Source organism: Podarcis muralis, chromosome 1, assembly GCF_964188315.1.
Source record: "Podarcis muralis chromosome 1, rPodMur119.hap1.1, whole genome shotgun sequence".
In the NCBI taxonomy this organism is placed as follows: domain Eukaryota; kingdom Metazoa; phylum Chordata; class Lepidosauria; order Squamata; family Lacertidae; genus Podarcis; species Podarcis muralis.
Genome location: NC_135655.1, coordinates 117,678,228 through 117,748,180, shown reverse-complemented (window position 1 = coordinate 117,748,180; position 69,953 = coordinate 117,678,228). Strand labels below are relative to the sequence as shown.

General features: G+C 44.3%; 4 protein-coding genes across 11 annotated transcripts; 3 read left to right on the top strand and 1 right to left on the bottom strand.

Annotated features, from left to right (window-relative positions):
* Positions 1-6,748: 6,748 nt before the first annotated feature.
* On the bottom strand, positions 6,749-22,967 carry CFAP210 (cilia and flagella associated protein 210). 4 transcript variants are annotated; one of them, XM_077917157.1, is made up of 9 exons: positions 22,801-22,962; positions 20,690-20,904; positions 17,789-17,962; positions 16,192-16,385; positions 14,206-14,362; positions 11,828-11,967; positions 10,117-10,309; positions 9,442-9,606; positions 6,749-8,495 (listed from the first exon to the last, which is right to left on the bottom strand). In XM_077917157.1, the coding sequence occupies exons 1-9, from the start codon at positions 22,886-22,888 to the stop codon at positions 8,157-8,159; spliced, it is 1,665 nt and encodes a 554-aa protein (XP_077773283.1). In that variant the 5' UTR covers positions 22,889-22,962; the 3' UTR covers positions 6,749-8,156. The 4 variants fall into 4 exon arrangements, with proteins under 4 accessions (XP_077773283.1, XP_028562432.2, XP_077773295.1 ...); XM_028706599.2 differs by having other exon boundaries at positions 22,807-22,961; XM_077917169.1 differs by lacking the exon at positions 22,801-22,962 and adding an exon at positions 22,601-22,788.
* On the top strand, positions 22,919-30,752 carry PHOSPHO2 (phosphatase, orphan 2). Of its 4 annotated transcripts, none has more exons than XM_028750180.2 (4): positions 22,919-23,053; positions 25,916-26,045; positions 27,025-27,068; positions 28,221-30,752. In XM_028750180.2, the coding sequence occupies exon 4, from the start codon at positions 28,242-28,244 to the stop codon at positions 28,962-28,964; it is 723 nt and encodes a 240-aa protein (XP_028606013.1). In that variant the 5' UTR covers positions 22,919-23,053; positions 25,916-26,045; positions 27,025-27,068; positions 28,221-28,241; the 3' UTR covers positions 28,965-30,752. The 4 variants fall into 4 exon arrangements, with proteins under 4 accessions (XP_028606013.1, XP_077773307.1, XP_028606023.1 ...); XM_077917181.1 differs by lacking the exon at positions 22,919-23,053 and adding an exon at positions 23,302-23,512; XM_028750190.2 differs by lacking the exon at positions 22,919-23,053 and adding an exon at positions 23,491-23,620.
* Positions 30,753-33,840: 3,088 nt separating this feature from the next.
* On the top strand, positions 33,841-44,234 carry KLHL23 (kelch like family member 23). 2 transcript variants are annotated; one of them, XM_028750156.2, is made up of 4 exons: positions 33,841-33,950; positions 36,725-37,939; positions 39,463-39,615; positions 41,758-44,234. In XM_028750156.2, the coding sequence occupies exons 2-4, from the start codon at positions 36,727-36,729 to the stop codon at positions 42,102-42,104; spliced, it is 1,713 nt and encodes a 570-aa protein (XP_028605989.2). In that variant the 5' UTR covers positions 33,841-33,950; positions 36,725-36,726; the 3' UTR covers positions 42,105-44,234. The 2 variants fall into 2 exon arrangements, with proteins under 2 accessions (XP_028605989.2, XP_077773272.1); XM_077917146.1 differs by lacking the exon at positions 33,841-33,950 and adding an exon at positions 33,985-34,285.
* Positions 44,235-46,034: 1,800 nt separating this feature from the next.
* Positions 46,035-69,255, top strand: SSB (small RNA binding exonuclease protection factor La). The gene is made up of 12 exons (XM_028750134.2): positions 46,035-46,188; positions 51,574-51,648; positions 52,355-52,458; positions 53,545-53,719; positions 55,412-55,519; positions 55,619-55,719; positions 60,675-60,746; positions 60,850-60,892; positions 63,164-63,304; positions 66,474-66,660; positions 67,571-67,699; positions 68,401-69,255. The coding sequence occupies exons 2-12, from the start codon at positions 51,583-51,585 to the stop codon at positions 68,499-68,501; spliced, it is 1,227 nt and encodes a 408-aa protein (XP_028605967.2). The 5' UTR covers positions 46,035-46,188; positions 51,574-51,582; the 3' UTR covers positions 68,502-69,255.
* The last annotated feature ends 698 nt before the right edge of the window (positions 69,256-69,953 follow it).

Here is a 69,953-nt window from a genome sequence, read left to right as displayed (position 1 = left end):
TAGCATAGCTGTCAACCTTCCCTTTTTTTGCGGGATATTCCCTTATTCCAGTGCGGTTTCCCGCTGCTTCCTGCTGCTATCCCAGATACTTAGATATCCCGTAGACTGTCCCCGGGACAGGTGAGGCTGCTGATCCCTTATTTTCAAATCTGAAAGTTGACAGCAATGGTCTTTAGCATATGCGCCGCCAGGGTGCAACGATCCACCCAGTGCCCCCAAATTTAATTTTGCGTGCACAGCACCGTTGAGAATAACAAGTGCCATCGTTGAGTCTGACAAGCGCTGCCGCTGGCGTGGCGAGTCTTTGGTAAATGAGCTCACAAAGTCGAAAGTCCTTTATTGAAACTGTAGGTATACATTTCGGTAATACCTATGTATATATTTTGTTTTTCTAGCTTGATCAAAGTTATTTATTATTTCATAACAAATAGTTAAGAGCTTAGGCCGCTTCAGCGGCAGGCGCCTGACACCCCCCAGAATTTGGCGCTCGGGTGCCCCGCACCCCTTGCACCCCTGGGTAAAGGCGGCTCTGCTGTCCCCCTAAACGTGGGACACCACAATCACGTCTTCAAAGGCCTTGTCTTGTCCCTTAATGTTTCTTCCTTTCAGCTTTTCCAGGTCAGTAGCTTTAGCCTCATAGGAGCAAACTTGTTCCATCAGGATGAGGAGCTCATTGCACAGAGCACATAATCATGACTTCTGTCCAGCAGGCAGGCCATTGTGTATGTCACATTCTGTACAATGCAATGTAATAATAATAATAGTAATAATAATAATAATTTATACCCCTCCCATCTGGCCGGGCCTCTCCAGCCACTCTGGGCAGCTCCCAACAGAATATTAAAAACATGATAAAACATCAAACATTAAAAGCTTCCCTAAACAGGGCTGCCTTCAGATGTCTTCTGAAAGTCAGATAGTTGCTTCTTTCCTTGAGATCTGATGGGAGGGTGTTCCACGGGGCGGGTGCCACTACCGAGAAGGCCCTCTGCCTGGTTCCCTGTAGCTTCACTTCTTGCAGTGAGGGAACAGCCAGAAGGCCCTCGGCGCTGGACCTCAGTGTCCGGGCTGAACGATGGGGGTGGAGACACTCCTCCTCACAGTAAGGCAATGTCATGGACTAGTTAGATGCAGAAAAATGGTGGGAGGTACCAGCCAGGAACCCCCAAAGGGAACTCTTTCAATGTATACCCCAGTTGGCTTCCTATCTGAATATATTTGTTTGTTGAATTAATTGCTTTGGAGTTTGGTAACTTCTTAGGTCAAAAAGAGGGAGAATAGTTTGCCCTGGTCTCATTGCCCTGTTGCTGAACTCACACAGCGGCCCAACGCACTGTGTTATGCTATGTCTACGTGCGAAAGCTGGACGTGAGATGGGTCTAACAGCATGGTCCCCCTCCTCCCTCCACTTGTTAACTGTACACACAGAGAATATTCGAGTGGATCGATGCTTTCTTCACGTGCCTGCATCAACATGTTGGGTGGCACCTTAGCTGTCAAACCTTATCGGACTCATGATATGTTATTAGCTGAATACATCTCAGCAAACCTTCATTAGGTTTTAACCAACCCAACACTCTTCCTGCGTTTGTGCTTTGCTGAACACAAGCGGGAACAGAGTTTCCTGTGCGATGGCGATAACATCTGCTCGACTTTGTTGTCGGCTGCTCGAGAAAGTTGAAGACGGTGCCCTGCCATCTATGGAAAGCTGCACAGCCTTATCTGATCCTTACCAGATATTGCTGGAGGAAATTGACTATGAGGGCTGGCCCTACTTAGGAAATATATTTTTTTTACAAAAAAAAAACTGTCAGTCAAAATGTCATTAGATAAGCACTTTTGTACACTTTCGCCTAGTCCTTCTAGGCAATGCAGTCCAAAGTAGCACACAGACCAAAGAAAAACAGTGTGTTGCATACACTTATATACAGTATTTTCCTTTGGTAATCAGCCGTATGACATTTTCTGGCACAGCATGATGCCAAAATAAATTGATGTGAGCTATTATTTTTATCCTCTTCCAAAAACTTTTAAAAGCATTTTTAAATGTCAAACAATCAGTGGGACTTTCTTCCAGGTACATCAGAAGCTGCCTTTATAGTGAGTCAGACCATTGGTTCATGTAGGTCAGTATCATCTAGTTGTTGTGGCTGGTTGTAGCTCTCTAAGGTTCCAGATAAGGGATATTTCAATGCTTTTGGAAGAATTGAACCTGAACTACAGCTGTTTCTTCACCTATGCATAGGATCAGGCTGTTGATCTTATTTATTGATAGATAGATAGATAGATAGATAGATAGATAGATAGATAGATAGACAGATGATAGATAGATAGATAGATAGATAGATAGATAGCTGGCTGGCTGCTAGACAGACAGACAGACATCTGGTTTTTATTCAAGGTCAAGTCCGTACCGAACACCAAACACTAAATGGAACCAAACAGTAGTGCAATTAGGAATATATATAGGGGATGTTCGGGACGCGGGTGGCGCTGTGGGTAAAAGCCTCAGCGCCTAGGGCTTGCTGATCGAAAGGTCGGCAGTTCGAATCCCCGTGGTGGGGTGCGCTCCCGTTGCTCGGTCCCAGCACCTGCCAACCTAGCAGTTCGAAAGCACTCCCGGGTGCAAGTAGATAAATAGGGACCGCTTACTGGCGGGAAGGTAAATGGCGTTTCCGTGTGCTGCGCTGGCTCGCCAGATGCAGCTTTGTCACGCTGGCCACGTGACCCGGAAGTGTCTCCGGACAGCGCTGGCCCCCGGCCTCTTGAGTGAGATGGGCGCACAACCCCAGAGTCTGTCAAGACTGGCCCGTACGGGCAGGGGTACCTTTACCTTTACTATAGGGGATGTTCATATTCTAAACCAACAAGAATTCTATTACAGTATGTAAAATATTTCAAGTATCTGACTTTGATTTCAAGTACTGTACTTTGCCTGTCCTAAGTAAATGTAGCAGCAGTCGGACACAAACGTTTTACATATGCTTCTGTGAAATGATTTGTGAGGTTTTCCATAGTCTTGTCCCGGGGAGTATTTCTGATAAAAAATGTGACAATGGAATGATAATTCTATTTTTGCTTTGATGGCTCCATGTACTTTGTTGACTTACACAGCATCTAATGACTGTCACCGTTTCCTTTGAGTCGCCTCATAAAACTGAAATGACTGGAAGTGAGGGTAATAACTGCGATGGAAATTAGAAGAGAAAGGGAAACAGGATACATTTTGAGTAGCCTGAAATATACAGCCAAATCATTTCTTCATATATTTTTGCTTTGGCTGCCGTAAACGATGTGAAGCACCTATGTCCTCACCGTGATATCCGAGAGGACAGAGCATGAGACTAAATCTCGGGTCATGGGTTCAAGTCTCACATTGCATGAAAGATGCCTACATTGCAAGGGATAGACCAGATGATCTTTATGGCCCCTTCCAACTCTATAATTCTATGATTATCACTCAGTGAGGGTGTTTGGGTGGCTTAATCTGAAGACAGGTTGTTGGGATATTGCAAATGGGTCATTGACAATAGTTATAAAAACTTCTCCGAGCCTCCCCTTTCAGAAAGGGTCAATCCTAAATAAACGCTGTGCAGACACTGCCCTAAATTTGCTTGCATCGGAAGCAGGACACGGGTGGCGCTGTGGTCTAAACCACTGAGTCACTTGGGCTTGCCGATTGGAAGGCTGGCAGTTCGAATCCACAGTACGGGGTGAGCTCCCGTGGCTCTGTCCCAGCTCCTGCCAACCTAGCAGTTCGAAAGCACTCCAGTGCGAGTAGATAAATAGGTACCGCTGCGGCAGGAAGGTAAACGGCATTTCCGTGCACTCTGGTTTCCATCATGGTGTTCCGTTGCACCACAAGCGGTTTAGTTATGCTGGCCACATGACCCGGAAAGCTGTCTGTGGACAAATGCCGGCTCCCTTGGCCTGAAAAGCGAGATGAGTGCCGCCACCCCAGTCGCCTTTGACTGGACTTAACCATCCAGGGGTCCTTTACCTTTTTTGCATGGGAAGCATGAATCCCACAGTAAGCACCTGCCTGAAAGCACCTTGAGACTCAAAGAAGATTCCACTGTATCCAATAGCAGTGTTTTAAATCCCTCCCCTGAAAGAATTTCCACTGCACATTCAGTCATCATGCAGTAGCACACTGTTAAGACCCTATCAACTCATACTGCAAGTGGGTATTGTTTTTCCTCCTTCATTTCCTTATCTAAAACAAACACCTTCTCAGATGTGCAAAAGGGCTGCCTTAGCTTTCCCTGATTTGTTTGTTTTCTTCACGCAGGGAGGTGTATTCTAGCAGGCAACCCACAACTTGAAGTTGGAAGCGATACACTCCCTTAGAACCTAAGACTAAGGTACTTTCAAGAATGTATAATTTGCTGTTGAAATGGAACACACAAGATGAAACAGTCAAATCAGCTATGATAAAATGGGCACAGGATATTGGATATAATATCATGTTTGCTGACTGGGAAAGGTTATGGACCACCGGTGTGAAGTTTACGGCATGTAATGCTTTGAAAGAAAATATTATGAAAATGATATACAGGTGGTACATGACCCCAGTCAAGCTTGCAAAAATATATCACTTGCATGATAATAAATGTTGGAAATGTAAGGAGACTGAAGGAACGTTTTTTCACCTTTGGTGGACCTGCCCGAGAGTGAAGGCCTTCTGGGAAGTGATTTACAATGAGTTAAAAAAGGTATTTAAGTATACCTTCCCTAAGAAACCAGAGGCCTTCCTTTTGGGTATTGTCGACCAGAAGGTGTTAAAAAAAGACAGAACCTTTTTTATGTATGCAACAACAGCAGCAAGAATACTTATTGCAAAATATTGGAAGACACAAGATTTGCCCACACTGGAAGAATGGCAAACGCAACTGATAGACTACATGGAGCTGGCCGAGATGACTGGCAGAATTCGAGACCTGGGAAAAGAGGAGGTGGAAGAGGACTGGAAGAAGTTTAAAGACTATTTACAAAAATTATATAAATTGTATGAATGTTAAGAAGGTGCATGAAAGGAAAGATTATGGCATCAGCAGCCTAGATGAGATATGTATGAGAATAAGTTGAAATACAAAGATGAGATTTGAAGTAAAGTTATGCCTAAATTAGGCAGTTAAATATTTGACGGAAACATTTAAAACTAGAGGCATAACACATCAGAATTAGAACATAAGATCTGAAAGAAGGTAATAAATTGCTGAACATAACTTTTATACGGAGAACGCAGGAAAAGGAAATGTGAGGAAGTCCAGATGGTTATGGAAAATATGTATGAAAAACTGTGATCTTTTCTCTTTTCTTTTTATATATAGTTGTTAGTTATGTCTTTTGTGTTTGATATATGTTTGGCTATTTTCTTTTCTCAAAAAAAATCCAATAAAAATATTATTTTTAAAAAAAGGAAGCGATACACTCCCAGCAAAGCTATGCCACGTGATATTTCTGGCTATAGAGTAAACTGGCTGTCATGTGCAAGGGCTGGCTTGACATTGCTCATGGCAGAAAACATGACACCGATACTAGAAACTAGCAACAGTACAGTCTGCAGCGAAGCTTTCCAAGCTGTGTGTTGCGACACGTTAGTGTGTCGGCTTCAGTGTGCACAAACGCTCCCTGTGCTCTTCCCAGGGCTGGAAAGGGATTAGTTTAACCTCTGGTTTGCTAGTAAAACTGAATTACTGTGTCATGAAATGCCTAAAAAAGTGTGAAGAGTTTGGAAAGCCCTGGTCTACAGCAATGCAGCAAGCTAGGGAAGTCAAACGGCAGTACGAGTTATTCTCGTAAGCTGATATATATAATTGATCCTACTTGTCTCATTTTCTCTCTATTTAGGTCATGAATCTCCTGATCCAAAGAGCTGCCTCTAAATTAAGTCCTATTCAGACTAGCAGCCATATCTGTAATCTTTTCTTCTAACAGTTTGATTCTAAAATACCATTTGGGGTAATGAGGTCCTGTTTCAGCTATATGAAGTGGTTCCATGGCTCAACCACAATCGCTGCTGTCTCAAGCATCTATACAATAGGCTGCACTGTAGGCCTGGTCTCTGTTGTATGTCACTTTGCATGTCTCAGGTTCTGCAACCCCAAAGGACCCTGTTTTACTACAAAATAGGATTTTGAATGCCAGCCTTTGTGGAGAGGTGTTTTCTGGAATGTAACCTGTACCCCAGCTTCAGCATCAAGATTTTCCATGGGCTCTTCGCTGTTGAACTGGTTGGCCTTGTGGCAGCTGCTAATAAATTGAATTCTGAAGCTAAGCTACTATCTCCAGGTGACATCACTAAAACCACAAACTAATGTATCCCTTTATACCAGGGGAGTTCCCCAGTAGGTAGATCCCCCTACCTTGCCTGTAGGTGGCCTCGTATTGTGCCTTATTGAGAGGCATGGAACCAACAAGTTACCTACATGCAATGCAAATACTAGATGCCTGAATTCCCAACGCCAGTCGTATATCCGCACCCACCTTGTGCAAGCAATTTCCAAACCTGAAAGGAAAACTTATTTTGTCTGCATATCTCCTTTGCAACACCAGAGGTATGACACTAATTGGGTTGGAGGATCCAATTTAAATTGGCCTTAAGCAGCATCTGAAGATCATGATACAGGAACCATGCTAAGGTTAAGTAGCTCTGAGTCTGGTCAGTACCTGGATGGGAAAAACCATTTCGGGATCCCATTTTTATTGCATTTAGCTCCCTGGAGGAAAGGCAGGACAGAAATGGAATAAATAAATGCTGCAGTTTGTTTTTATTTTATTTAAAACACCACTGTTGTTCTTTTTTGGTAAAGATGTTTCCAATGCATTTCTATAAACAGTTTTGCTTTATAAAAGTCAACACTGAACAATATTCTTCCCTGGGCGCTATGACAATTCCCAAACTGCAAAATGATGTCATAACAAAGCTTTTATTACAAGTAAACAGTGCATAGCTGCAAATTATCCTTTACTACGTTGTGAGCCATCTCACACTTAAGATAAATTATTGTTTCTTTTCCCTGTTCATCAAAGAGGCACTTATACTGAGGTCTTAGTTATCTGTTGATTAAAATATTGTTTAAAGGCTAGATGACGATTGATCAAGAAGGGGTGACAGAAGATCTACAGGTACATAGTTCATGACTTATGCATACTAAGGGTCGAACTATTCCTGCTTTGTGTAGAAAACCAACCGCTGCTCATCTTCCTTTTAATCATCCAAGTTGATGGCACTTCCCAAACTGACACGCAAAGCAGCAAGGGGCAGTTGAAAGGGAACAAGAGATGCTGTCTTCCTGTTGCATTTATTCTGCAGACCTGACTACTTTATATTCCGTCTGGCCCAAGATGAGGTTTTCCAGTCCAGGGGGTGAGGGAAAGGATAAGCACCTCTGTTCCCAACTACAGCTACTTCCTTGTATATGGCTCCCTACTTTGAGTGCCACAGTCCCTCCAATGCATGACGTTTTTCTCTTTCACAAATAACCAGTGCAATGGAGGGTAGGTGGGCTTTAACTCTTTTTGCCCCTCTCCCACCGTGGTCCCAATCCAGATCACTGCCTGCTATGTCCATGGGGGCCCCAGGGGAGCATCCATTAGCTTCGAGTGCAAAAAGCAGGAGAGGGGGAGTCCAATCCAGACTGAGAGCATAGCGAGGGTTAAATTGCATATACCTCCCCACAATGCCACAATCTTGATCGGGATTAGAGAGTGGCATGCCGGCTATTGAAAGAAAAATAGCCATGGGTGGGATTTTGGCCATCAAGAGGCAAATACCTGATCAGGAATCTTATGTTTAGAACTAAGTGGCTAGTTAATGCTTTTAGCCTAAAAAGTTTAAACGGAAGAGGTAGAGCAAATGGTTTGTTCGCGAAGTGCGTGTTATTTTTGGTGTTCGTACAGGTGGCAGAAACTGAAGGATTAAAGGAGTAGATATTCCTGAAATAAAACTGAATAGAAAGGTGTGAATGGCTGTTTTGGAACTTCTAAACGCTACACATCATTAGAGCTACGGATTTTCAAAGTTATACGTAAATATATTTGGATGGTTGCAACCTTTATTAAGGCATCTTAAACTTGCTAATTTTCTACTACAATTTGGGGTGATTTAAAAATGCATTAGACGTTCACTGTAGCATTCGGAAGGGTTTTCCTTACCATGAAAAACCTAGCCGACCCTTCGTGTGCCCATATTCATATTCATTTAACCATTTCATTTCTTGAGCTGTGTCACCTATAAACGGCAGCTTAGTAGGCTGCTTTTCACACGGCTGTTCATTTTCTCTAAAAACTGGTCTGTTTATACCTTTGTCACCTTCACTGAGTGCTTTCAAAAGAGGGTAGAGATTCCGAGTTGTCTTGGATTGCTCATCAATGATTTTCTTTGCGTACTTCTGGAATTCCTGCTCCTTGAATAATAAAATGCGTTCTTTTTGTCTGACATAGTCCGTATCCGCTTGTTTCTCACGATCTTCTTTTAACTTTTTTTCGACCTGCATTGGAAGGGAGGAGGGAAGTCTTAAATATATCCAACAATAATTTTATAATATATTAAAACTGAAACTATAAAGTTATAGATGTCCTGGTTCCCTCAATAATAATAATAATTAGCACACGACTGAAGCACTAGCTAGGATAAATGATATCGTGCGGGTGCAATCCTTGTTCTATAAAGTTAATAAACATTGTGAGTGGGACACAAGTACAGCATTAACTACCGAATGTAAAATTCAGCATTCTGAGAATCCCAGTTTAATCCAGTGAAACTAAGCTTTCAGTATCTGTAATGGCATTTGTCTATTTTCTTCCCTCCCTGCGCTCACGCGGTCTCTTTCATTCATTGCCACTGTTGTTTGCCGCTTGAGAGCAGGGAACCTGTCAGTTTTTGCCTATTTAAATATTTAAAATACCACCTACACTTCCAAAACATGGAAGATCCCCCTCATCTGATTTTGGGAAATTCCCCCCCCTTCCTCTGGCAACGCCCCGGAAACCTACACTGTGCAGGACCCCCTATAACCCTCTGGAGAGGACTGGTGTGCAGAGGAGGGAGAGAGAGACAGAAAGAGACAGAGACGGAAAAAGAAAGAAAGAAAGAAAGAAAGAAAGAAAGAAAGAAAGAAAGAAAGAAAGAAAGAATACTTCTGTGAGTTTTCTGCTCATGATAGTCAGGATTCAAGCCTCTGACTATTACACTACAGTGATGATGTTCCCAGTTTTCTTTGATTTCTGACAGTATGCAAGGTTCCTTTCTCTAAGGCATTTGTCATCTGGAGACAAAGGAAGCCTGTCTTTGGGACTTCATCCATTTGCAGGTGCAGAGGGCAGTTTTCTCACTCAAGACTGCCCTCTCAAGCACTAGACAGAAAAGTACAAGTCATATTCCATTTTCGCCCTTTTTAAAGAAGTTTACTTTGTAAACTTAATGCCCATACTTACTATCTGCATGACATGGAAGTCTTGTAATTTTAAGTTTGCACAATGATTTCTGTGTTTCTTGTCTTTCTCCAGTTCTTGGAAAATCCGATCTGCTTCTATTTGTCCACGAAGTATTTCTTGAGCCTCTAGTCTGTCCTGTTTTTCTTTCTCTTCTTTCCTTTTAATCTATAACAACACAATCCAGTTCTTATCCTGTGGTAGTGAAGCCTAAGATCTGATGACTCTCTACCCTGCTACTAACATTAAGAGTTACATATATGCAATTTTGATATTCTGGGCATCCAATTTTTAAATACTTTTATGTGTAAGCCAGTCCCACTATTTTAACGGAACTTGCTTTCATGAAAGCTGCTCAGGAACACAGGGCCTGTGTAAAAGAAGTCTATTTTTTGAGACTAAAGGTTGCATCCAACACTGTCTACTCGCAAACTGAACTTCTGCTCTCTCAATGCAACTTCACCTTTCTCTCCCTCCCTTGTGGTCTCCCACATACCCTCAAAATCTGCTCTACATGGCTGGGGGATCCTCTGAAACCTATTATGGGGTGCATGGGGGAAGAGGTAAAAGTGAAATCCAGTGGTGCAAGCAGACTGCTGACCCAATGCTGGATTCCATCCCAACTGATAAATAAGAAATGGTGAAACAGAAAAGCATGCTTAATTTTATTTTTCTTACCACATTCATTCTGTGCTCTGTGATGGATTTCAGTTCAGCATTGTTCTTTTCTTCTTTTTCTTTGCGTTCTCTCTCCAGCTGCGCGTCCGTCTCTGCAATGTCCCTAGCGATACGCTCATCTTCATCATCAGCCTCCTTTTTCATATGAGCCAGGAGGCGGCTAGTAATGTTGTCTCTGTGCTCCTCCATTAACCTGCAATGGTTCAGCCGTAAGTGCCAAGATTCATCAACTGCGTGCTGTGAGGGGAGGCCTGAGGCATGCCTTGATTAAACTAGCAAATTGGATAAAACCACACTCCTCTATGCCAATCAGAGGAAGGACTGATGCTCTGTATCTCTACATACGTGACACCTGGTGCCAGACAGGTGGCGAGCTGGCTGCCAAGGAGCAATCAGGAGCCTTAAAACACTCCCAGTTGTTCCTCGGCGAGGGAGGCTTGCTGTCAGCGATCTTCGGCTGATTGGTGGTGACAGCAAAGTCACCAGGTTAACGCAAAGTCAGCAAAGTTAACACAAGCAACAGCTGATTTACACGCGTCCAATTGGCGCACGACTGTGCACACGCACATCGCAGCGTCCCGGATGTGGCTGGAAAAGGAGGAGGGCTTATGTGCACTCTGCCATTGTGTGTGATGACCCAGAATGCAAATCGGGAGTTGCCTGTAAATAAAGATATAAATAAATCTGCACTACAGTGTTCCCGACCTGCTGGTGCCTACCCAAAGTCAGTTTGCAGTCAGCATCATTCAGCTGACTAGTGCCCACTGGGGTCAGATGTACTATGGAGTTGCTGCTTGCCTGAAGTGGGCTTCACAAGCTAGCTGGAATCTGCACTTGCAGCAAGCCCCAAATATAGTTTGCGGTAAGTGCAAGTATCTCTTTGACGGGCCGGCTTGAATTCAAGCTGGTGACAGAAGAATATTTCTCTGCGGTTGCAGTTCAAGTGGCACCTGCAAAGGAATTCTAGTTTGCTTGGAGTCACTTGTGATGTCGGGTGATTGACACTTGTCAGAATGGCCCACAGTACATCACCGAGGTAACTATCTGGCCCACTGGCTGCATCCTGTTTCTCATCCGTGCCTCTGTATAATATTCATCTCTTATACTGGTTCCTAGGCAGGTCTGTGGGCACATTTGTTTGCTTGATTGATCTGTATCCTGCCCTTTCATCCAGGGCAGCAGACACGGCAGTCTAAAAAACAGTTTTAAAACATTATCTCAAATCAGTGATCTTACGGTTGGGAGATTACTTGGCAACTCCATGTATGCTGCCTTGGGTTTCGTGATGGAAGTAATGTAGGATGCAAATGTTATCAGTCAAATAAAATTTAAAAAAGAGTTCGCAGCAGAGTAAAACTGAATCGAGAGTCCTTGGTCCCACAGAGCAGGATTCAACAAACAAGTCCTGCTAGCAGAGGCCAACCAAGAATCTTCATTAGTGCAACAGGACTCCCCCGCCCCCCCCCCCTGAAATTGGCTCTGTTGGGACTAAGAAGAACCCCCAGAAGAATATGATGGGGAGGAGGGGGGATTGTTGTCAGGCAAGGGGAAATGCTGGCACGGATGCAAGAACAGCCGCAGTGATACTTTCCTTTCATAATACCTCTGTGTGCGAGATGGGGTCTCTACCGTAATAATTCATAACGCTAGAAAACTGTGCCTTGTTTTATTTGGGTAATGTGTTTCCATTTCCCGCTCACATTCTGCCTACCTGTGCATTTCATCTTCTTTTGCTTTTCTCAGCTTAGCCATAGCCTGCTTTGCTTTATAATGTGCTCGGACTTTATCATCCTCTTCCTCTTCTTTTTGCTTCTCGATAGCCTTGAGAGTCACCTGGTCAGCAACATGTGCCTTTAAAAAAAAAAACACGAAAAAACTCAGAATGCGTATTTTGTTTACCAAAATAAGTGCCGAGCAGAGCACACTACAGTGGTGCCTCACAAGACGAAATTAATTCGTTCTGCGAGTTTTGTCGTCTTGCGATTTTTTTCGTCTTGCGAAGCACGGTGTCGGGAAAGTTTTGGAAAAGCTTCAAAAATCACCAAAGTCTTTAAAAACCTCAAAAAAGGCTACCACACTGCGTGCTATGAGTTGCTCCTCGAAGTCAACTGTATTAACGGTGTTAAGAAAAAGGAAACAAACTTGCAAGACGTTTCCGTCTTGCGAAGCAAGCCCATAGGGAAAATCGTCTTGCGGAGCAGCTCAAAAAACAAAAAACCCTTTCGTCTAGCAAGTTTTTTGTCTTGCGAGGCATTCGTCTTGCGAGGTACCACTGTATAGAGTCGACTGGCTGGAGGATAATTGAAGGAAGCCCTGCTGCCTCCTGCTGGTCAGGGTAGAATGTGGGTTTTTGTTTTTTGCTGATCCTTGGCCGGCCCTGCTTCACACAAGACCCCAAACACCCTGTATCAAAGGCTTGGCCAGCTATCATCAGTGGGAGCACCACCAGCAGTAGCTCTCCAATGACCTGTGCCTTCACTGGGCAAACTGGGGCTGGAATGCCACTTCTGCCCAATCCTAACTCTTTCCAAGTGCGGGTTCACAGAGGGGTGGCGCAGAATCTTTACATAAGGCTTCACTGCGTTTGCACCAGCTAGGCCCGAGCTATGGAAGAGGACAGAAAAGATCATGAAGAATGTTATGTATTTATGCAAAGTACAGAGTTGGGAGAAGGAGATTTATAGGGATTTGTTCCTGTTTTCGACATCAAAGGAGCAAGAAGCAGTGGTGACAGTGCAAATATAAGACAGCATATTAATGTCATCTCGTGTAAACATGGGTACCAGTGTTGGAGCTGTGTAGCTGTTATGGAGCTCCTGACAGCCTGTCCTTGAAAAAGTGCACCTTGTGGCTTATATTGGTCCCGATACAGACAACTCGCTGCAAAAATATGACTGAACTCCCAATTTTTGCACTGCTTACAAATCCCCGCCCTTTGTGCACCTAACTAGAAGTCATTTCTGTCAAGGATGGAGACTATTGGCATTGTTTCATATGCAGGTTCTACAAAGATATCAACAGGTGATGAAACATGAATAGGAAATGCCCATAAGATTTTGCCCAGAAGGCAACTTTGTCAACTGCTGGTTTGACACTATAGCAGAGTTAGATTGTACCACCTTCACTAAAACAGTTGTGTCTTGGTTTTCGAACAGTTTAGTTCTTGAACGTTTCGGCTCCCGAATGCCGCAAACCCAGAAGTGAATGTTCCGGTTTGCGAACTATTTTTGGAAGCTGAACATCCAACAGGGCTTCTGCGGCTTTTGAATGGCTGCAGGAGCAGCCAATCGGAAGCCACGCTTTGGTTTCTGAACGTTGAATGGACTTCCAGAACGGATCCCATTCGACTTCCAAGGTATGACTGTATTGCCAATATCCAATCTGCCATTGGGAATAGTAGAGAGCACCATAATCTGTGTGAGCCTCACAGCTGCTGAATTAGCACATCCCTAACAATCACCTAGGGGACGCGGGTGGCGCTGTGGGTAAAAGCCTCAGCGCCTAGGGCTTGCCGATCGAAAGGTCGGCGGTTCGAATCCCCGCGGCGGGGTGTGCTCCCGCTGTTCGGTCCCAGCGCCTGCCAACCTAGCAGCTCGAAAGCACCCCTGGTGCAAGTAGATAAATAGGGACCGCTTACTAGCGGGAAGGTTAACGGCGTTCCGTGTGCTGCGCTGGCTCGCCAGATGCAGCTTGTCACGCTGGCCACGTGACCCGGAAGTGTCTTCGGACAGCGCTGGCCCCCGGCCTATAGAGTGAGATGGGCGCACAACCCTAGAGTCTGTCAAGACTGGCCCGTACGGGCAGGGGTACCTTTACCTTTTAACAATCACCTATCCAAACAAAATTGTGCATGGAAGCAGCCTCTCTCTCCTGACCTTTGAACTAAAGGCTCCCCTACAAAGTCATATCTGAAAATATGACACAAGCTCTTGGCCTAAGCACCAGAAACCAACTTCCCCTCCATTTGTCATAAGCAGGCCTGTGAGTAATTTGACTGGTAATTTGTCGAAGTAAGCACCTAGTCAAAGTCCAGTGGAAACTGAAATGCGTTTTTTCAGATCCATTTGGCTACTAACTCCCATCTCATACCTGATGCTCCTTTCTACGCCTGATTTTGTCTTCACGCTCCTCTTGCTCTTTCTGCAGCACTTCCTGTTGATTTAGCAGGACCTGCTCCTGAATCTCTGCCCTTTCCCTTTTGTCTTCCAGCCTGCTCAGTTCTGCTAGGCGTTCATGCTCTTTTATCCTAAAAGATAGAAAAGATTGGTCAATGAGCCATGTCTAAAGTTCCTCTACAATTGGCAGAAGTTCTGGATGCTCAAAAAGAACGGTACAGGTGGATTGCGGCTATTCGCAGGACGTCTTTTTTCTCTCTCTCAAAAGGTGTACCCCCACTTTTCAAACAAATTATCTCCAATACGATTTTTAAAACATTAAAACAGTTTGCAAAATTAAAAATCCTACCGGTGCCCTTGTTCCTCTGGCTGATAAGCAGAGGCTAGGGTAGCCTTCCCTCAATTATTATTTATTGAATTTATATCCCCGGGGGTCTCAGGGCAGTTCACAGAATAAAATCAAGATATAAAACCACAAGATACCTAATGAAAATAAAAACAACCACCCAATAGCCCCCCTCACCACCACCACCACAACAAAAACATTTTAAAAGGGCATAGGATGCAAATTTGATCAAAAAGGGACTTTTTTGCCTGGCACCTAAAGGTATATAACGAAGGTTCCAGGCGAACTTCCCTGGGAGAGCATTCCAGACAGGGAGCCACTGCAGAGAAGGCCTGTTCTCGTGTTGCCACCCTCCAGACCTCTCGAGGAGGCACATGAAGGAGGGCCTCAGAAGACAATCTCAAGGACCGGTTCATATGGAAAGAGGCGGTCCTTGAGATATTGCGGTCCTTAGCCGTTTAATTCTGAACTCTCAGATCAACTGGCAGTTGGAGCTGAGTGTTCTTTAATTTAAGGAGTGGGGGGAGGAAGGAACCAGACAGAGGGCCTTCTCGGTGGTGGCGCCCACCCTCCTATCAGATGTCAAGGAAATAAACAACTATCTGACTTTTAGAAGATATCCGAAGGTAGCGCTGTTTAGGGAGGTTTTTAATATTTGATGTTTTATTATGTTTTTAATCTGTTGGGAGCCACCCAGAGTGGCTGGGGAAACCCAGCCGGATGGGCGGGGTATGAATCATCACCATTATCACCATCACCACCATCACCACTGTCTGGCCAATGGTTGAGGCCAGGCTGGCCTTCAACTCGTCACTTGTATTCTTCCTAAAAGAGAAGAGATGCAGCATCCCTGTGAATGTCCTTATTCTGTTGACTAGCAACAGAGGCCTTCCCCTCATTTACGGAGTCCCAGGGCAAATGGTACTTGGAGTACAACTTCCTTCCAGCAGTGAGAGGGAGTAAGGAGTTACAGCTGCTAATTCAGAACGTGGGCCAATATGGTATGTTTTGGTTTCTTAAATCACCATCTCTCTTTCATATTTACTTGCCTAGGCACTAATGCAGTACTAATTGTCAAAATCAAGCACCGCTGAGACAAGAGCATTCTTTCTTTAGGAACATAGGAAGCTCTTTTATACCGAGTCAGACGATTGGTCCATCTAACTTAGGACTGTCTACACCAGGGTTTCCCAAACTTGGGTCTCCAGCTGTTTTTGGGGGACTACAACTCCCATCATCCCTAGCTAGCAAGACCAGTGGTCAGGGATGATGGGAATCGTAGTCCAAAAACTGCTGGGGACCCAAGTTTGGGGAACCCTGATCTACGTGGAGTGGTGGCAGCAGCTCTCTCCAGGATTTCAGGCAGGGTTGTCTGAGATGCCATGAATTGAATCTGGGAGCTTCTGCACGCAAAACATACGCTACGGCCCTTCCCCAAACACTATTGGAAGAATAACAGTGAACAAGTGGGGTTTCCTGCCCCATCACCCAGCAAATGTTAAAACAGATCAGTTTCTATGCTGTTGCTTTATGGAGCAAATGTGCTTACACCACAAATGACACATTTATTTTATTCTGTGGGCTTGAAAAAAGAGCTCTGCTAATTATATTTACTGTTCCAGTTGATCCTTGCTGAGTTGCACTCTCTTCCTACGGTTCTCTCTAATCTTTTCCTCCTCTTTTTGTACGGCTTTTAGCCGTTCACGTTCTACTTCTTCATCTCTGCAGCGGTACAGGTTTTCTTTTACCTTTTTAAATTCAATCTGAGCATCTCTTTCTTTTAAGCATTCGGTAAGTAAGAGGGCTCTCTGCAAAATAAAATTGCAATGTTTGATAGGGATTCTTTTTATTGTTTTATTTAAACAACAAACAATATTTTAAAGCAATAAATGATGCACCAGTGATGTAAGTATTATACAAATGATGTTTCCCCTTAACAACAGTAGCTGATAATTTCTAATGTGTTAAGAGAGAGAACTCTGAAAGTTAAGTTACATGACATTTAATAACATGTGTGGGTTTATATTGTCTTGTGCTTTGTTATTCCAATATATTATAAACAAATTCAATTACTCTATAAAATGATCATGAGGTTGTCTTCCTTTTCTAATTCTAATTCTGACCATGTTTGTCGATTTTATCATATTTACAACCTATTTACAACCTCCCATATTTTGATTAGAGTTTTTCTTCTTCTTTCCACTTAGGAGCTAATCATTATTCAAACAACAGTCAATAAATTTATAACCATTTCTCTGTTGTCTGTTAAAACGCGATCTTTCACATACCCAAACAATATTGGGTATGTGAGTTCATTAGAAATGTATACCCTGCTATAACATCAATTTCTTTTACATATTTCAATCCAAAGAATCTTTGTTTTGGGACAAGTCCAAAAAATATGACACATATCTGCATTTGTTGCTTTACATAGCCAGCATACTGTATATTGCTTGTTGTCCTAGATATATGGTTCAATCTTACTAGTGGAAAGTACCATTGAGATATAAGTTTAAATGTTATATAATTAGAGACGTTTGCCAACCCACAAGGTTAGGGGGGGGACCCATGAGCCTAAGTCACTTGGTTCATGCCACAAAGGTATAGGGATTGGAGCCGACATGGGAAAGCAGGTTGCTCTGATCTCTGGGTAGAGGCAGAGAGCTGGGTGCTGGCTCTGCTTCCTTCATCAAACAAGTTGACGGAGGAAAGCAAGTTTCTTTCAACTGGGGAAGGTCAAGTAAACAGGATGTTATCTCAGAGTCCCTGTACCAGTGTTTCTTCAATAGCCTCGGAATCTGCTCCTGTCTGGGGCCTATACACATTAAGATGCGGTGGGGGGTGGAAGCCATTCCTGGACAGTTTGGGATGTGACTGGCCTGCTTTGCAAAGAAAAGCATAAGCTGGTTCTCACAGCCTCACACAGAGCTATTACCCTCTTCCAATATTAATGATCTGTGTCAATGAAACCACTTTTTCAAATTTGTTAAGAGGGCTACCTGATAGCAGTTTTTTACTGATGGGAATGCTAGTCCCCCCCATTGCTTATTGTATAATTAGACCATGTTTTCCCAGCTACTCTCGGCTTCTTCTGATCCCAAGCAAAGCTTATTAACAGCCATTTTGATTGTGCCTATTTCCCTCATTTAATACAGCTTCTATGTTGAACATATCCCCCACATTAAAGTGAAATAATAATAATAAATGTTACATGGAAGTCTTTCACTCTCTCATTTTGGTAGTACTGATAGAGTTTGGATTGTGCCACCGCCTCTTTTCGCTTCTGTGCTTCATACTTTGCTTCTTCCAGGTCAACCTTTCTTTTTTCTTCCTCATCCCTCTCCTGACGCTCTTTCTTGGCTTTCAGTTTTGCTTGTGCCATACCCTGCAATGCAATATTTTATTTATTCTTTCATTCATTCAATATTGTTGCAATCTGTCTGTCTCGAGAAAAAAATGGAGTACACCTGTGGAGATAAAGTCAAACCAATGTGTTAGCAGCACCAAAGTGACCTCATCGGGGCACAAGCCTGGGCAGTGTGTATAGAGGTCCTGTGCTGCCCTGACAAGATCCACCCCATCCCCCTTTCAGCTTAGCTGATTTGGTCCAAAGAAAAGCAGAGTGATATGTTTGGCACCAGCTTGACTGCATGAGTTGCCAAAAAGAATCCTACAAGGCGCCAACCGTCTAAGGAACTCCACTCCATCTTTTTGCAGGATTTACTTCTTCTCCTTTTCTTCTCCTGAAGATATCCCACAAAGGCAGTAGAGGTTTAGGATCAGTTTTTTCCTTCTCCTAGATGGGCCACCTTCCCAGGTTAACAAGCCCCATCTGTCCTCACGTCCCTCTATAGCACATATAGAAACTGCCTTCTTGACCATTAGACCAGTGTTTCCCAACCTTGGGCCTCCAGCTGTTTTTGAACTACAATTCCCATCATCCCTGACCACTGGTCTTGCTAGCTAGGGATGATGGGAGTTGTAGTCCAAAAACAGCTGGAGGCCCAAGGTTGGGAAACACTGCATTAGACCCACTGTTAGTCTCATCCATTCAATCCGCCAGAGCCTGTCTTTGCAAACCCTAACTCACCTAGGGTTTGAGACCCATCGGCTACCCACACCTGGTTTATCCGGCCAGCTGAAGCCGCTCCCAGGGAGTGGCTGCTGTCACAGGTGAGAGCTGAGGGCAAGGTGGGGACCAAAGGTGGATAAACTACCCCAGAAGGAGTATGACACGTACCCCACCAGAGGTACTAAAGGTAAAGGTAAAGGTACCCCTGCCCATACGGGCCAGTCTTGACAGACTCTAGGGTTGTGCGCCCATCTCACTCAAGAGGCCAGGGGCCAGCGCTGTCTGGAGACACTTCCGGGTCACGTGGCCAGCGTGACATCGCTGCTCTGTACGGTATACCCCTCCCCATAACCCTATGCACCCAACTTCCTTGCATGAAGCATTGTAATAAAGTACTCAACTAAGACATTTGGTCTAGAGTAGTAAACAGGCATTTGTTCATTTATAAACTACTATCTATGAACTTTTTTTTTATATAACCCACTGCTCTGGCACACACATGCTGCACATTATGACACCATGCAAGGCACCCAATGTTGCAGATACAATGTCAATGTTGAGGATCAGAATGTTGTTGTTTAAACTAGCATCAATAACACTAATACTCAGCAGAATGAGCAGCAGAGAGCAAGGATCTGCCATCACCAGCCACTGCTGTTTTCGCCAGATGCGCTGACTCCTCCCCTCACCTTCACAGAGGCTTGTCCTGTGAGAAGGAGCAGGACCATCTGATCTGAGGATGACGGTATTGGGCGTCTATGAGCCATGAGCCTACCTGCTATGATGCCACAAAGTGTTGGCAGATTTCATTTAGGCCCCAGGAGATGAAGGCCCCACCCAGTAAGGTCAACAACTTCTGGCTGCATTGCAGTCACTTCCAGGTAGGTTGGGTTGCCAGGCTATTTCTCAGGAGCCACCAACCAACAAACAAACAAACAATGATCAGCCCATTTCCATCCAATCTGTTGCTTTATAAAACCTTGTACCTTTAAGATTGTGGTGCCTGAGTGTCTTTGCTTTGACCCCTGCCATATCCCATTTTCCTATTTTGTCTTTTTTTCTTTAGTCTGTAAACCTGAGGGCAGGGGCTGTGTTATTTTTCTCAATTTGTAAGATCCCCTGGGAGCTTTCCTGGTTGAGGAGTGGGGCCTATACATGTAAATAGTGCTCAACAGTCTGCATAGTAAATGTGTTATTTTTTTATCTATTGCAATATGAGTTGACCTGAAAAATTCATGGTTGAAGCAAGTTCTGAACCCAGGACTTCCCAGGTCACACTATAAAATTATCACTATCATCATTATTATTTATTAAATCATCTGAAGTTCACAGGGAGGTTTACAACATAAAAATACAAAATGAGAACACAATATACCTAAATAAAAAAACAAAATCAAACCAACAACACACCCCCCCCCCTGCAACTAACATATTTAAAAGGCCATAGAATATTTAATCAGTCAAAGGCCTGGTTATAAAGAAACATTTTTGGCTGGCACCTAAAGATAAATGATGAAGGTGCAAGGCAAACCACCCTGGGGAGAGATTTCCACCAACAGGGAACCACTGCAGAAAAGGAACATTCTTGTGTTGCCACCCTGCAGACCTCTCATGGAGAAGGCATATGAAGAAGGGCACCAGAAGATGATCTCATGGTCCAGGTAGGTTCATATGGAGAGAGGTGCCCCTTCAGGCATTGTGGTCCTAAACCATTTAAGGCTTTACAGCAATTTGAATAGGGCCAGGAAACTGATTGGCAGCCAGTACAGTCAGGCCAGGATTGTTGTTATATACTCAAGCCATCTTCCCCCGGTGAGCAACCTGGCTGCCAAATTCTGCACCAGCTGAAATTTCTGAACCATCTTCAGAGGCAGCCCCATGTATATCATGTTGCAGTAATCTATTGCTGATAAACACATATATTCTGATTTTACTGAAACGCTTTTGACTAACCAACCCAGTAGTAAGAAAAAGGATAGAAATACAACCAGGACTGTCATAAACATTCCACAGGCATTGAAATGTATGTGTGTCACTTACCGCAATAGTGTTATGCCAGTTTTTCACAAGTGCTTGAGACTTTAAGTGCAGATCTTTCCGCTCCTTCCTTTCAGCACGAATCCGAGCAGCTTCTCTTGCTGGGGCGGTGAGGCTATCGTGAATCCTCTCCCATTCTTTTTTGGGGAGTATAGTTATTTGGCGGAGATCTACTCCCACCGGAAGAAATATTCCCTCCACAACATCATCTTCGTTTGCTAGATATGAAAAAAAGTTTTCTGTCAAATGCCGTTTATGACTCTTTCACCTTCTGGGCAAAACAATCAGGCTTTCATACCAGGTTGAGATAGCAACCCTGGGCACGCTGTATGATGGAGACATCTTCACACTGCAACCCTAAAAACATGTTCATTCTATGGTTTCAGCGAGAATGCTCCCATGTAAATGTTCATAGGATTAAAGTCTTATAGGTCTGCTGAGATGCAAACACTTCAGAGTTCAGGGGGACTTATTCCCAGATAAATGACAATGGACAGGATTTGTCAAAATATTGAGGCCATTGGGTATATTTTGTATATTGGTAGGGCACCATGGGCACCACCCTCTCTGGTAGCTTTTATTTGCCCTTCTCCAGCTCAATCATTCCTGCTACTTTCCCACCAGGGGCTTCAAAGATAGCTACCCTCTCCTCCTCATGATGGGGTTTGTGGGTGCTCAGAGGCTTCACAGCCACCAAGGAAGTAAGTCCCCAATGGTGTCACTATGCCTTCAGGCATCACACCGGTGACCCCAGCAATATAAGATTTCAGCCTTAGTCAACTTATGGATTCCTCATAGTGGATTAATAACCACAACATTGAGGACATTTCCCAGAGGCCATTGGCTATGTGAAGGAAGTTAAGACCTGAAAACAGAAGTGGCAAAAGGTCCCTATCTAGGATTCTGTTATGAGACGCTAGAAGACTGTTTAGGAAATAAGCTATTTAAGATTTTCCCAGACATCCCACCTTAAACCTATCACAGTTAAGGCCACATAAATGAAAATGCTGATAGTGGGGAAGCGGGGCAAAAATGAAATGCTTAGAATATAAGCCACAGTTCCTCTGAGGATAAGGAAGGCCCCACCTGGGTTAGTGGCAGCACCCAAATGACACGTAAGTGTCATTTTCCTGCTAACTACAGCTTTTAAATTCAAACAGCAAAGCTGAAATCTCCGTCTTCAGGGCAGTTCACAGCATAAAAATCATAGCTGCCAACCTTCCCTTTTTTTTGCGGGAAATTCCCTTATTTCAGCGCCGTTTTCCGCTGCTTCCCCGGATTGTCAGATATCCCATAGACTGTCCCCAGGACAGGTGAGGCTGCTGATCCCTTATTTTCAAGGCTGCTGATCCCTTATTTACAAATCTGAAAGTTGACAGCTATGGTCTTTAGCATATGCGCCGCCAGGGTGCAACGATCCGCCCAGCGCCCCCAAATTTAATTTCGCATGTGCAGCACCGTTGAGAATGACAAGTGCCATCGTTGAGTCTGACAAGCGCCACCACTGTGAATGACAAGCGCCGCCGCTGGCATGGCGAGTCTTTGGTAAATGAGCTCACAAAGTCGAAAGTCCTTTAGTGAAACAGTAGGTATACATTTCGGTAATACCTAGGTATATATGTATTTTGTTTTTCTAGCTTGATCAAAGTTATTTATTATTTCATAAATATTTCATAATAATAGATAAATAACAGGTGAGGCTGCTGATCCCTTATTTTCAGATCCGAAAGTTGACAGCTATGATAAAAATACCAAGACAAAAACACAAAATTAATAATAATAATAATAATAATAATTCAATTAAATTTTGTTTTCAACACTGCACTGTACAAAGCTCCACGTATGCCGTGTCGCAGCCACCTCTTGCTGACAAAACCCATCTTTTCTGATTTCACCGAATCTCTTTTGACTGACCAACAACAACCCAGCAGGAAGAGAGAGGACAGAAATACGACGGAGAAAACTCGCCCCCCCAACCGCCCCGCATTTTGCCAGGGCGAAGGCGCCGAGCCTCATGAGGAGGCTCAAACTGGCAGCGGGTCCAGGCGCATCAACGGGGACCACCGCCGCCGCCCTCCTCCTCGGGCACCCAAGCAGCGCCTCCTTCCCCTCACACGCACGCGTGGCTGGGCGCTCCTGCCCTCGGCGCTTCTTGACGAGCACGGCCTGGCGGGCGGCGGCGGCGGCGGCGGCGGCCTTCATGGCGTGAGGCGACGCGACTCGGGGCCTTAGCGCGCGTGCGGCGGTTGCCAGGCAACGGCGGGACGTGCGGACGGGAGGGAAGTGACGCGACGTTCTGAGGCGGCGGCGGCGCGAGAGTTGTCCGCGCGCCGCTCACGTGACCCGGCTTCGAAGGAGACGTTGCAGGTCAGTGCGGCCGGGCGATTCCAGCTGCTGCTGAAGCAGTGGCGGCAGCGGTTCTTGTTGTCGTTGTTGTTCGCTGTTGCGGCTGTTTACCCCCCCGTCCTCCTGCGCGTGCGCGGCGCCCCCTCCCGCAGCTCAGCCGGTCCCTCTGCCTTGTCCTCCGCGCTTCCTCCGGGCTCCGGCCCGCAGGCGGCCCCAAGCCGGAGGGAGACGACCCGGGTTGGGTGGATGTGGGGTGGCGGGGTGGGGAAAAAGGGACGGGGACAGGGTCTCCCCCGCAGGCTTTCCCCCATATTTGCCGTCTGTGGGACTCGGATGATGTGGGACTCCTGTGTCCAGGGCAGCTGTTTATCAGCTCCATCTGGTACGCAGGCTGAGACCCTATCTGCCTGCAGAGTGGTGCATGCTCTTATCTCTCGCTTGGACTACTGCAATGCACTCTACGTGGAGCTACCTTTGAAGGTGACCCGGAAACTACAACTAATCCAGAATTCAGCAGCTAGACTGGAGACTGGGAGCGGCCACCGAGAACATATAACACCGGTCCTGAAAGACCTACACTGGCTCCCAGTACGTTTCCGAGCACAATTCAAAGTGTTGGTGCTGACCTTTAAAACCCTAAATGGCCTCGGTCCAGTCAGTGGCGTAGCGTGGGTTGTCAGCACCCGGGGCAAGGCAAGTAATTTGCACCCCCTAACCCGTGGATTTGCGCCCCCTAACCCTAACCCCCAGATGTTGCGCCCGGTGCGGCCGGCCCCCCCTGCACCCCCCACGCTACGCCACTGGGTCCAGTATATCTGAAGGAGCATCTCCACCCCCATCATCCAGCCTGGACACTGAGGTCCAGTGCCGAGTGCCTTCTGGCAGTTCCCTCATCACTGCGAAAAGCCAAGTTACAGGGAACCAGGCAGAGGGCCTTCTCGGTAGTGGCACTCGCCCTGTGGAATGCCCTCCCACCAGATGTCAAAGAGAAAAATAACTACCAAACTTTTCGAAGACATCTGAAGGCAGCCCTGTTTAGGGAAACTTTTCATGTTTAATAGGTTATTGTATTTTTAGTGGGGGTTTTTTGGAAGCCGCCCAGAGTGGCTGGGGAAACCCAGCCAGATGGGCAGAGTATAAATAATAAATTATTATTATTATTATGCGATGAAGGCGCTCGGCACTGGTCTGCCCAATTATTATAGAGAGGTGGAAGGGACCCCCGAGGGTCATCCAGCCCAACCCCACTGCTCCAGCCAAGCACCCAACGTGTGCTTTTTAAAAATCTCCAAGGAAGGAGAGTCTGTTCCACTGTCGGAACAGCTCTTGCTGTCAGAAAGTTCTTCTTGATGTCCTAATGTTTTTTATTTTTATTTACTTACTTACTTATTAAATTTGCATATCACCCTATACCGGCGAAGGGACATGGGTGGCGCTGTGGGTTAAACCACAGAGCCTAGGACTTGCCTTTCAGAAGGTTGGCGGTTCGAATCCCTGTGACGGGGTGAGCTCCCGTTGCTCAGTCCCTGCTCCTGCCAACCTAGCAGTTCGAAAGCACATCAAAGTGTAAGTAAATAAGTACCGCTCCGGCGGGAAGACAGACGGCGTTTCCGTGTGCTGCTCTGATTCACCAGAAGCGGCCTAGTCATGCTGACCACATGACCCGGAAGCTGTACGCCGGCTCCCTCAGCCAGTAAAGTGAGATGAGCAACGCAACCCCAGAGTTGGTCACGACTGGACCTAATGGTCAGGGGTTCCTTTACCTTTACTTTTACTTTTACCTTTACCCTTACCCTAGATCGGCAGTTCTCCTTTCTTTGTAATTTGAAGCCATTGGTACTGGAGTGGGAGAAAACCATCTCCTTCCCTCTTCCATGTGACAGCCCTTGAGATAGTTGGAGCTGGCTGTCCCATATCTCCTCTCTTCTTATCCAACTTGCACATTCCCAGCTCCCTCAACCGTTCCTCGCAAGGCTTGGTTTCCAGACCCTCGATTGCCTCAGTTGCCATCCTCTGCACACGTTCCAGCTTGTCAACATCCTTCTTAAATTGTGGTTGCCCAGAACTGGACACAGTATTCCAGGTGTGGTCTGACCAAGGCAGAATAGAGCAGGACTATGACTTTCCTTGATTGGAGCACTATACTTCGGCGGATGCAGCCTAGAATAGCATTAGCTTTTTTTGCTGCTGCATCACACTGTTGACTCGCGTTCACCTTGTGGTCTTCTAAGACCCCTAGATCCTTTTCACATGCACAACTGGCAAGCCAGGTGTCCTCCATCTTATATTTGTGCAGTGGATTATTCCTGCCTAAGCTCAGAACCTATTGAAATTCATTTTGTTAGTTTTGGCCCAGTTCTCCAATCTGTTAAGGGCCTTTTGAATCCCAATTCTGCCTTCAGCGGCATTGGCTACCACTCCCAGTTTGGTGTCTGCTGCAAAATTTTATGAGCATCCCCTCAATACCTTCATCAAAGTTGTTTATAAAGGTGTTGAATAACAACAGGCCCAGGAGAGAACCCTGCAGCACCCCACTTGTCACCTTTTCCCAGGATGATGAGGAACCATTAGTGAGCACTCTCTCGGATCCCATCAGGCAACCAGCTACAAATCCACCTAACAGTTTCCTCGCCTTGCTCATACTTTACCAGCTTCTTTGCAAGAATAACACGCGGGACTTTGTCCACAGCCTTACTGAATTGCGCCTTCCCTTAAAAAATAATAATCAAAAAGCGTGCAAGTCAATGTATGTTGCAAATATTATGAATACGACTCAGCTGGTGGGGAGCTGAGAAAGCAGTAACTGCCTTCATAGGCTTAAATATACACGTGTATGCTCTCACCTGAATTTCCTTGGCTCTTCTTTCCTCTCTTCCTAACTAGATCTGTGGCGGCAGCGATGGAAAGCTCCAGACGGCAGCTTGCTTGGGAACTGCTGGGAGGGAGCTGAATAGTGGAGCAGGTTACCAGACTGTTTCTGTCTCCTGTTGTTTCTTCCTTCCCTCAGGACAAGGTAAATAGTGTTCTAATGTTGAGCACTGACCCAAACTGTCCGCTGCTTAGGAAGAGCAGGGCTGCCAGCGGAATGAAGAACTGTACTGTACATGCCAGAGGCCAGTCAACTGCTTGCCCTCACAGCAAAATGTTTATCCCTAAATGCAAGTGTCATTTGCTGCAGAGATTGCAAGGAGTTTGGGGGGCTGAGGATGTTTACATGCAGTTTATGTTGATAAACAGGGAATGGGAAGTAAGGTTAAGTCGCTTCCCTGTTTGTTGCCTGTGTCCAGTACTTTTCTTTGGCTATATATATATATGAGGTGCCGCTACTCATCTCTTTATAAAAGTGCTGCGCATCTGAGCACACAATGATTGCAAAAAAGGAAGTGACTGGCTCCATATAGGTGAGCACTGTCACAAAAACCCCTCTACCTGTGTCTAAAGAACGCAAAAGCGGTTCAGAGTCTAGCGTGGATCATCTTTATGCAATTGTGTGAATGCATATTTATTTTCTTGATCTGTTCTTGTCTCGCACTGTCTCCAAATTATTCATGTTCAACCAAGCAGTGCTTCGTAATGGTTCTGCTGGGATGAAGAGCAAGATTCTAAGCAAGTTGGCTCAAAGATTCAAAGATAACTACTACTGACAATGTGCTTAGAATTGCAGCCCGATACTCTTTCAATGAAAACGGAAGCATTGCCAAAGTTCTGCTTTGTGTTTATGTATTAAGTCAATAGCTGGCACAATATTTATGTGCGTGTTTATATTCACACCCTGCTTTTAAGCCAAAATTGACCCCCAAAGTGGCTTCCAATTAAGTACAATATAATTAATGGCATGTTGATATGGAAGGTGCACTTCTTCCAGCTCCTGGCATTTGATGTCATAATCCCGTCTAAAAGCAGCCCCTCTAACCCACTACTAGGGTCTTCTGACACTTAGATATACAATTTGTGTAATTTTGTCATTACATTATGTTATTTTGTCTAAATAGAAAAAAGAAGTTGGGATCACGTTCTTTGTGTTGGACTTGTACTGGTGAGTCCTGGGTTCAAATCCTCAATCTCCCCTGAACCTCACTTGCTCACTATAGCCATTATCTCTAAGCCTGCTCTATCTCCCAAGGTTATTGTGAGGGTAAAATAGGAGGGAGAAGAGTATATATCACCTTGAGCTCCTTATAGATAGACTAGGATGATAATGTAAGTAGTCTTGTCTCTCTTTATGGGCAGATATTACAAAGGGATCTGCATTCATATTGGGGAAAACTGCTTTTTGTCTGACACCCTCCAATGAATTCAGATTTCAAACATCAGTGTCGGCTAGTGAGTACCATTGTGGTGTTCCACTATTAGATTACAGTGGTACCTCAGGTTACATACGCTTCAGGTTACAGACTCCGCTAACCCAGAAATAGTACCTCGAGTTAAGAACTTTGCTTCAGGATGAGAACAGAAATCGTGCTCTGGAGGTGCAGCGGCAGCAGGAGGTCCCATTAGCTAAAGTGGTGCTTCAGGTTAAGAACAGTTTCAGGTTAAGAACGGACCTCTGGAACGAATTAAGTACTTAACCCGAAGTACCACTGTATCTGCCTTTTGTGATGTACACCTGGCATTGCAACATACATGTGTGCATATTTGTTTGTGTCCACTTCAGGTCTAGACTGACCTGGTTGAAACATAACAAACTGTGCTTTATTGTTACGAGAACAATCTGCACACAAGAGGGGAGGAGCTTAAAACCTGAGAATCTGATTTGTAATAATCTGCAGTTTGCTGTTTCATTCAACTGCACCAAACTATAGCTTGCTATCAGACTTTTATCTGAAACCTATAAGGCAAGAATGAGGAACCTATGGCCTCAAGATTTGCCAGACAACAATTCCTGTCATCCCTGACCATTGGCCTTCCTGGCTGGGGCTGAAAGGAACTGGAATCCAACATCAGCTGAAGGGTCAAAAATTTCCCACACCTGCTATAGGGTATGGTAAATAATTGCATATTCCAAATGGGTTTCATATCATAGGATACTGTAGATTGTAATACAGTGCTTTCAAAAGCACACTTGAATACTTTTCTGAATGAGAGACAATATTTTTTTCTGGCATAATTCCATTTCTAAGATCATGGTCAGACTGTAATATAATACAGGAATAGCATACTTAAGCAAATAATTCTTTCTCATTTCCAGGTTTACATTTATCCAACAACAATGAAGGTTCTTCTGGTTTTTGATTTTGACCATACAGTTGTAGATGAAAACAGTGATACTTGGATTGTGAAATGTGCACCAGCTTCCAAGCTTCCTGATGAAATTAAAAATTCCTATCGAAAAGGATACTGGACAGAGTATATGGGCAGAGTCTTCCGATACCTGGGGGACATTGGCATAAGAGAAGATGAGATGAAAAGAACTATGACAGCAATCCCTTTTACTACAGGAATGAAAGAGCTGATAGATTTTATTGGCAAGCACAAAGACTTTTTTGACTGCATAATTATATCGGATTCCAATGCAATATTTATTGATTGGATTTTAAAAGCTGCTGATGTATCTCAAGTATTTGATGAAGTGTTTACAAATCCCGCAAGTTTCAACGACTGTGGCTCTCTCACTGTGCAGAATTGTCACGCTCATGATTGTGCAAAGTGTCCTATTAACCTCTGCAAGAGAAAAGTCTTGGAAGAATTCTTAGAACATTTAAAGCCCAAGGTGAAATACTCACAAATTATATATATAGGCGACGGTGGGAATGACCTGTGCCCAGTAATGTGTTTGAAAAAAAGCGATGTTGTTATGCCAAGACAAGGGTATATGTTGGAGAGCTTGATTTCTCAGTTGTCTCAGAATCTTGTTCCCGTCGAGGCATCGGTTGTCGTCTGGTCATCTGGATTTGAGATACTGGCCTACTTAGAAGTACTTACAAAAGGATAGAACTAATTAATATTGGCAAGTGGGTGGTGCTCTCCGAATCTTCTCACAGCAGAATCGTTTCTTTATGAATGTTAGGGGGGGAAATAACACTTTGTTTATGCTACTTTGATTCATTGTCTTCCCTTGTGCAAACTCGGTGGGGTGAGGTTCCTGAGAAAAGAGGGAAATTCATCAAAAGAAGCAGCCGGTGCCGAAGGTTGCAGTTCTATAGACGCTTACCAGCAAGTCCCGTTGAACTCTAGAGGGCTTACTTCTGAGTAGACATGTATAGGATTGCACTGGAAGTCATTGTTAAATGTAGTTGCCCTGTAATAGCTATGTTACATGAGATAAGCTGTCGGTAGGGTATGTTTGATGAGATATAGAAACTGTTTCCCTCTAATTATCTGACGGAGAGGAGAAATGCAGCAAGAGCTATAGCTAACGTTGCACTGTTGTGCCTCGGTGCCGCGTTCAGCAACAGCTGTCCATTTAAGATATGATAGGTATCCCTATGAGCTAACTTTTAAAAGGTTGTTAATATCATGTGGGATGTGGCTTTGACTTCTCCCCTTGTGAACATCCCTCACCCTTGCAACCATTATAATTCAGCTGCTATTTGCAAGAAACGTAGAACTTCCACACTGTATGTAGCAAGCCATTTCTGTATAACCTTCTGAATCTCTTTCTTAAGGGAGAGTTGCTTCCCTTAGCCACAAAATCAGCCTAGAAACGGGGGCTAATTTTGTCGCACGCACATCTCATCCCCACACATCTCATCCCAACGTGGCTCTTTTACATTATTTAGCATAATTCAGTATCAACCACTAATCACAAAGTGAAAGCTGATACCATGTGTAGGCAGCATTAACAAGGAATAAATGTGAGCAACACTTGAAGGTTTCGTGTTGTCTGACTTCACGTGCCCATGCAGTGTCTGCTCTAATTGCATATGCCCTGTGAAGAAATTAAAAGAGATGATGGAATGATACGTGTACTCCTCGTAACAGGCAAAAAGGTGCTTCTTATTAATGCAGCCTTCCATGTTTGCTTGGAAGTAATTCTCGCTAATTTCAATAGGATTTACTTCCGTGTATGTGTGCATAGGATTGCAGCCTTAAAACAGAAGTCAGTTTTGCTTAAAACGAGTGTCATGTGTATGATAATGTTGGAAAGGAGAATGTATCAATCTGATTTTGATGCATCTTAATGAAAGTTCCTGTGACTGAGACACCATGTTTTGTACCTCTTTGTAATACCTCTGAGGATATTACCCAGGAGTTTGTGGTCCATCTTCCTATGACATTTTATTAGCATTAGAATGGTGTGTCTGAAATGAAGGGTTTGAAAAGTGGCATATATTGATAAACAGTATTGTGTTGACCCTTTTACCCTATTGTGAAAGGTGATTGTGTTAAAATGTTTTGCTTAATATGTGGAAAAAAATATTTAGATAAATTGGTTTTCCTTCCAGTTTTTGAAAGCATACACGAAGAGTAAAGAGCATAACTTGGTAGGCTTCCAGATTCTAGTAATTTTGGTGGCAAACATCCCTTTGATGAGTTTACTTAGCAGTCTGCTAAAATTCAAATACTGAGGTACAGTGATCAGTGGATTTCCTTGAAGATCCATTTCTTGCCCAGTTGTTATTTTGTCTGTATACAATGTGCCTGCTGCAAATTTTGGAGTATGTATATTCTTTAAAAATAAGAAAGATATAAATTTAATTTATCCTGTTTGTAGTTTTGTATTTAAGGATTCATGCTTATATAAAGAATACTTAATTAAATATTTTATTAAGTAACTACATTACAGTTTGAGGTCTTTTGCTTTAATGTAAAATCTTTCTGCAGTGGAAATAAACAGAAGCAACCTACATTTGTATAAACAGATCTGGTATTACAGAGATACTCAAGAGATTTTTGCACTTTTGACAGTGAAAGAACAAAAATACAATGGCAGTAATCCCATTGAATCAGCTGAAATACAAGTAACCTGTAACTGGTCTCAGTCAGCACCCCGAAACCCTTCTAAAATAACATTTCCACCTACTAAAAACTATGAAAATGTCAAGTTTTGCAGGGAAGGTGTTCCAAAGTTGTGCTGCCACAGAAAACGACTTGCTGCGAGTCATTGCCAAGTTGCTGCTAAGTTCTGGAAACATTAACCTATCCTTGCATGCTCCCTTTCCTTTTTAGAAAAAAAAATTGCTCTACTGTAGCACGCTACTTTCAGTGTAAGCTTCTTACATGAGAAGGTCGTAGGAGAAGTGAACGTTTAGGTTCAGGATGTTATAGGAATTCTAAGGTCTCAAATATAGAATAATTGTTGATAATTGCACAAGGTAAACACACATACATACCGTAAGTATATAAGCCACATGTCTAAAATAGTACTGGAGAGCAATCCCAAAGCCATCTTGGCTTTCCTAAAGACTCTAAATATTTCCTCTGCCTCCTTAATCCCCCTTGCCTCAGAAGAAGTAGGCAGATAGCAATCTGGGGAAGTTCCTGAAGGGATTCCTCTCCTCTGTGTCTATGAACCTCCTTTGTATTAATTGTCATTGTTGGCCCAGATGCTCTGCATTGAGGGATGTCTGACGGGCATCCTGATTGGACGGTTAAGTCCAGTCAAAGGCAACTATGGGGTTGCAGCGCTCATCTCACTTTCAGGCTGAGGGAACTGGGGCATTTGTCCACAGACAGCTTTCCGGGTCATGTGGCCAGCATGACTAAACCGCTTCTGGTGCAACGGGACACCGTAACAAGTGCCAGAGCGTACGGAAACGCCGTTTACCTTCCCGCCACAGCAGTACCTGTTTATCTACTTGCACTGGCAAGCTTTAAAACTGCTAGGTTGGCAGGAACTGGGACAGAGCAACGGGAGCTCACTCCGTCATGGGGATTCAAACCGCTGACCTGATCAGCAAGCCCAAGAGGCTCAGTGGTTTAGACCACAGTGCCACCCGCTCCCGTAAATGTTTTGTGTAAACTGTGTCTGGAACTATGTGAAACTTGCTAAATCCTCAGGAATATCATACCCTGGCCTGCCTGAGCCATAGTAACCCCATCTTGTGTGATGTAATTTCTGGCCGTTTATAGATGGGATGTGCTCCTTTCTCCACGCCAAAATGCAAACCCTTAAAAGAGAAGTTTCTTTTAGGTTCTGGGTCTCTCTTGCCTCCTTGCTAGCAGGGGAAGGAACTCTTGCAACAGAAGAAAGTAAAGATCTGCCTTACTTTCGCTGCATCCGGCCTCCATCCATTCATCTCTGACCGATCATGGACTTAGGGGACGCATTCCCTTGCACCGTTGGGCAGCAAAAGCCAACCACCCTTATTTTTCCTATATTGAGGAGAGCTTCATTGGTTCTTGGTGGCTCCCATTAAGTTCTGTGCAGCAGCAAGCAGCCTGCAATGTGGGCTCTGGCTGGACAGGGACTGGGCAAGGCAAAAACACACACCCAGGGCTGGATTTAGGTTTGATGAGACCCTAAGCTACTGAAGGTAATGGGGTCCTTTATATGTCCAGCTGTCCTTTGTCAACAACAAATTGTCGTTGTTTTTTGTGTTGAATATATGCTATATGGTAATTTACGGACCTAAGAGGTATCTAAAGCCCATGCAGAATGTAGGCACCCTATATACAGAAATGAGCAAACCAGTGATATTTTAGGGAGCAGGCTACCAGCCGGGGACCATGACTTACACCACAGGAGCCTACACAACACAAAACACCCTTGCTGTATGTAGGTTTTATTTTATTTGTTTTTTATCTTATATTTTGGAAATGTACATCCAGTTTTTTCCCTTTACATTTTTTGGGGGGCCCCAAGAGAGTGGGGCCCTAAGCTATAGCTTGTTTAGCTTATACGTCATGGGTAAGCAAACAAAGGCCCGGGGGCCGGATACGGCCCAATCGCCTTCTAAATCTGGCCTGCGAACAGTCCAGGAATCAGCATGTTTTTACATGAGTAGAATGTGTCCTTTTATTTAAAATGCATCTCTGGGTTATTTATGTTGTTGTTGTTGTTTAGTCGTGTCCGACTCTTCGTGACCCCATGGACCAGAGCAGCCAGGCACTCCTGTCTTCCACTGTCTCCCGCAGTTTGGTCAAACTCATGCTGGTAGCTTCGCGAACACTATCCAGCCATCTCGTCCTCCGTCTCCCCCTTCTCCTTGTGCCCTCCATCTTTCCCAGCATCAGTGTCTTCTCCAGGGAGTCTTCTCTTCTCATGAGGTGGCCAAAGTATTGGAGCCTGAGCTTCAGGATCTGTCCTTCCAGTGAGCACTCAGGGCTGATTTCCTTCAGAATGGAGAGGTTTGATCTTCTTGCAGTCCATGGGACTCTCAAGAGTCTCCTCCAACACCATAATTCAAAAGCCTGAGGCAGAAGCTATTAAAAGGCCCTCGTTGCCTTCGGCCTCCAGGGAGCAGCGGGTGGAGGGAGAGGCAGCCGAGGCACCAAAATAGGAGCTGCTGCCGGTGCTTCTGCCGCTGCCGTGCAGGCCATCTGCTCGCGGACAGCTTGGCAAGCGGCGCCTCTTCTTCCCAAAGATGGTCAAAGAAAGGGTCGCGCCGGGTGCTGCTGCCTGAGGAAAGCGCCGCCGCCTTTGCTTTTCCCCAGAAGATCCGCGGCCAATACTTCTGACACTCGCGGAGGAATTGCAACCGGTCGCCCGGGGGCGCAGCAGCCGCCGGCGCGCAGCGAGCCCATTTTTTTGCAGGTCCCCCTCGGGCGCCGTCGGTCAGAAGAGAGGACGAGGCAGCAGCAAGTCACGCGAACTGGCGGGGTCTCTCCTCCAGCAACCCCAATAATGACAGGACCCCTCCTCCATGCGCGCACAAGGGCCATCCTGAGGGGAGCGCGCGCTCCACGCGCAGCAGCCTGAGGCGATAGCCTTTTGTCTCGCGCTTTTTCCCTTAATTTCGGGAAGCGGGCGCGCGCCTCTCCTCCGGCCGAGCTCCTCCGCGCTCCCGCCGCCGCCTAGGTTGCGCGTGGAGAGCAGGTGGGTCTCCGCGCCGCGCGCCGCTGTGTGTTTGTTTGTGTGGGGCGGGGTGCGTCTCTGTCACGATACACGCGCGAGCGAGAGGGGTGTCTGTTTGGGTCGCGCTCTCGGCCTTTGGGAAATGTCTGGAGAGGCAGGCGACCACCGTCGCTCTCCCCAAACCGAGGCCCCCCAGCCCGTTTCCTATCGGGGGCGTTTTTTCCTACTAGTCGTCTTCCCGAGCGCGCGGAACGAAACGCGGCAGACGCGTGACTTCGAATTGGCTCCCTTTTGTCTCGCTGCCGGTGCAGGACAAACTGCTGGCTTTTGTCTGAAGGCGCCAGTTTCGGATTTGGGTATAAGCTAAGCAAGCTATAGTTTAGGGCCCCACTCTCTTGGCCCCCCCCCCAAAAAAAATATGAGTCTGTAAATTGTGTTTCTAAAATTGTTATTTCCAAATGCCAGTGTGTTTGCATTATTTTGATATGAATAAAGAATCATTTTAAGTTAGAGCTTAATTATTTCAATATTAATATACTTCTTAATTGTGTTTCACTATTAATATTCTTAATAATAATAATAATAATAATAATAATAATAATTTATTTATACCCCATCCATCTGGCTGGCCTTCCCCAGCTACTCTGGGCGGCTTCCAACCAAATATTAAAATACAGTAATACATCAAGCATTAAAAGCTTCTCTAAACAGGGCTGCCTTCAGACGTCTTGATAAAATGATAAAAAATGATAAAAAATCATTTTAAGTTAAAGCTTAATAATTATTTCACTATTAATATACATCTTGTGTTTCACTATTAATATACTTCATAATAATAATAATAATTTATTATTTATACCCTGCCCATCTGGCTGGGTTTCCCCAGCCACTCTGGGCGGCTTCCAACAAAATATTAAAATACAATGTCAAACATTAAAAGCTTCCCTAAACAGGGCTGCCTTCAGATGTCTTCTAAAAGTCTGGTAGTTGTTGTTCTCTTTGACATCTGGTGGGAGGGCGTTCCACAGGACGGGCGCCACTACCGAGAAGGCACCCTGCCTGGTTCCCTGTAACATAATTGTATTTTACTATTAATATACTTCTTAATTGTATTTCAGTTCAACAATGATTTTGATAAAATGCATATTTTGGTATGTGCAAATGGCTTTGGATACCTCATAGGTCCGTAAATTACCATATAGCATGTATTCGACACACAAAAAAACAGTGACAATTTGTTGTTGACAAAGGGCAGCTGGACGTATAAAGGGCCCCATTACCTTCAGTAGCTTAGGGCCTCATCAAATCTAAATCTGGCCCTGGCAGGCGCTGTGCTTTTGAACGTGTGCATAGCAGCAGGAGCCCAGACTTTCTTGCGCTCTCGTGTGTGGTGCTGCATCCCGTGATCCTAAGGAAGAGAAGTTGCAATCCCACTTAATGGGGGAAGACTCCCCATTGAATTCAGTAGGGTAAAGGTAAAGGTAAAGGTACCCCTGCCCGTACGGGCCAGTCTTGACAGACTCTAGGGTTGTGCGCCCATCTCACTTAAGAGGCCGGGGGCCAGCGCTGTCCGGAGACACTTCCGGGTCACGTGGCCAGCGTGACGAAGCTGCTCTGGCGAGCCAGCATCAGCGCAGCACACGGAAACGCCGTTTACCTTCCCGCTGTAAAGCGGTACCTATTTATCTACTTGCACTTAGGGGTGCTTTCGAGCTGCTAGGTGGGCAGGAGCTGGGACCGAAAGACGGGAGCTCACCCCGCCGCGGGGATTCGAACTGCCGACCATGCGATCGGCAAGCCCTAGGCGCTGAGGTTTAACCCACAGCGCCACCCGCGTCCCTTTTTATTCAGTAGGTTACGCAGCTGCAAATAAAACGTTCCGAGGGTGCTGTAAAGTTGCATTGTACAAATGTGACACTAGATGGCGACGGTGAGCTATGGAAAATTCAATATATGTTTTTCAAAACTTTTTTTTAAAAGCATTTAATAATTTTAATAACTTATTATTTATACCCCACCCATCTGGCTGGGTCTCCCCAGCCACTCTGGGTGGCTCCCAACAGAATATTAAAAATACCATCAAACATTAAAAACTTGCCTTCAGATGTCTTCTAAAAGTCAGATAGAATAAGAATAAATAAGAATTTTCACAATGTTTTTTATACGTGTCTTGATTCCACCTAGGACTTACTTCCAAGTAAGCCTGTTTAATGTAGCGCTGTAAGACCCATTACATTAAACGGGAGTCACTCCCTACTAGCCATGCAATCCTACGACGCATGTCCTCTCAGAAGTAAACTCCATTGTGTTGCTTGGGTTTTACTCCCGGATAAGTGTGCTTAGGATTGTACTGATTCGTGTTTCATATGCTTAAAAAAATAATAATCACTGATTGGTCATTGAAACCGAATACAAGTTTTTGGAAACTGTGAAGTCAAAATTTTATTTTATTTCTATTTTAACCATCCCATCGTGCCTGTTAATTGAGAAATGTATTGCTATATAAATATGTTTGTTTATACAGTATATATTCTTTCTTTCAAGAGAAATAGAGCACTGTATGAGATAATTTGATGCTGTTCCATTGTTAAACAAGATGGTTAGTGCCTGATGATGTATCCTACTTTGATATTTTCTTAATGTACAGTGGTACCTCGGGTTAAGTACTTAATTCGTTCCGGAGGTCCGTTCTTAAAACCGAAGTGCCACTGTATATTAATTCAGTAGGGCTTACTTCTGCATAAGGAGGCTCTACCATCTTCATTTCTTTACCATTTCTTGACATTTTATTGCAGTGATGGCACTGACTGAGCAGGAGGAATATACCTATATATACAGAGACAGCTCTCATCCTGTGGAGTTCTTGGATGCATTCAGAACATTCTACCTTGAAGGTGTATTCACTGATATTGCCCTTCAGTGTGCGTCAGGCATAGTTTTCCATTGCCATAAAGCTGTGCTAGCTGCTTGCAGCAACTATTTCAAGGCCATGTTCACCTCTGACATGAAAGAGAAGTCTAAGAACCAGGTCAAACTTTCTGGGCTCAGTCCCACAATACTGGAATCCCTGGTGATTTACGCTTACACATCAGAGATTCAAATAACAAAGAGAAATGTCCAAAGCCTGCTCCAAGCAGCGGACCTCCTTCAGTTTGCCCCGGTGAAAAAAGCCTGTGAGCGGTTTCTGATACGGCACTTGGATGTCGACAACTGCCTAGGAATGCACTCCTTTGCAGAATACCACGTCTGCTCAGAGCTGGAGAAGGAATCTAGAAGGATATTGTTATCGAGATTTGATGAGGTGTGGGCGCAGGAAGAATTTCTGGAAATCAGCAGCGAGAAGCTCCAGTTTATTCTCTCCAGAAAGAACCTCGGCCTTTGGAAAGAGGGGGCAGCCGTGGAACCCATTGTTAAGTGGATAGCCTACGACGTGGAAAAGAGAATCGAGTGCATTTATGATCTGTTGAGCTGCCTCGAAGCAGATTTAGATGAAATGTATCTGAGGTCAGCTTTAAGCTTGCACAAGAAAAGCCGGCTGAATGAAAACAAGATCCGGTCTCTAATACACAACGCGCTGCGCCCCAACCCAAAAGCAGTTCCTACGAAGTCTACGGCTGTAATGTACGTGATTGGAGGGTACTACTGGCATCCTTTATCTGAGGTGCATGCATGGGATCCAGTCGCCAATGTCTGGATCCAGGGAGCTGACATGCCGGACCACGCGAGGGAAAGTTATGCAGTTGCTAGTCTGGGGCCCAACATTTATGTGACAGGCGGCTATAGAACAGACAATATAGAATCCCTCGATGTCATGTGGATATACAACTGTGAAGCCGATGAATGGGTTGAAGGCTGCCCGATGCTTAACGCAAGGTACTACCACTGCGCAGTTACCTTGAGCGGCTGCATCTATGCTTTAGGGGGTTACAGAAAAGGGGCTCCAGCTGAAGAAGCAGAATTCTATGACCCTTTAAAAAAGATATGGGTCCCTATTGCAAACATGATTAAAGGTAGGTGGAATATTGCATGCTTATTCGTATTTTCGCATGTGTCTTTTAAAAAAATCTATGAATATTTTTTCCCCTCTCCCCTAGGATACACAATTTATTTTTTGTTCAAGCTTTTAAAAGACAGCCTGATCAGCCTTCTGCCCATGAAAAGAAATGTGTGAGATGCAATTGCTTGAGTGAAGAAACATTGTCAGTTGCCTTTTTCACTTAGAATGTATGTTTGACTATTACAACGGAATTTCTGCTCCAACGCAATCTTACAATAAGTTTGTTCTGGTATAAGTTTTCGGGTGCATGCACACTTCTTCAGATACATGCATGCACACAAAAGCTTATACCAGAACAAACTTAGTTGGTCTATAAGGTGCTACTGGACAATTTTTATATTTCTACTGCGTCAGACCAACACGGCTACCTACCTGAATCTACAATCTATCACTGTAGCTTAAGCTTCAAGTGCATTCATTGTGCTTATTAGCTGTTCATAACTCGTTATCAGGACCACATTTCTCTTAATGTTTTGGATATTATTGTCTTCTGTTAAATCATTTGAAGTTCTTGTGTGGCCTTCCTCAACAAATTTCAAATGAAAATATACAAACTTGTGCATTCTCACTTACAAGCTTGATCAGCAGAATATATTGCCATACCTACCTTGTTTCTTCTTAAGCACTGTGACCAAATGCACATATATAAAATTATTGGAAAAACTTCCAAGATAAACCAGAAAAAGCCTTTAGTGTACGGTATAATTTATTATAGGGACGCGGGTGGCGCTGTGGGTAAAAGCCTCAGCGCCTAGGGCTTGCCGATCAAAAGGTCGGCAGTTCGAATCCCCGCGGCGGGGTGCGCTCCCGCTGCTCGGTCCCAGTGCCTGCCAACCTAGCAGTTTGAAAGCACCCCCGGGTGCAAGTAGATAAATAGGGACCGCTTATTAGCGGGAAGGTAAACGGCGTTTCTGTGTGCGGCTCTGGCTCGCCAGATGCAGCTTTGTCACGCTGGCCACGTGACCCGGAAGTGTCTCCGGACAGCGCTGGCCCCCGGCCTCTAGAGTGAGATGGGCGCACAACCCCAGAGTCTGTCAAGACTGGCCCGTACGGGCAGGGGTACCTTTACCTTTATAATTTATTCTGAAATAATTTTAAATCTTGAATTTATAGTTCTGTATTTCTATACCATTATATCATTGCTTATATATTGTACCATTATTTATATTACAGATGGGTAGCCGTGTTGGTCTGCCATAGTCAAAACAAAAAAAATTCCTTCCAGTAGCACCTTAAAGACCAACTAAGTTAGTTCTTGGTATGAGCTTTCGTGTGCATGCACACTTCTTCAGATATCTGAAGAAGTGTGCATGCACACGAAAGCTCATACCAAGAACTAACTTAGTTGGTCTTTAAGGTGCTACTGGAAGGAATTTTTTTTGTTTTCATTATTTATATATTAGTTGTATTACTAACTTGATGGTGAATGTTACTCCGTTTTAAAGCTTTTTAGCAATTTCAGTTTTTATTAATTAGGGGTTGGGAATGCCACAGCCTGTGTCTTGAACGAAGTTATCTATGTCACTGGAGGTCACTACGGTTATCGGGGAAGCTGCACTTACGACAAAGTTCAAAGTTACCACTCTAATATTAATGAATGGAATGTCATCACCACCAGTCCGTATCCAGGTAAGCTTTACTTCCGCTCGGTGGTTTGAATAATTGCCTTCCAAAAGCAGCAATTTGCCTGTTTTCCGTCCAAGAAAAGAAATATCTGCAGCTGCTTTGCTGATTTGCACCCACACGTTAACATTCAAAAGCTCACAGCCAACTAGCAATACTAGGGCATTAACAGGCATTGTTGAGTAACCCACTTCCTTGCAGGGAGCCCACTGCTGACTCACAGAACCTGCTGCTCCCCCTTCTTTTGCTGTTTCTGCCTCTTCAGTTTTCCCCCAGTGCTTTTGTATTATGGCCCACACACTCTGCTCCCGCTGTATTACTACCATTTAGGGACTGTAGAGTTGGAAGGTGTGTGAATGTTCAGGAAAGCAGGAGAGGATATATTGTTTAGTAATAATATCCTTCCTAACTTGAGCTAGCAAGTTCTATAATTTAGCAGAGTTTTAACATTCCCCTTTAAAGGCACAGCGTGTAGCTGGTTGCAAGCTTGTTTAAGTTTCTCACCATAGATTTCTGGTAAGATCCCTTCCTTCTCCATCTTCCTTTCGTCGCGTGAGCTGCCGTGACTGTCAGTCTGCAGTCACTGGGTAGATCCACATGTAACTAGGTCTGCCTTCAGGGATCCAACTGTGAACTGATGATGTGAATAAACTACTTTTATATATCTTAAACAAGATTGTGGCGTGTTTATTTTTTTAAGAGGGAAATAAGGGATCTTACCAGGAATCTATACAGTGGTACCTCTGGTTACATATTTAATTCGTTCCAGAGGTCCGTTCTTTTTCCCCCAAAAAAAGATTTTTATTGGTTTTCACAACATTATAAACAAACAAGCACATAAGACAAACAAACATGAATCATAGCCTTATTGAAAATTACACTTGTTAACATTGTTAAGTGACTTCCTCGCTTCCCCTTGGTTGAATTTCATTGTATGTCCTTTTAACGGTTTTCCAAATCACAGTTCTTATAAAATTTAACTTAAACATTAACATCCTTAAATCTTCACATTATGAAATTAAACATATTAGTTCGACACTTAACATAAATAAAATCCTGAGCCAATTAAGTATCTGCAAGCTGTTTTCAGTTAATTTAACTTAACATATATAACTAAGTATCATTAAATTTAATCCACTCTTCCTGATACTCCTCCTCCTTCTGGTCGCGCACTCTTCCGATTAGGTCGGATAGCTCTGAAAAATCCATCATCTCGGAGGTCCGTTCTTAACCTGAAATACTTCTTAACCTGAGTCACCACTTTAGCTAATGGGGCCTCCCGCTGCTGGCGCACCGCCACCACACGATTTCTGTTCTCATCCTGAAGCAAAGTTCTTAACCCGAGGTACTATTTCTGGGTTAGCGGAATCTGTAACCTGAAGCGTATGTAACCTGAAGCGTATGTAACCCGAGGTACCACTGTATTGGAGAAGACAGATGGATGCATGCCCATGGAATGAACACACATGACCATACATTTCATCACGTTGATCAAGAATGCCAGCAAACTTATGATCTTGTGCTTTTACAGACACATTCCATCCATGTGGTTTTATGCACAAAAGCATGATAAGGAGTAACAAAAAATGCACAAAAGCATGATAAGCAGTGCGTTTAAAGGGGAATGTTAAAACTCTGCTAAATTATAGAACTTGCTAGTGCAAGTTAGGAAGGATATTAATAAACAATATATCCTCTCCTGCCTCCCTGAACATTCCCACAGAAGGGACCCTGTGGACAATCTAGTCCAGCCCCCTGCAATGCAGGGGTAACTCAGGTTAAGTACTTAATTTGTTCCGGAGGTCCGTTCTTAACCTGAAACTGTTCTGAACCTGAAGCACCACTTTAGCTTAATGGGGCTTTCTGCTGCCGCTGCGTCGCTGGAGCACAATTTCTGTTCTCATCCTGAAGCAAAGTTCTTAACCTGAAGCACTATTTCTGGGTTAGCGGAGTCTGTAACCTGAAGCGTATGTAACTCGAGGTACCACTGTACAGTATGCAGCTGTTCCATTCGGGGATCGAACCTGCAACCTTGGCATTATCAGCGCCACGCTCTAACCAACTGAGCAATCCTTCTGCCTGCCCTTTTTCTTCCTTTTCTTCAAATGCTTATTCGGTGTTTTTCGGCACTCTCTGTTTTACCTGTAGAATATGGGCTGTGTTCCATTGCTCTGGAGAACAAGCTGTACCTTGTGGGTGGACAATCGACGGTGACGGATTGCTATGACCCAGAGCAGAATGTGTGGAAACAGAAGGCTGATATGATAGAAAGAAGGATGGAGTGTGGCGCTGTTGTCATGAATGGATGCATCTATGTGACGGGAGGCTATTCCTCTTCCAAAGGGTCGTATTTGCAGAACATTGAGAAGTACGATCCTGAATGCGATACATGGGAAATTGTGGGGGATCTCCCCAGTTCTATGCGTTCGCATGGCTGTGTCTGCCTGTACAGTGTGCTAGAGGTTGAAAATGCCACTTACGGGACAAGGAACTAATAATATAAGGGAGCCCAAAACTAGAGGAAGGTGACCCACCACCTAATGATGGGACTTAGCCTATGGTATTCAGTCACTATGGAACACTACTCCGTTTGGCTTTTATTGACACTAAGCCTAGTGCATCAACTCCAGTTAAGCTCCAACATTGTTGATACAAGGGCTACCACTTCTTTTGTTACTACTGTTCTCCGCCCTACAAGCAATGTGAATGTTTGGTTGCTGCCAGATCTGATTAACTGTTGGGGGGTTAGGGCAGGCATAGGCAAACTCCAGCCCTCCAGGTGTTTGGGACTACAGTTCCCATCATCCCTAGCTAACAGGACCAGTGGTCAGGGATGATGGGAATTGTAGTCCCAAACATCTGGAGGGCCGGAGTTTGCCTATGCCTGGGTTAAGGTTTTATATTTCTAAAGGGGGGACAAACATTGGTTTTTGTGTGTGTGTGAACCAAGTTATTTTTTGCACCAAATAAGGTCTTAAAGCCCATGTTAAACAGGGATGAGGAGGAGCCTTTAACCTTCCATATATTGCTAAACTCCAAGTCTCATCAGCATGACTGATGGTCATGGATGATAGGTGCTGCAGTCCAAGGCATCTGGGAGAGGTTCTCCATCTCTGGTATAACATCTCCATTTTATCTCAGGACCATAGCAAACTGCAGACTTGGGCTTCTCATAATACCCAGCACAATCCCCCCCCCCCCTTTCCACTCTGCCCTTGACATTTGGAAAGTTGTTTGGCTTTACGTACAAGCTCTGTAAGGGTTAGGGTGAACTCAGCAGGTTAGTCACTATTTTGTGATATTTTTAATTGGCCCTAAAATAGTTACTGTGCTACTGTTGCTTTTGGATTTTTGTCCGAGAGACAGACACCACTGCCTACAATTTATGTCTAATCAATAGGTGGCATCTACGCTACAGTTGACCTCCTTTATTAATTTTATGGTACTACTGTGTTGCCATTGTGTATGAACGGTAAAATAGCTGTCAAAATAAAATATAGGTGGGGTGTGTGGAAATGAGCACAACTCCCTAATTTTAGGGTCATATGAGGTTAGGCAGTGGTACTTTCTTGGTTCTGACTGGGCAGAAGACCTCGCTTTCTGTATATTACCTAACTGCCTACCCTATAAATTTGAACAATGTGCTTTTCAAATGCATTTTGGACTAGAAATGTATCGTTTATCTTTCATAGTTGTAAAACTACTTTTGCATATCGCGTTTGTGTTTCAGAATGACGAGCTAAAAATGACTTTTTGAAAATGTAAACAATTGAATTTGTGGTCTAGGCCACTGACGATAACCAGCTGCTTATAAAACATTGCCTCCTTTTCTTGGCTTACAGAGCACCAAATGCTAAGCCAAACTATGCCTTACCGTGAACAAGCAAGTGTGCAACTAGAAAGTCTGGGCCACTTCACTCCTACCCTGGTCCTGCAGCTACCATGCTACAGACACCTATACCATGGTTTGACTTAGCATTACATGTAAACCTGAGTTCATGGTTTGTCTTCCCTGATAAGTCAAGCACAAACCTTGGTGACAGCTCATTGCGGAGCTTTGAGCAAGACAAAGCATGTGCCCAGGTTGGCACGTAATGCTAATGGATTGGTTCCTGGCAGCATGGCAACCCCTGGAATGGAGAGGGTGAGGAGCAAAGCAGTCACAAGAACTTTAAGAATTACTATTTGGATTTTAGTTCAAAAGTACCAGCACTGTAATATCACTTCAGTACTTTTCTTGTTTCCCAAAAAGTTGCTTCACCAGCACAATGATAGCAAATACTAAGAAAAGGAACCCAGCTGTAACAGTGTCGGGATGACAGTGCAGGAGACATCAGCATAAATGTTTACAAACTGCGAGTGCCACTGTTCCAGGCACGACTTCAGAGTTATTACTATACCTGGAACATTATTATTTATGGAAGCGGAAAAGGATTAGAATGTAGAGCTTTCAGGTTCTCGTTACAATTGTATTTATTGTTGTTGTTTATATGTAATTTATATTTAATTCACATTAAGTATGTTGTGCATTTGATAAATATTTGTAAAATGTGATTTACTTTCAGGAGTAAACAAAACGCTGCACTGTTTTCTAAATTATAAGGAATACACTACGTGAAACCCTTTTTCAAGATGTGTTCATTAACTTTGGGGAAAAATAGACTAATCTAATATCTTATCCCACTGAAAACACAGGCAACCCCCAACTTGTGCAGGGCTTGCATTCTGGGTCATCGCTCGCTTCCGTGAAATTGTGTGCAATTGAAAAAGCCTGCAAACACCCCATTACCTCGGGTTAATAACTTAATTACCGGTAGCTCTGGAGGTCTGTTCTTAACCTGAAACTGTTCTTAACCTGAAGCACCACTTTAGCTAATTGGGCCGCTGCGCCGCCACTGCACGATTTCTGTTCTCATCCTGAAGCAAAGTTCTTAACCCGAGGTAATATTTCTGGGTTAGCGGAGTCTGTAACCTGAAGCGTCTGTAACCTGAAGCGTATGTAACCCGAGGTACCACTGTATTCCACCCCTGTCCACCCTGGGTCACTTCAGGGTTTGGTGATGTGCGCATGTGCACGATTGCTCACATACAGTATTGGTAGTGCCTAAAATGGGAGTTGCCTCTAGTACATCTGGAAATGTGTTTAGTACCAAGAGGGAAGAATACCGTTTCCTTGAAGTAACCTCAGCCATTTTTTCTCAACCATGCCAACAGGCTTTCAAGAAGCGATCAAATAAATAATTATATCATTGGCTACAGTCTGGGGGTGGGGGTGGGGTATGCTTACGCAATACATCAATAGTACACCATTGTGCCTTTTGTACGTTCAGGTCCCAATGCATTAGAAATATACCCCATTTCTCAGTGAATGTTATCCGACTGTAGTTAAGTACGTTAATTTAATCAAAAGTAAAGGTAAAGGTACCCCTGCCCGTACGGGCCAGTCTTGCCAGACTCTAGGGTTGTGCGCCCATCTCACTCTATAGGCCGGGGGCCAGCGCTGTCCGGAGACACTTCCAGGTCACGTGGCCAGCGTGACAAAGCTGCATCTGGCAAGCTAGCACAGCACACGAAACGCCGTTTACCTTCCCGCTAGTAAGCGGTCCCTATTTATCTACTTGCACCTGGGGGTGCTTTCGAACTGCTAGGTTGGCAGGCGCTGGGACCGAGCGACGGGAGCGCACCCCGCCGCGGGGATTTGAACCGCCGACCTTTCGATCGGCAAGTCCTAGGCGCTGAGGCTTCAACCCACAGCGCCACCCGCGTCCCATCAAAATAAAAAATACAGTACACCAAATCCCCAATAACCAATCTGATATTAATGGAAACGTTTTGCTTTTTCCTGTTTATGGAAAATTCTATGGAAGTTCACACTATGTTGAAGACTTCAATCCCGTTTGACTGACCTGAGCAAGGGGATAATAACCCGCAGCTGAAAAGCAGGGTAATGGTTGTGCTTAATCATCACAGGTCAAATGAGATATGTTATTCCCAAATCTGTACCCGATTGCCAAACAGGTGGGTGCTGCAGCTTATGATCGATCAATAATCAGAGATGTGTACTTCATACATGCTCAGAGAGGTGCTTTATTTACTTTTTTATTGATTACCTAGCTTCCAATGCGGGCTGCGAGGCTGTCGCCACTTCCCGCTTTAACAAAATCGATAGTTTAGCTATGCTATGCTAAAAAAAACAAACGAGGCTGGCTTTACCCTGAATATTTTTTACTGTCAGAAATTTCTTCCCGATGTTTAGCCATAGAATCGCACGCAAGACGATCATATTAGGAGCTGCACGGTGCGCGCCCGCTTCCTGCTCCTTTGCCGGTGATCTTTGCAAACGATCCTGACAACCCGCTGCTCGCTGGGCACCTTCCGAGGATCCGGATTCAGGAGGCGGGCGCCGCGGAAGCCCAGCCCTCGTGGGCCGGGCCGGGGAAAGGGGTGCGGCCAGCGCCGCACAGGCTGCTGGGCTGGCCGGCGAGAGGAGGACGGGAGCGCGTAAAGGCGCACGGAGAAGCGGCGCCGGCGGCCTACGCGATCTAGAGAAGGAGAGGCCGGGGTTTGCTTTGGGCGAAGGTTGGTTCGTTTCCGCGGGCGCGTAATCCTGGCTCCGGGGCTTTTGGGGAGCGCCTGCTTTGCGCGCGGCTGCCCGGAGCTCGTTCCAGACTTGGGTGGACGTCCCCACGTGCGTCCCGGGTGGGCTCCCCGGGTGGGATTTCGGGCTTCGCCGCACCGGGTGGGCAGCGAGGAGGGTCGGCTTGCTTGCGCGCCTCCGCCGGCGACGGGTTCCCACGACGCGGCCTGCTCTTTTCCCCCAGCCCGGGGAGCTACAAACAGGGCCCGTGTGCGCGCAACAGAAGGAAATGCTGGAGGTTCAAAACCCAGGAGAGTTGAGATTTCTTTCCCAGGGGCGCTTGCTCGTTGTAACGCTCTCCAGACGTGACCTACACGTGTAGGTCGAACCCCGGAATGCGGTGGTCGCGGGGTCTCTTTGGGGAGCACGGATGCGCCGCTTGGCGTGATGGGGGGAGTAATCCGTCTCTTTCCCCGCTTTAAGGCTTCCCACGGGTGTTTTTTCTTGGCTTTGCTTTTAACGCACGTGAAGGTGGAGCGGGGAACTTCTCGGAACACGCAGGCGACGTGTTCAAGGGAGAAACTTGCATTTTAAATGCCCAGGGAGCTTTTTCCTATTGGAGGTGGCCGGCGAGGAAGAGCACCACGCAGCGCTCTTGTGCGCGCAGGTTTGGACCACGTGGAGGATGGTTTGATTGGCAGCTAGGAGTCCTTTACTGCAAATGCTCACGGAGGTGTGGCAAAGGCTCGACTTTCCGATCCTTCGGATTTTTGTTTTGCTTCCCTTTCTCACATGAGTAATACACAAGAGAAGAGTTCTCTATTTTTTGGTAGTATCTCATTTGGCAAAAGTGAGGCCAGGCTGATATCAGCCATGCGGCGTGACTTCTCGGAATCGGTGGCCGGTATCTAGAACTAGTGGCGCTCTTTAATCTCTTAGCGTTTCTCAAACTTGGATCTCCAGCTGTTGTTGGACTACAACTCCCATCATCCCTAGCCGGCAGGACCAAGTGGTCACGGATGATGGGAGTTGTAGTCCAACAACCGCTGGGGACCCCAGTTTTAAGGTAAGGGTCCAGCAGCACAGACTGTTTAGTAGGGCTGGGCAATAAATCGCCATACCATTGAGTACCGGTACAGTGGTACCTCTGGTTACGTACTTAATTTGTTCCAGAGGTCCGTTCTTAACCTGAAACTGTTCTTAACCTGAAGCACCACTTTAGCTAATGGGGCCTCCTGCTGCCGCTGCGCTGCTGGAGCACGATTTCTGTTCTCATCCTGAAGCAAAGTTCTTTACCCGAGGTATTATTTCTGGGTTAGTGGAGTCTGTAACCTGAAGTGTATGTAACCCGAGGTACCACTGTATTGAAATAACATTGTGATAAATGTTTGAACAAGGCAATATACCTGTGAACCAAAGGTGGACATTTGACAGCTTCCCAGGGGGTAGCTCTGCTGAACAGGATACTTTGAAGATTCTTTGCAGATAATGTGCAGGCTTCAGCTATGTTTGTCCTCTCCTTCATCCCTCCTAACTGCTAAGAAATCGTCTTTCCACTTAACGGTAAAGGTAAAGGGACCTCTGACCATTAGGTCCAGTTGTGGCCGACTCTGGGGTTGTGGCGCTCATCTCGCTTTCTTGGCCGAGGGAGCCGTCGTTTGTCCGCAGACAGCTTCCAGGTCCTGTGGCCAGCATGACTAAGCCGCTTCTGGCGAAACCAGATGGTTCACCCTAAATAGCTTTTATCCATATCAGAAAGGAAGGGATTGTTATTGTTGATTTATTTATTTATTTATTTATTTATTTATTTATTTAAAGGAGACTATCTTTTTGCTTATTTGCCCTCCCTTTGATAAAAATGGAGAGATTGGTGGGGAGAACTTTTTTGGGGGGGTGAGGTGGAGGGGAGAAGATTGGTGACAGATTATGTATAGATCGAACTTTTGAATTATTCTGTGGTGACTGGTGAAGAAGATTTAGAGACTTTGGCTGTAATTTCTGATCATTTGTATTAGTCTGTAAATAGTGTTTAGTGCCATTGTTATTGGCCATCATGTTGTGTTATATTGTTCAGTGTTCAAAATTGGCCAGGAGCATTTTGCACCGAGTTATTGGCCACTTGCACCCAAGTGAAGGTGCCTGGACCCCAGGATGACACCTGACATCACCTGGAGGTGCACATCTGGGGATCGTTGGATCTTGACTGTTTTCACACACTAATACCCACAATCCTATAGAACTCTATCAGCCGTATCTTATCTGCACAATTTCAGGAACCAAAATGCTTTCAGTGCGCAGCCTTAACAAGAACATGGAACAACGCTGTAGTTAATTGTTGCACTTGTGGGACGTGGGTGGCGCTGTGGGTTAAACCACAGAGCCTAGGACTTGCTGATCAGAAGATCAGCAGTTCAAATCCCCGCAATGGGGTGAGCTCCCGTCTTTCGGTCCCTGCTCCTGCCAACCTAGCAGTTCGAAAGCACATCACAGTGCAAGTAGATAAATAGGTACCACTCCAGCGGGAAGGTAAATGGCGTTTCCGTGTGCTGCTCTGTTTCGCCAGAAGAGCCTTAGTCATGCTGGCCACATGACCCGGAAGCTGTACTTCGGCTCCCTCAGCCAAGAAAGCGAGATGAGCGCCGCAACCCCAGAGTTGGCCACGACTGGACCTAATGGTCAGGGGTCCCTTTACCTTTACCTTATCTTCACTTACCATACTTTTATGTGTATAAGACACCCCCATGTATAAGACGCCCCCTATGTTGGGGGGCTCAAATTTAAGAAAATGGGGGGAGGTGTTGAGCTTTTTTTTTTTTTTTTTTTTGCGAAGGGTTGCTCAGAGTTTTGGAGCTTTTTTGGGGTGGGGGAATTACCCTGGGTTGTTCAGCTTTTTTAAGGGGAGGTTGCCAAAAATCGCTCACCTGCACAGGTAGCAAAATCCGACTCTCGTCTGTCCCCTTGCCGGCAGAAGCTGACAATAGCCCGCCCAATTGGCGCAGCGTCAGCCAGTCAACACCACCCATTGACGCATCAACCAATAACACTCACAATAGCTGCTGACAGCCGCGGCAGCAACCAATCAAACGTCAACCCTATGCACTACCCAGGTATAAGACGAACCCCATTTTTAGCATGATTTTTACATAATAAAACTTAGTCTTATACACGTAAAAGTATGGTACCTCACCCCGCTGCCCTCCTCATAGTTGTGAAGGACGTTCTCATGTTATGAATGATCTGTGTCACCATTCAGAAAAAGAAGTCAGGATATATGTGGACTGTCCCTTGATAAAGTGACTTTTCTTCTTTTAAGTTCTCAAATTTCTTAACCCAGCTCAAGCTTCTCAGCAGAACTTGCCAGGTGTTTTAACTGATAATCAGTCACCACCAGTCCACCCTTTGAAAATAATAATTTAGAATTGTCTTGCCCCAAAATGGCAACTAGGCGTTCTGTTTCGGTGACTAATCTTGGTTTAAGGAGCTGTTTGGTGTCTAGCTTATAAACCTGAGTTTCTAACAGGGGCTCATGGTCCTCTGCTGCCCAAAGGGCACGGCAGGGCCGGCCCACCCGTGAGACAAGTGGAAGCGATCACCTCAGGTGGTAGGTTCCAAGGTAGATACCGTAATTTTTCGCTCTATAAGACGCACTTTCCCTCCCTGCAAAAATTAAAGGGAAATGTGTGTGCGTCTTATGGAGCGAATGCAGGCTCCATGGCTTCAGCGATAGCAACGCAAAGCCTCCGAAGCGCAGTGGGAGCGCTCCCACCGCGCTCCAGAGGCTTTGCGCTGCTATCGCTGCAGCCTGGAGAGCAAGAGGGGTTGGTGCGCACTGATCCCTCTTGTTCTCTTGGCTTTGCTTCGCTGGAGAGGTGCTGCGCAGCTTTCGCTCTGTGCAGCGCCCCTTCAGCGAAGCGGGAAGAGAAATGGAAGGGGCTCCGTTTCTCCTGCTGCTTCGCTGAAGGGGCACTGCGCAGAGAGGGGGAGAATTTTTTTTTTCTTGTTCTCCCCCTCTAAAACAGGGTGCATCCTATAGAGCGAAAAATACGGTATTTATTGTCCCCCTTGATCCTGATGTCGATCTTCACCCATCCCTACTTCGCTGGCTGGGAGGGGGACTCCATTCTTCAGCTCGCCTCAAATGGCAAAATATATTGGGCCGGCTCTGCCAAAGGGTAACAGATAGCGCTATTTCTTACTTTCATTAGGCACTATGGGGAGATGCTGGATGTCCTGAACCTGTGCCAGGAAGTGGCTCAAATCTGAAATGTGGGGCGTATGTTTTTTTAGACCTGCTTGGAAATCAATATACATTTACAACAGCATTCGAAATTTGCCAGGTACATTTTGCACCTGGTCATAGGCCACTTGCAACGAAGTGAAGATGCCTGGGTGTCAGGATGGCTCCTGATGTTTCCGCCATCTGGCCTGGGAAACCTTGGGTCTTGCCTGTTTTCACACACTAGCAACACATCCTGTAGAATTCAACCTGTGATATGTTATCTGCACAATCGGGATCAATTTCAGGAACCAAAAAGTCATATTGAAAAACATTACTTTTGAGCCATCTGGCCAAAAGAAGGCAATCAGGCATTTCATTTTAGCAATGGTCAGGGTGGATTTGATTTAAATCAGATTGATTTCAATCACTAGTCATTAAGACTTGATTTAAATCTTTTTTTTTTACAGAAATATTCATTCTTGCTGGTATAATCTTAATATTTACAACCAGATAAAGCTTTCATTTTTGGAATAATAAATTTTCAGCGTCGTTTTTACAGTTACATCAAAAATTACTGATTTGGTTATAGGACTAGAAATAAAAAGACAGGTAATTATGAAATTATTGTTTATATTTGGACAACTTTTCTGCTGTACTGTATTGGAAGGAGAAAAATAATCATTTCCTTAATAACAATTTAAACAATTTATTTAACTAAAACAATAACTTTATAGCATATGCAACCATGTTAACTGATGTGGTTAAACAATTAAAAAAAAAACTTAGACTGAGTTTTAAGACACATGAAAAACTTAAAACAAATCCTTATTTCCTGATGAATAGCCTTTGGACTATAATGTAACTTAAATAGAAAACTATCTTTAGATTTTTTTTTTTTGTCCAGATGCATTTAAATAAAAAAAAATCTAATTTAAATTGAAAAATTCCATTTTTTAAAATATATATTTTTTAAAAATATATCTTTGATTTTTATCCACCCTGGTGACTGTAAACCCGTTGGCTGCCTAGTTTATATATCTGTGTTTCTAACACAGATCTAAAAGAAGAACATTCTATAATAATAGAGGCAATTGCTGATAAAGTGGGGTCTAAACCATTTAAATGAGCCCTAGTGCTTAAATGATGCGAAATGTTGCTCTGATTACAGGTGGCGAAAATGGCCCAAAATGGAGACAGCGAAAACATGTCTGACTTGGAAAGGAAGGTCTGCCAACAGATTGAGGTACGAATATTGAGACTACCATAGCATTAATGCAAAACGCCTATTATAAACTTTGTGTAGCTGCCTTGGTTGAGTACTTAAAATGAGGATTCCTCACAGCTTAGAACTGTTTTATTCCTAATATCAGCCTGATGTTTTGGAATAGGACTCCCCATCTGTCCTGCTTTGCTGGCCGATCACTGATAAAGTACAGTACTTCTTAAGCTGAACAGACTTTTGTAAAAACAAAGATTAAAAACAGCCTTGAAAAGTCAGGCAAGAAGCTGTAAAGGGTTCTGCAGCTGCAGAAATTCTCCGTTTGTTCCGATGACGCATGAGACGAGACACAGTTCAGGAGACTGAGTCCAGAATTGAATTGTCAGAACAATTTTAAGCACCCACAAATTGTGACCAGTGTCACAATTGCCTGGGGGGGGGGAGCGGTTAGAACTCAATAATGTAGTTTCATCTGTGCTGATATTTTTCATACATCAAGCTTCTGGGAAGCAGTTTGTAATATAAAACCATTGAGGGAATGACGTTAAGGCATTTCAAAATGTTGAACAGAAATCCGGACGTTTTTCACCTGGCGCTCAGAAATGTGTGCCGTAAATTCCAATGACGCTTTTAAGAAAGGCTTCTGGAAGCTGACTTCTTGGTGCTAAATGAAGCAGTAGGTTGTGCTTGGCTTCTAATATTTGTGTCGCTCTTTGTACTTGTGTCATAGTACTATTTTGGCGACCACAACTTGCCACGGGACAAGTTCCTCCAGGAGAAGATCAAGCTGGACGATGGCTGGGTGACTTTGGAAACGTTAATCAAATTCAACAGGTAAATCTATGGGTGCTTATTCAAAGTTAACTTAAAGGAAGGGGAAGCGGCGACGGGGTTTTTGTTGAGTCCTATGAGTCCTGCCTCCCTCATCATCTCCCCTTTGCTGCATCCCATGTTGTCCAGCAAGGCTTTAAGGCAGACTTCTTCAACCTCGGCCCTCCAGATGTTTTAAGGCTACAATTCCCATCATCCCTGACCGCTGGTCCTGCTAGCTAGGGATCATGGGAGTTGTAGGCCAAAAGCATCTGGAGCGGCCTTTCTCAACCTGTGGGTCCCCAGATGTTGTAGGACTACAACTCCCATCACCCCTAGCTAGCAAGGCCAGAGCTCAGGGATGATGGGAGTTGTAGTCCAACAACGTCTGGGGACCCACAGGTTGAGAACCGCTGATCTGGAGGGCCGAGGTTGAGGAAGCCTGTTTTAAAGGGTTGTAGGTTAGGAGAAAACTACAGGTTGAGGAGTAAAACTACTTCTATGATCTTCTAATATAACCTTACCTTGACATCCAAGCCAATATGTTCAGTAGAAGGTAATGGTTTCAGTTTTAAGGATTTGTGCAGCCTTCATCATGTTATCTGAATGCAGTGCAAGCAATATTTTATATTTTTTAATGAATTTAGTACAAATCCAATAAAAGTCACATTATCACAGTACCCAATCACAATCCAATTAAAAACAGAGCCGATTATTCAAAAACCGAATTAACAATTTGAGGTGACTTCTGTGCACTGGGTTTCAGGATACGAGGTTCTTATTCCTGCTTTCATAATCTTCATAAATCCATTTACAGCAGTTCCGATCTTAATCTTTTGTTTAACAGCCACTGGTTTCTTGACTTTTGTTTGTAGTTGCAAATTTATTAACTTTCGTTTCTGCAAAAGGAGTTTGTGTCCAATACGTCTCCTATGCGATATATTGATTTTCCATCTATTTCTTCATTTTTCCTGATGTAATCCAATCATAAAGGGCACCTATGCTTCCACATTTTCACTCAGGTTGTATTTAGAGGAGACGTAATATAAATTAAAAAAAAAAAAAAAAGACAAAAATTATCTCTACCCACCTTTCTACCTTCCTTCCTAGGTTAAATCGCCTCACAAAAGACTTCGATGTAATAGTGGGGGCGTTGAAAAAATCAACGACTGAGCTGATGGAAATTAGCGAAGACAAAGCTAAAGTCCGAAGATCTCCAAACAAACCTTTGCCGGAAGTGACGGAGCAATATAAGAACGCGGTTAAAAGCAGATCTGTGTATATTGTAAGTGGGAACGATATGTGTTTTAGTCCAACCGGATTTCATACGTTCTAGTTTGGGGGACCCCAGTCCTGCATGAAAATTTCTTTGCCAATACTCAGGACACCCTGCGTGTTGCAAAGGATTCTGGGAAGCATATTGTAGGCCCTGGGCTTCAATTGAAAATGCACTCTTCCCAAGGGAAGATCTACAGTAGTATCTTGGTTCTCAAGCTTAATCTGTTCTGGAAGTCCATTCCAAAACCAAAGCGTTCCAAAACCAAGGCGTACTTTTTCATAGAAGGTAATGCAAAATGGATTGATCCGTTCCAGACTTTTAAAAACAACCCTTGAAACAGCAATTTAACATGAATTTTACTATCTTAATGAGACCACTGATCCATAATACGAAAGCAATAAACAATGTACTGCAGTCACACAATCAAGCTATCAGTAGCTGAACTGGGTTCCACACAGTCAGAAAAACAAAACAAAAAGAGATGCAAAAATGCAAAATAAATAGCAAAAACAGACAGACCTCAGCGTAACACTCAAAACGGAAGTGTGGTACTCAAATCAGAAGCGTAACACTCAAAACGGAGCACGTTCAGCTTCCGAAAAAGGTTCGCAAACCGGAACACTTACTTCCAGGTTTGCAGTGTTTGGGTTCCAGGTTGTTTGAGTACCAAGGCGTTTGAGAACCAAGGTAGCACTGTACTATGAAAATGATGAAGCTGAGGCTTCAGGGCCTCTAATCCCAGAGGAGCCCCAAAAGCGACTTTAGCCCACAATGCTTTAAAAAAGCTGCGTCTCGTCAATGCAAGTTGAGTCGCACGACTCAAATTGATTATTTTTTGGTTGTGTATATTTCAGGGTGGATTTGATTTACATCACATCAATTTAAATCACTAGTCAGTAAGACTTGATTTAAGTCATTTTTTTAATAGACTCATTCTTTCTGGTATAATCTTAATATTTACAACCAGATGAAGGTTTCATTTTTGGAATAAGAAATTTTCAGAGTAGTTTTTGCACTTGCATCAAAAATGACTGCTTTGGTTATACTATTAGAAACAGAGATTATTGTGAGGTTTAATAAGTTAACTGTTTATATTTGGACAACTTTTCTGCTGTACTTTATTGGAAGGAGAAAAATAATCTTTCCTTAACAATTTAAACAATTTATTTAACTAAAACATGTTTGTTAACTGATGTGGTTAAACATTAAAAAAACACACACCTTAGACTGAGTTTTAGCACACAGGAAAAACTTAAAACAAATCCTTATTTCTTGAGGAATAGTCTTTGGACTGCAATGTAACTTAAATAGAAAACGATCTTTAGAAAGATTTTTCCTCGAAAAACATTTTATTTTAAAAATCCAATTTGAATTTAAAAAGCCTCCGATTTAAATTTAAAAATCGGGTTTTTATTTTTTAAAAAATCATTGATTTTTATCCACTGGGCCCCATATTATGTTACCTGGTAATGAGCAGTTTAGCTTAAGTTGGCTAATTCTGCTTGACATTCGATTTTTGCTCGTCACGAGGGAGGCTCTCAAATATCGTTCTTTACCGCTATCCATCCTGCTTATGGGTATTGTTCACAAACTGGCGGCAAGACTACGCCCGTGTAAATACCCTAAACGTCCCCAGATATCTGTTTGCATAAACGTGTCTCTGAATATGAAGTCACTGACCGAATCCTCAATTTTCAGAAAGGTTTTCCACAGGATGCAACCCTTGATGATATCAAGGAATGGCTAGACTGTAAAGGCAAAGTTGAAAACATTCAGATGCGGAAAACCATTCAGAAAACGTTCAAGGTAACTCCTTCTTGTCAAAGCTCTTTTCAATTATTATTTTTTCCTGTGGGAATATTCCACCAATCTAAATTAAAACACCTCCTTTCCCACCTCCTTCAGGGATCAGTATTTGCAGTTTTTGACAGCGTCGAATCTGCCAAACAGTTCGTTGAAACTCCAAACCAAAAATACAAGGACACGGAGCTTATTGTACTTTTCAGGTGAGTTATGTACTTGATATCGTAATGCTTTGGACTTGCAGATTGTTAATCGTCACCCATTTGCTGCCAGGCCAGTGTGTTACTACAGTGGTACCTCGGGTTAAGAACTTAATTCGTTCCGGAGGTCCGTTCTTAACCTGAAACTGTTCTTAACCTGAAGCACCACTTTAGCTAATGGGGCCTCCTGCTGCTGCTGCGCCGCCAAGCACGATTTCTGTTCTCATCCTGAAGCAAAGTTCTTAACCTGAAGCACTATTTCTGGGTTAGCGGAGTCTGTAACCTGAAGCGTATGTAATCTGAGGTACCACTGTACAACACTTCCTGTTTGCCCAGAGTGGACACAGACAGGGGGGTGTTACTCCAGCCAGGAGGACTTCCTGTCACACCTGTCTAGAGCATCCTCCCCGAGTGTGACCAGGTAGATGGGCGTGACTCTGTGAGCGCCTGTAAAAGGCCAGTCACGCAATCATCTTCCTATCTGACTCTTTTGCTGCTCTCTTCTGATACTAATGTATTTTGCTGTCTGCTGGCTCTCAGCAGTTTGCAGTTTGCAAAAAGAATAAAACCAATAAATTGGTTAAGTACAACCATTTAAATTTTTTTTAAAAAATAAAAATAAAATCAGCAATAAACTAAAAACAGATTAAAACTCGCAATACTCTACATACCTGGATAAGCTCGTATAAACAAGAATGTTTTTAGCAGGCGCCAAAATGGGTACAGTGAAAAGGCCTGCCTGGTGTCAACAGACAAGGAGTTCCACATTTAAATGCCATTACACTAAGAGATCAATTTCTGACAAATGTGGATCAGGTATTCTGCGACAGCTCTGCAGATCAAAGAGATCAAGTGGGCATATATGGGCAAGGCAATCTTGCAGGTAAACTGGTCCCATGTTGTTAAGGGCTTTGAAGACTAATACAATATGATGAGAGAAATCAAATTCCATCAAGCACAATATTCGAAATTGATAAACCAAGAGATTGAATGGAAAATTAAGCAAATGAGGCAAAGATCGTTTGAATCAGCAAACAAATGTGGAAAGCTGCTAGCATGGCAGCTGAAAAAGAGACAAAAATTAAATACGGTTACAAATCTAGAGATTGAAGGGAGAATGGTTCAGAAACCAGAAGAAATTAGGAAGTGCTTCCACAGATACTTTAAAGAACTTTATGTACAGGGGCCACAGAAAGAGTTCGAGATAGACCACTTTTTAAAAACTAATGGACTATTGAAAGTATCTCAGGATAAAAGATCAATCCTGAATTGCAAAATAACTCAACAGGAAATTGAAGGTGCCATTCAAAACATGCAATTAGGCAAATCTCCAGGCCCGGATGGACTTACCTCCAAATATTACAAGACTTTGAAGGATTACTTGACACAACCTTTGATGGAGGTTTGCAACCAGATTATGGAGGGGAAAAAGGCACCGGATACGTGGAAAGAAGCATTCATCACATTGATACCTAAGCTGGAATCTGAAAAGACTCAACTTAAGAACTACCGTCCCATCTCACTCCTAAATGTGGATTACAAAATATTTGCAGACATTTTGGCAAACAGATTTAAAAAGGTGCTTAATGAAGTAATTCATAAAGACCAAGCAGGCTTTCTCCCTGGTAGACATATGTGTGATAACACTAGGAATGTTATCGACATTTTGGAGCTTTTGCAAATTAAGACGAATACAAGGGCGGTGTTAATTTTTATTGACGCAGAGAAAGCATTTGACAACATTTCTTGGATGTTTATGAAGAAAAATTTGGAAGGGATGGGAGTGGGACGGGGGTTTGAAAATGGAATAGAAGCAATTTATTCAGAGCAAAAAGCTAAACTGATAGTGAACAATGTGGTGACGGAGGAATTTAAAATTGAAAAAGGGACACGACAGGGGTGCCCTCTATCTCCTCTTTTATTTATTTCGGTCCTGGAGGTGTTGCTGAACATGATTAGGGAGGACCGGCAGGTACAAGGAGTAGAGGTCGGAGTGAAACAATACAAACTGAAAGCTTTTGCAGATGACCTAGTTTTAACATTACAGGAGCCAGAATCTAGCACAAAAAGAGTTTTAGAACTCATTTCTGAGTTTGGTCGGGTGGCGGGATTTAAGCTGAACAAGCAGAAAACTAAGGTTTTGGCTAAAAATTTGACACCTACAGAAATAGATGGGTATCAGAAAGAAACAGAATGAAGTGTGGTTAAAAAAGTGAAATACTTAGGGGTATATTTGTCTTCTAAAAATTTGAATTTATTTAAAGACAATTATGAAAAATGTTGGACGGAAATCAAAAAGGATTTGGAAATCTGGTCAAGATTGAAACTCACCTTGTCGGGCCGAATCGCAGCTATAAAGATGAATGTATTGCCGAAAATGTTATTTTTGTTTCAAACCCTACAGATCGTGGACAGAGTGGAATGTTTTGGAAAATGGCAGAGGGATATATCTAGGTTTGTCTGGCAAAAAGCCCCGTATAAAATTTAAAATATTAACTGACTCAAAAGAAAGAGGGGGGTTTGCCCTGCCGGACTTGAGGTTGTACTATGAAGCTGCAGCCTTCTGCTGGTTGAAAGATTGGTTCTTGCTGGAAAACACTGATGTCCTGGATCTGGAAGGGTTTGACAATATCTTTGGTTGGCATGCATATTTGTGGTACGACAAGGTGAAAGCGCACAAATTGTTTAAAAACCATATTGTCAGAAAAGCAATTTTTGCCGTCTGGATGAAATACAAAGATCTATTAGAAAGTAAGACCCCGAGGTGGCTATCACCGATGGAGGCCAAGGCTCGAAAAAGACCCAATATGGAGGCCTATTGGCCAAAATATTGGGAAATAATTGAAAGAATTGGAGATAATTGGAAGTTGCAGAGCCAGGAAAAGTTAAAAAGTAAGGTGCGAGATTGGTTACACTATGCTCAAATTCAAGAGGTTTTTAAAATGGATAAAAAAGTTGGTTTCCAGGTGGAAAAATCGAAGTTGGAGACGGAACTGTTAGAACCAAAGACTAAGATACTTTCGAGAATGTATAACTTGTTGCTTAAATGGAACACACAGGATGAGATAGTTAAATCTGCCATGATAAAATGGGCACAGGATGTTGGTCACAACATTATGTTTGAAGACTGGGAAAGGTTATGGAACACCGGAATGAAGTTCACGGCATGTAGTGCCTTGAAAGAAAACATTATGAAAATGGTATACCGGTGGTACATGACCCCAGTCAAGTTAGCTAAGATATATCACCTGTCTGATAACAAATGTTGGAAATGTCAAGAGGCAGAAGGGACATTCTTTCACCTCTGGTGGACCTGCCCAAAAGTGAAGGCCTTCTGGGAAATGATTTATAATGAACTTAAAAAGGTATTTAGATATACCTTTTCCAAGAAACCGGAGGCCTTCCTTCTGGGCATGGTGGACCAGAAGGTGTCAAAAAAAGACAGAACCTTGTTTATGTATGCAACTACAGCAGCAAGAATTCTCATCGCAAAGCACTGGAAGACACAAGATTTACCCACACTGGAGGAATGGCAGACGCAGTTGATGGACTATATGGAACTGGCTGAAATGACTGGCAGAATCCGAGATCTGGACGTGGAAATAATAGAGGAGGACTGGAAAAAATTTAAAGACTATATCCAAAAACATTATAAACTGTATGAATGTTAAGAATGTGCACGATTAGGAAATGTTATGCTTTCGCAATTTGATTAAGTAAATGGTAAAGTAAGTGATAACAAAGAAAAAAAAGAGGAGACAAATGTGAAACAAATATATTATGTTTATTTTAAAGGTACTAAAACTGGGTTATAACATTCTGAATTTGGAAACATAATAATTGAAAGTTACAGTAAGTTGCGAAATAAGGTAACAAATTGCTGACACTGTTATTGCATAGAACGCAAGGCCTGGGGGATGTGAGGAGGTCCAATTGACAGTGATAAATTATGGAAAGATGAGTTGACACATATTTATTCTTTTTTATTTTCTTATATTTTCATAATCTGTTTCTTGTTTTTTACTCTTGTATTCTTGAACTTGTGAACCTATGGAAAGAAACGCAATAAAAAATATTTATTAAAAAAAAAGAAGACTAATACAATATGGTACCTCAGATTACATACGCTTCAGGTTACAGACTCCGCTAATCCAGAAATAGTGCTTCAGGTTAAGAACTTTGCTTCAGGATGAGAACAGAAATCGTGCTTGGCGGCGCAGCAGCAGTGGGAGGCCCCATTAGCTAAAGTGGTGCTTCAGGTTAAGAACAGTTTCAGGTTAAGTACGGACCTCCGGAACGAATTAAGTACTTAACCTGAGGTACTACTGTACTTGACTGCTTCTGTTACATCCCACACCAAGTTGTAAAGGCAATCTTTGATAGCCTTGGCAAAGGATCCTACGATCAAGGCTGGAGTGGACGTTTGCTTGTAAGTCTCTTGGCAGACACTTTTGGGTGTGCTGGGCTCTAGTCCATTACACCAAGTGCTAGAAAATGGGTCTGGGGGGGTCTTCTGTCTTGCTCTGCCTGCCTGCCCTCTAGCATCATAGAATCATAGAGCTGGAAGGAATCTTAGCTATAAAGCATCCATGAGAGATGGCCATCCAACCTCTGCTTAAGAACCTCCATGGAAGGAGAGTCCACAACCTCCCGATGGAGATCTTTCCACTGGCAATGGTAGCGATTTCTTGCAGTCTGGGGAACAGAGCACAGTGGGGAAAAGAGTCTCATCGTGCTTTGAGGGGAAAACAGATGGCCAGTTTTAATAAGAGCTGATTATTTTTTTCTTGAACCAAAGCCAACGCTAATTGGTCACCATTGTCTATAGCAGCACCAAGGCAGCGATTAGCTTGCTTCAGAGAACAGCCAGACATCTTAAGGGTGGCTTTCATATTCCTTTCCGTTGCATATAGTGCCCCTAAATTGGCTCGCTTAATTGAATTATATATTCCGTGCAGGGATGATTACTTTGCGAAGAAGAACGACGAGAAAAAACGGAACAGATTGGAAGCGAAAGCAAAGGCCAAGCAGTAAGCGGAGACTTTTTAACCTCGCAATTATCATCTCCTCTTTGTTTGCCAGCAGTGCGCTCTGCTTAACTTCGTAATCCTTTTTCTTATTTTTTTGTCGCAGGGAGAAAGAGGAGAAACAGAAGCAAGCGGAAGATGCGGAAATGGTACATGCCCCTTGATTTCACTGACAAAACTGTGTAATCCACAGTGCCTCTGTTTCCCCTATGTAAATTAGAAGGATAAGGTGGAAGAATAAAGACTTGAAAAGCAATTAGCTAAGACCAGCTTGAGTCTTCTCTCCTGGACCTGATAAGAACAATAAAACAAACAGGAAATTTTCCCCTGGGTTCTCCAAAACACACAGCGCTGTGTTTTGTAAGGAAAGTTAAACGGACCCCTGACCATTAGGTTCAGTTGTGGCCGACTCTGGGGTTGTGGCGCTCACACTTTATTGGCCGAGTGAGCTTCCGGGTCATGTGGCCAGCATGACTAAGCCGCTTCTGGCGAACCAGAGCAGCGCACGGAAACGCCGTTTACCTTCCTGCCGGAGTGGTACCTATTTATCTACTTGCACTTTGATGTCCTTTCGAACTGCTAGGTTGGCAGGAGCAGGGACCAAGCGACGGGAGCTCACCCCATACGCACTTGATTTCTTACACATACTGGGACTGAGCCAGTAGTCAGCCCCAACATCCGTTTTCAGTGCAAAGGCTCAATCCTAGAGCATATGAAGTAAGTAGGAAATGCCCCTGAGCAGGTGCAGAGTGCATTTTTGTCCCAGATATGAGTAACTGGCCGTGGACTGGGACTAGCTGTAAGGAGGGTTTGCACAGGAACCTGAACCTTGACATTTCTTCTGATAATTCCCCGTACAGGACAGCTGCATATTCCTGCATTGCAGAGGGTTGGACTAGATGATCCTCAAGAGTCCCTTCCAACTCTACGATTCTCTGATTCTTCTAGAAATTAAATCCTGAGTGCCTCATTCATAAGGGCTCTTTGCCTAGTGCTGCTGGAGGTATAGGAGACGTAGAAAGCAGTTCTGCTCCTTTTTTTGTCATTAGGTCGGCCTTGTATTTAACACCTTGCAGGGTGGACAAAAATCACCTGGAATATAATTCCGAGAAAGGAGCTGGCTGGAGGAGGAAGGGCCTTCTCTTCCAGTCCACTTGGTAGAAGGGTTTTGTTTTTTGTTTTATTTAAAAAGCTAGTCAGCATTTTCATGCTAGTTGCAAACTTAATTAGCCAAGGCTACATTTAGGCCATACAGTGGAAAAGGCTGTTCTGACCCAGATGGGAGAGAATTGAGGTTCGTAAGAGTTGTGTGGATAAGGCTAAAGGCAACAATTTACCTGTTTGGTTTCAAGCTTTTTCCAAAATAGTCTTTCGGAGACTTGAAACTCAGTTGCCAAAGTGCATCTGGGATTGTAATACCCCCTTTTATTAATTTTCAATTGCAAACCAATAATAGCCTCATTATAACAATGCCAAATTATAATACAATGAATAATAACAATCCTTGAGATGCCAAATTATACAATTTAGATGGCCCTCCACGTGCTAGAATTGATGGTTTAGTGATTTACTTTGTTTCTGTGCTCCAGAATCTTACAAATTTCAATTACGCTCCAATCAGACTGGAGTGTAATAGTCCTCCTCATACCAGTGTCCTGTGCTAAAGTAGCTTTCCTGGAAGAAGCAGGGCACCCCCTCCCCATTCCAGATTTAATGTGTACATGGGTTGGGGGAGGGAGATGAGCAATGCCAAATAAATTCACATTCTTGAAGTTGCGGTTGCAAGACTTTGAGCGTATTGGTCTTGTGTTGGTTCCACTGCAGGAAGGTGTGATCCAGGGTACTCTTGTCTTAACCGAGGTTAGATGGCTGGAGCATGCTTGGGAAACTGAACCTTAGAATAAAGCAGCACATAGCTGGATGCATGCAACTCAAAATGAGATGGCTATCACGAGCCACCAGCAGCACTATGCAGCCAACAGCACTGAAGGAATGTCCCAATTCAGGCGTTCTCTTTCATGACATCATAATCACATGGTGGAAGGGGGTGGAGCTGTGTTGATTGGGGAATGGGTCCTCCCAAAGTGTGGATGGCGGTGGGGGGGTGCAGGGCCATGGAGCCAGCTGAGGAGTGTGGAGGTACAGTGCTGTGGCTCCCCCGCCTTGTGATTATGGTAGCATGAGAATCTCTAAATGGGGCTATTTTAACAGCCAGGAACTTGGGAACTCGCTAATGGTCTTATCTACAAGCTTGATTACCCACCCACCCACCCACCTTGGAACGGTCCAAGTTTGTGTACATCTGGGAAACTTAAAAACTTTAAAACCCATCTCTTGCTTGAAGTCTTGTTCAGTCCTGCGGGGTACAAATGTCTGTCCTCTCTAATGGAATCTTTTCCCTCCCCTTTTGTAAATGAAAGAAATCTCTGGAGGAGAAGCAAGGCTGCTTGCTGAAGTTCTTTGGAGACCTGGAAGATCAGACTTGCCGAGAAGACCTCCATGCTCTTTTCTCTGGCCATGGCGAAATTAAATGGATAGACTTTGTGAGAGGTGCCAAAGAGGTCAGACCCCGGGGCGTTGCTGCATCTGGAGAAATGTTAACAACAAAAGGGGGCGATGTTTTCAGGTTTTGCTGCGCTCGCTGCCTGATACGACAGTGGTTTTCTTCGAAACGTATACACCAGGGACGTCCAACTCCCCAGACACTGTGATCTATTCGCAGAATAAAAATCTGGCAGTGATCTACCCCTTCAGGTCAAAGTGGAGCTTTTCTTAGGGAGGAAAGACAAAGTTGTGGAGCTTTTGTTTTAGAGGGGGAGGTAAAAAAATGTTGAGCTTTCTTTAGGGAGAAAGGAAAAAGTCGCTCGCCAAAAGATTGCTCAGGAAACAATCAGTCTCACAGCAAAAACTCGCATCTTCCGTTCTAGCGATCATGCGCAAATGGAGGATGGGGAAAGGGGGCCGGGCCAGATGCTGTTTTTCCCCAGCAATGGGGAAAAAAGCCAGCGATCAACCACAATCAACCTAAACCTCCCAGGGATCGACCAGTAGATCGTAGTCGACCGGTTGGACATCCCTGGTATATACAATCTGCTAGTACTGAAAATCAGAATGGAAAACTTTCCAGAAACATTTGATTCCTCCTATCCGAGGCGCACTCATAAAAACAGGGAGCATAAATTTCGTTCTTGCTTGCTAGACAGAATGCTGTGATTGCTTTGCTTTATTCTTCTAAGCAGCAAATTAATAGGTAGAGGTAAAACTTTGCATTTAACAATGGGTCTCAAACCTAGGAGACCTGAGGCCTGCCTTAAAATGTTCTGCACTCCCATCAGCCCCAGCTGGTGGTCACAAGTGATGGAGGTTGTAGTCCGAACAGCACCTAAAGCAGGGGTCTGCAACCCGCGGCTCCGGAGCCTCATGTGGCTCTTTTACACCTTTGCCGCGGCTCCGGGGCGGATACTAGTGAGGGGAGGAAGCGCATTGTGCGCCCTGACACTCCCCACTGTGGCGGGCACTGTACTGGCTATGACGTCGCATGGGGGCGGTGCGTGCGTTAGTCATGCACCGTCCCGACGTCACCTTCCCAGTTTTGCGGCTCCCAGTTTTATTTTCTTTCTTCAGAAACGGGTCCAAGTGGCTCTTTTTGTCTTAAAGGTTGCAGACCCCTGACCTAAAGGGTGTCTGCTTTTCCCATCCCTCCCTTAAACAAATTGGGTGGTATTTCAACTAAGATTTACTCAGAGTACACCCATTGAAATTAATGAGCGTGACAAAGTTAGGTCCATAAATTTCAATGGTTCAACTCTTGAGTAATACCTCCCATGGATTTGCCACACGAGCGATGTCCCAGGAACCAGAGCTAGTATAAAACACCCCAGGAAATTCTGGCAGCTACTAGCTGAAGGAGCCACAGCTAGCTTTGGTAGGACTGCTTTATGCTCATAAGCTACTGGAACTGGTTGATTCCCCTCTGTAGTCTGCTATAGCATCTTCTCCTGGGAAAGAGAGAATAGCTAAAGGGTAGAGTTGTGGGCAGTGACCCGTGTGCTGCTTTAGGAACATAGAAAGCAGTATTGTCTATATTGACCGGTAGCAGTTATCTGGGATTTCAGACAGAAATTTCTCCTGGGCCTAGCTGGAGATGGCAGGGATTAAACCTGGGACCTTCTGTGGGCAAAATCGATGCTCCGGCACCAAGCCACTGTTCTTTGGATCATAAGGTTGTCCTGTCTGGCTTAGGCCTCAAATGAAAAGAACAGCAACTAATGCCAGTACAGTCGTACCTTGGAAGCCCAGGGCCTTTGAACTCAAAAGTTCTGGCTCCCAAAGAATTGAAAACCAGAAGTGATTGTTCCAGTTTTCGAAGGATTTTCGGAAGCCAAATGTCCGGCGCTTCTGCAGCCGATTGGAAGCCACACCTTGGTTTTTGAACTGTTCTGGGGGTCAAACGGACTCCTGGAACAGATTAAATTAAAAAACCAAGGTACGACTGTGGTACCTCTGGTTATGTACTTAATTCGTTTCAGAGGTCCATTCTTAACCTGAAACCGTTCTTAACCTGAGGTACCACTTTAGCTAATGGGGCCTGCTGCACTGCCAGTGCGCGATTTCAGTTCTCATCCTGAGGTAGAGTTCTTAACCCGAGGTACTACTTACATGTTAGCAGAGTTTGTAACTTGAAGTGTTTGTAACCCGAGGCACCACTGTAGTGGCTTATCTAAATTTTTCACAATAATAAACACATGCCTTTTCATAAAAGCACCAGTTTTACGCCAAGTGCATAATGACTTTCAGATATGGAGACACTGAGGAGCGCAATATAAAACAGAGTAAAACTGTAATGTAATAATTATATAAGCACCTAATACCACTTAACCTCTGTCCGAGTTGTATTACATGTGGCCAATACAGACCAAATACCACTTGTGTTTGTGCACACCTATACGATGTCAGCATTTATTTGTACGGTTGTTCAAGGCTTTGACCTTTAAAAGAGCTATCGTCTTGTATCTGTGCACTGTGTTCATGCCACACCCCAGTAGAACCATTCTTACGTCGGCTACTACATGCACACACCTGTTATAAGCCACCACATGCCCCGATATCTGTGAGCTATCGTGATATAGATGAGTCCACATGTGGTGTGAATTTGGTGCTTTTCTGAAGTGCATGACATGCCAGCTATGCTGCTGCAGTGCTAAAAACAAAATAGGAGTACTTAACAGTGGGCTGCCTTGAGAGGGTTCAGAGGAGTGATCAGTTATGTTCCTGGGCAACTGGTGTCAAATACAGTCATATCTCATGTTACAGCCACTTCAGGTTACGTTTTTTCGGGTTGTGGACCACGAGAAACCTGGAAGTACCAGAATAGGTTACTTTCGGGTTTCACCGCTCACGCATGTGCAGAAGCGCCAAATCGCACCTGCGCAGATGCAGCGCTTCAGGATGCGAACGCTGCGGGTTGCAGACGTGCCTCCATCACGGATTATATCCGCAACCTGAGGTTCTACTGTAAACTGTTCCAACAAACCTAGTTTAGGCCGAGGCCTTGTGGGAGTGCTTGGCCTGCGTGGTCCTGACCACTGCATCCATTACGACTCGGTGGCAAATTTTAGCTATCGAATCGCCACCTTGGCCGTCTCTTCTGACCACAGGGAAGCCATAGAAAGAAAATGTCTGAGTGAACGGTTGCGTATTGAGATAACCACCTTGTGTTTCTGCACACAGGGAATCATCCTGTTCAAGAGCAGCGCCAAAGAAGCGCTGGATAAAGCCCAGGCGGCAAATGACGGGAGCCTGCAGCTGCGAGGCAGAGAGGTGACGTGGGACGTGTTGGAAGGAGACGTGGCGAGAGAAGCGCTCAAGAAAATCATGGAGGGGCAGCAAGAACTGTTGAACAAAAAGAAAGGAAAAGGTGATGTTTCGCCTTGATTTTTTTCTTCTTCTTTCATTTAGCTTACCTTCTTGGAAGCCTTATTATGTGGATAGCCGGTGTTGAGCAAAGCAGCGGGCTGCTCTTCTCAAGTAGGGTCCCAGTCTTGGGATCTGCAGCAGAAACCTTTCTGGACCCACAGAAGCCATATAAAGACACAAAGATGAGTCTGGCTGGATCAGACCAGGGAGCTATCTTGCCCAGAAATGGTTTAATGCAGCGGTGGACCAGTTGCCTTTGGGAAACCTGCAAGCCAGACATGAGGGGCAGGCCCAATCCTGGAATAGCTCAGTTGGCAGAGCATGACTCTCTTGATCTCAGGGTTGTGTGTTTGAGCTTCATGTTGGGCAAAGCATACCTGCATCGCAAGGGGTTGGGGAAGGTGACTCTTGTGGTCCCGATTTGCTGGAAGAGCAGCAGTGGGGGTGGGGCTTTGGAGGGGGCAGCAAAACTGGTGGTGAACTGGACTGTGCAGCAGAGGGGAAAGCCTATGGAATAAGATCATGCTGGGGCAGTGAGAGCGCGCTGGGGATGTAATCCGAATTCTGAAACTGATTCGCACACCTCATTGCTCGTGGTTGGGTGGGCAGACTAGCTCTCAGCACTGTGCGTGGAGGGGATGCATGAGTTGTGCTGGCGGGGTTTGCTCTATGAAGGCTCACCCACACATGCCGGCAAAATGCTTGGGGAGCATTGCACGTGAATATGCTTTGCAGAAGGGTCCAGGGTTCAAGTTCAGGGCAGGGCAGGGCAAAAGTGGGAAACCGCTGCCTGTCAACATTTGGCTTAGATAGTTCAGGTTGCAGTTTTCTTATACTCTTGAGATGCGCTGCGGTAAGCCCCTAAAGCTGAATATTAAGAGGCCTAAGACGTGCCTATTCTTGCCTGACAGGCCGCAAAGGTAAAGGAAAAGGTGGCAAGGGACCTCAAGGTGCGCAGGACAGGAAAGTGAAATTCCAAGGCAAGAAAACGAAGTTTGAGAGTGAGGATGAAGAAGAGGGGGAAGACGAAAGTGCGACAGGTGAGCGGTTTCCTTTATTAGAACAAGATTCTGAATGCATGCATTGGGTTTAGTATCACATACTTTTAATACTGGCTGGGGGTTTTCCTGGTTCCAAATGCAGCTTCCCATTGCAGAATAAAAGGACTAGGTAAGGAATAAGCCTCAGCAACTCAAGTCTCACATACTTTAGGTTGAATGTCTTTGCAGAATGGTTTACAGGCAAAAATAGTGCTGTGCAACAGAGGCTCCAGCCAACCTGATCTTTGAAGGAACCTTGACACAGCAAGTAATAAAAAGGCAGTGTTAATTCTCCACAAAAAAGCCAGGAGGCCAGTAAGATTGGTTGGCAACTCATAGCTCAATGCCAAAATACATTCCCAGCACACTGGGCTGTGTTTAGCATCCAGCTTTTGCAGCTGGGGGAAAATGGGTGATCAGTCAAAATAGGCTCGGAGGCCTCTGTTACTTCAAAATAGTCACTTTACAGCTGAATCTGTTTCACCTTGGGAACAGCTGCAGGTCCAAGGGGAGAATGGCTGTCACAAGCATTCCTCGATATTCTTCCATCCAAATACGTAGCGTAAGCATTTGGTGTTGTTCTGAGAGAGGCACCAAGGACAGTTGCACAAAAAGTTTCAGTAATACTTGCTTTATTGGCAGAGGTATGGATCTGGCTGTTTTATAGATCAAATACTGAGTTAACTCTTGGACGGTTTTAGGGGCGGCGAGTCCAAAGAAAAGACCACTGGAAGAGGCTGAGAAGGAAGAGCCTGCCCGCAAACAGCTGAAGACAGAAAATGGAGCTGGAGATACAGAGTAGTACTCCGAAAAAAGCACTGAGCGTTTTGCTTTAAAGAAACAAATGATTTGTTTTCAATCATTCCTCCGTTCATCCTGTTTTCTGCAAGAGAATCTAATAAAATCGACTTCGATGTCCACCTGCAAAAAAGGGGATAGAAGAAAGAGTTACATTTCAGGTTATTTCTTTGGGATTTTTTTCTTTTTAAAAAACATACCTTTTTATAATAACCGTTTGAGTGAAATTGAACTGTGTTCCCTTTCCTCTATTCTCCCCTTACAACCCCCCTGCACGGCCCCCCCAATATGCTCTGGGGGATTGGGGGCAGGGACTGTGGCCTGGATAAAAGCATAAATTGTTTGTTATACAACGCACCAGGAGTTGCCAACTCCTTTTGTAGGCCACACACACTAATTACGGCAACCTTTTCTATTAGCTACAACTGAATGCTCTTTTCGAGCCTAATTTCAGCAGTGGGGAAAGGCAGGGCAGCCGTGGGTACCAGGGAAGGCTTCTGCAGGAAAATCTCTGCCCCTGGGCACCACCTCCGTAACCCCTGGGCCAAAGGGGAAAGGCTCAAGGAAACTGAGCCACCTTCATTCAAAACTATGTACAAAAGTTGTATTTAGTAGATACCAAATAAACTTAACGTGCTTCAGTGTTGGAATTCAATGAATTATATTGCATTAGGTTTCAGAAGTGGAACAACAGGTGTACCACCGTCTTGAGATTGTTGGGAAAGGTGGGCTTAAATAAAGCAAAATATGTACAGTTACCCGACTTGAGTGATTCGATTCTGAACTGCTTGCCAATGCTTTCGTTAAATAGCTGCCTTCGAATTTCATTTGCTTTTTCCGTTTACCACAACAAAGGGAGTTGGGTCGTGTGTGTGATCAACCTGGTGCCTGTAAAGCCTTTCTTGGCATCCCTCAAGCAACCAGGGGCACCTGTCATTTAAGTTGGTTTTTCTTGCTTTGCAAGATGAGATTTTTAAAATTGAGATGGGGAGGGTCGAGGAAGAGGAAACTGCCAAATTTTTTGCCCACCAGCCACATAGAGGGGCTTTTTTTTCAAAATGGGGGAGAAAAGGAACAAAGGCCACCTTGCTTGCTCAGTTATTGCTTGCCTGCCAGCAGGGAGTTGCTTAGTACTGCAGAGGGCCTTTTAAAGAAAACTGTGAGTGAGGATAACCCTGTGTATGTGAGAGAGGATGGGGGGGGGGGGTTTACAAGTGAGAAAATAGGTGGGTGTATCCACCTTGTATATTTTTGCTACTACAGTGGTGCCCCGCAAGACGAATGCCTCGCAAGACGAAAAACCCGCTAGACGAAAGGGTTTTCCATTTTTCGATGCGCTTCACAAGACGATTTTCCCTATGGGCTTGCTTCGCAAGACGAAAACGTCTTGCGAGTCTTGCGATTTTTTTCGCTTCCTCCCCCCCCCTTTTTCTAAGCCGCTAAGCGCCTTTTAGCC

Bases quoted from the DNA above. Each gene is read 5' to 3' on its own strand.
- CFAP210 (XM_077917157.1), bottom strand. From the start codon at position 22,888: ATGAAGGCCGCCGCCGCCGCCGCCGCCGCCCGCCAGGCCGTGCTCGTC. The intron at 17,963-20,689 runs GTAAGTGACACA...ATTGCATTGCAG, and splicing joins ACTGGCATAACACTATTGCG to GGTATGGCACAAGCAAAACT. The intron at 9,607-10,116 runs GTAAGAAAAATA...GTGTTGTTATAG, and splicing joins CAGAGCACAGAATGAATGTG to ATTAAAAGGAAAGAAGAGAA.
- PHOSPHO2 (XM_077917181.1), top strand. From the start codon at position 23,366: ATGATGTGGGACTCCTGTGTCCAGGGCAGCTGTTTATCAGCTCCATCT. The intron at 26,046-27,024 runs GTAAATAGTGTT...TTGTCTAAATAG, and splicing joins CTTCCTTCCCTCAGGACAAG to AAAAAAGAAGTTGGGATCAC. The intron at 27,069-28,220 runs GTGAGTCCTGGG...TCTCATTTCCAG, and splicing joins TTTGTGTTGGACTTGTACTG to GTTTACATTTATCCAACAAC.
- KLHL23 (XM_077917146.1), top strand. From the start codon at position 34,072: ATGTCTGGAGAGGCAGGCGACCACCGTCGCTCTCCCCAAACCGAGGCC. The intron at 34,286-36,724 runs GTATAAGCTAAG...ATTTTATTGCAG, and splicing joins GGCGCCAGTTTCGGATTTGG to TGATGGCACTGACTGAGCAG. The intron at 37,940-39,462 runs GTAGGTGGAATA...TTTATTAATTAG, and splicing joins TATTGCAAACATGATTAAAG to GGGTTGGGAATGCCACAGCC.
- SSB (XM_028750134.2), top strand. From the start codon at position 51,583: ATGGCCCAAAATGGAGACAGCGAAAACATGTCTGACTTGGAAAGGAAG. The intron at 53,720-55,411 runs GTAAGTGGGAAC...CTCAATTTTCAG, and splicing joins AAAGCAGATCTGTGTATATT to AAAGGTTTTCCACAGGATGC. The intron at 63,305-66,473 runs GTCAGACCCCGG...TTCTGCACACAG, and splicing joins TTGTGAGAGGTGCCAAAGAG to GGAATCATCCTGTTCAAGAG.